At 44.3% G+C, this 70,313-nt stretch overlaps 3 protein-coding genes across 7 annotated transcripts in view; 2 read left to right on the forward strand and 1 right to left on the reverse strand.

Moving 5' to 3' along the window:
• Positions 1 to 4,167: 4,167 nt before the first annotated feature.
• apba1a (amyloid beta (A4) precursor protein-binding, family A, member 1a) lies at positions 4,168 to 47,475 on the forward strand. Of its 5 annotated transcripts, none has more exons than XM_079516624.1 (18): positions 4,168 to 4,299; positions 23,595 to 23,888; positions 24,280 to 24,542; positions 25,715 to 25,882; positions 25,965 to 26,694; positions 28,191 to 28,447; positions 30,153 to 30,278; positions 33,181 to 33,282; positions 33,492 to 33,534; positions 34,250 to 34,395; positions 34,930 to 34,962; positions 36,020 to 36,106; positions 36,298 to 36,483; positions 37,665 to 37,844; positions 38,875 to 39,087; positions 40,473 to 40,592; positions 41,277 to 41,417; positions 43,137 to 47,475. In XM_079516624.1, exons 2-18 carry the CDS (start codon positions 23,705 to 23,707, stop codon positions 43,206 to 43,208), a joined length of 3,051 nt encoding a protein of 1,016 aa, XP_079372750.1. In that variant the 5' UTR covers positions 4,168 to 4,299; positions 23,595 to 23,704; the 3' UTR covers positions 43,209 to 47,475. The 5 variants fall into 5 exon arrangements, with proteins under 5 accessions (XP_079372750.1, XP_079372751.1, XP_079372748.1 ...); XM_079516625.1 differs by having other exon boundaries at positions 4,185 to 4,299; positions 23,592 to 23,888; XM_079516622.1 differs by lacking the exon at positions 4,168 to 4,299 and adding an exon at positions 4,897 to 5,032 and having other exon boundaries at positions 23,592 to 23,888.
• Positions 47,476 to 59,670: 12,195 nt separating this feature from the next.
• On the reverse strand, positions 59,671 to 60,738 carry LOC306934253 (zinc finger C2HC domain-containing protein 1A-like; the record flags this gene model as incomplete). The annotated part of the gene is made up of 1 exon (XM_079516825.1): positions 59,671 to 60,738. The coding sequence occupies one exon, from the start codon at positions 60,736 to 60,738 to the stop codon at positions 59,671 to 59,673; it is 1,068 nt and encodes a 355-aa protein (XP_079372951.1).
• A 7,479-nt stretch (positions 60,739 to 68,217) lies between these two features.
• The window catches only part of mamdc2a (MAM domain containing 2a), a 52,227-nt gene continuing 50,131 nt past the window's right edge, over positions 68,218 to 70,313 (forward strand). The window contains exons 1-2 of the mRNA XM_079516427.1: positions 68,218 to 68,477; positions 70,224 to 70,313. The exon at positions 70,224 to 70,313 is cut by the window's right edge and continues 48 nt beyond it. Of these exons, the coding sequence (XP_079372553.1) occupies positions 68,426 to 68,477; positions 70,224 to 70,313 (142 nt within the window). The 5' untranslated portion in view covers positions 68,218 to 68,425. The remainder of the gene's footprint in view (positions 68,478 to 70,223) is intronic.

Below are 70,313 nucleotides of genomic sequence, written 5' to 3' on the forward strand. Positions count from 1 at the left end.
CTAGACTTCTGTGTGACGGGTTCAGCATACTTGTTTGTTCGGGGGGGAAAATAGTTATGTGAGGTCATTAAGAACATAAGGATGTAAAAGGAACAAACGCATCGCCCTAAGCAAAGATTAGGCAGTTCTTGCACCTCCAAGAGGCATCAGAGAGTGGTCGGTCAGACAGACACTCATTGCGCTGGTGATTTATATTTGTGCAACGCAGCACGGAAAGCTTTGAGGAAACGCTGGCTAGGACGGTGATTCTCAACCTGTGAGGATATTATTGCAAGTGGGCCCCCAAAATATCTGGCATAAAAGATTTTAATAAATAACTTTAATACTAAAACATATCGTTGCTGTCGGGAGGAAACCACCTAACTCCATTTTTGAGTCTTTAGATCTTTTTTTTTCTTTTTCTTTGCATTAATCGGTGCTATTGAACACCCTTTACGTCTGTGTGTTTCGAAAATATTGAACCAATGAAAAGTAGTAAAATGTGCTTTGGACAATACCTCTTAACTCCATTGGACCCTCAAACTGTCTGCTAAAGCAACTAACTCCACCACTTCTCCCTGTTTCATGGAAATAATTAATTGACAATATGTAAAGTCACAGCACCAACTTTGATGAGGCAGTATTGCTTTTATTTCCAAAATATAAGGTTTTCTACATTTCCTGAAAAAAACGTTAAAGTAGCCTACGTCGGTGACATTGATCCGAGCCGTAACACAGTCGATTGATTGATCAATAATGTAAACGTGCTCTGAAAATGCACACGGCCCCGTGGGCCCACCCATCTGCCCAGATGGGTGGGCCCTGATCGACAGAAGGTTGAGAACCGCCGGTCTAGGAGAAAAGGGTTCAACTTCATGCTATGCTGCCAGCTTTAGAACCAAAACTGCAACGTCTGTCAACTCTCACATTCATTTCGCATCAAATCAGTGTGTTACAATTCACTTTCACCTGCACTTAGAATAGCGAATATTCAAGCACAATGTGGGTTCTGCTTTTCTTTTCTTTGAGTTATTATTTATTTTTTGAGGATTAGTAGCATTTCCATTCTGAAGGGGGCCAGCACTTATTTATGTTTAAATTCTCTCTTACACATCTTTCCCATCTCTGATTTTCTAGCAATTAGGGGTTTGTTCTGTTGTCCGTTTCACTGTATTCTTTTAATTTTTGTTTAGTTTCACCTTTGGGTTTAGACCGTTAACATGTCATTCAGTGTTGTACCTGACAAGTTAGTGTGTAGCAAAGAAATTAAAGTATCAAAGCTTACGTAACAAAAAAGCTTGCAAATGTCACAAGACAGCAGTGTTTCCCAAACAATGGATCAGAATACATTTTTGGGGTGCGGACCCGTTTTTATGGGTCGTAAATATACTATTTCAATAGATTGAAAAACTAATTTGTTTCCTGAAAAGTATTTTTTAAAGGAATTTCTGAAAACGTCAAAATGGACCATAAATAATCATTTAAGAAAAAAAGCTCAAGAAATAAGAGCTTAAAGTGTTTAATTCACAATGTATTTTTGTAAAGTTTCGGTCCTGGGGGAGATGCCACATTTATCTTATCTTTAGCTGAAAGAAGTCTGGGAAACACTGTTAGACGGCTTGTGATGATCACTAACTGAAAGGTTATTAGGCCATGGCTGTGTTCACGTCGAAACGTCCTGCCAACACAAAGCTAAACAAAAACAGCAAAACGCCTAACCACATGAACTGTCTTTTATCAACGTGTGCGGTACTTCTAATGCTTGAACGATAGAGCACTAGGGAAATACGTTCCTGCTACAACCATTGGTGCTACATGCTACTGTAAACGCCAGACATGGTGTGCAGTTAGCAACAGGTCAAAAACAATAACCATATTTTATTTTTTGCAGGGGACTATTTTTAACCTGACTCCGCCAGATGGGGCAGCAGAGAGTACACTGGGTTCCCCCCTCCTGCTCCCATCTGGGAACTCTCAGGCAGACTTGATGCCCGGCCACAAAACGGCCTGGCCAATCAGCAGCAGCTTCTAGCAGCAGCTTTTTTTTTGCTGCTGATTGGCCAGGCCGTTTTGTGGCCGGGCATCAAGTCTGCCTGAGAGTTCCCAGATGGGAGCAGGAGGGGAGAACCCAGTGTACTCTCTGCTGCCCCATCTGGCGGAGTCAGGTTAGACTATTTTAGGATAATAGTCAAAGTTATTACTTTGGTTGTAGGTTGGTCAACCCTAATATTCCAACTATTGTCCTCTGTTCTGTTCTTCTGTCACCGACATATAGCTGGCAACGACGACAGGCAGCCCTGGCTGCCTTCTCTGTCAACATTGCTTTGTTTAAAAAAAAGAATATAGACTTTTGCAATTAAAAACTACTCTTTGAGTGGATGTTTCTTCAATGTTCAGGAGGAGTAACTCGTATAGCTTTTCCTACTTTGGAACATGTTGACCAGTGGTCATTGGTCAGCGGCTGCACAGTTGATCCTGTACAAACACAATGAATGCTGTTTGCTTCCGACCACATTCTACTCCGCTAGGGCTGCAACGCTCCAAATAATCAATTTAAGAAAAAAATAAGTAGATACTCATTTATTTAACCCATTCTGGACGGGAAACCCTTTGGGTGTTTTTAAGTACCCTTCTGGACGGGAACCCCTTTTGGGGTTCTGTACAGTATGTACAGTATTCAAAAATTAAAAAAATGTGATGCTATATAAATATTTGAAGTTTTTCAGAAAACAAAAATGGTTTAATTTAATAATCGATCCCTATTTTGGCCATTTCATTATTGGTGAAGGGTTTTTTTGTTCTATTGTTAGAAAATGCCAAATTGTGAAAATAGCAGATCTACAAGCTTATAGGTGGATATTTTCACAATTTTGAGCACTTGACACTGTTGAGCCACAAAGTATGCAAAAATACAGCTTAAAGTGGCTAATCGTTTCGTTGACTAAAAAACAACCTGCTTCTTTATTAATCGAAAAAGTTACTGATAGAATAATCACTAAGAAAAGAATGGTTGGTTGCAGCCCTACTGTATGTACTCTCAGCTCAACACACAAGCACTAAGAGAATGTCTCACATTTTACTAGGGCTGGGCAATATCCATATTCTCAACATTGTGATATGAGACTAGAATATCATCTTGGATTATCAATATCGTGATTTGGCATAAGTGTGGTGTTTTCCTGGTTTTAATCACCTTATTTTATACTTTAAAACAAAGTGTTTGTCTACAAGTGTTGCAACAAGTCTACAAGTGTTGCAACGCGACACGTGAAAGTGTAGAATCTACATGATCACATGTCGTGTTACACTGTAGATCTACACTAGATCGTGTATTCACATGTTTGGGGGAAAATACGATATTGAGGTATTTGGTCAAAATGGTTGTGATGTTTGATTTTGTCCACATGGCCCAGCCCTAAGTTTTACTAGAGGTAACTAGTACACACTCACCCCCACCCCCCGTGTCACCTAATGTCTTTATGGTATTAAGGTAAAGGAATGGCAATAAAGCCCAAACCATTGTGGTTTATCTCTTTTCACCTGAGCCTGACATTTATTTATTCTTTTAAATTCAAAACTGATGTTAACGGGAGTAACTGTAAGTGACATGCAATTCCTTCGAGACCAACCATCAGCCAGTGAACTGTGGACAGATCATGATGACATTAGTAGTTTCTGGTGTGTGCACCTGCACCTGACAAGTGTATAATGTGTTGTAATGAAAGGAAATCACAGTGATTGTGTGAAACCAGCCCTAGCACAACTACTGTGTGTATTTCAAAGCTTGTGCCTTGTGGGCAGCTCGAGTGCGATCACAACTTTTCAGAATAGTGTGTAGTCCCTCCTCTCTTCCACATCAACATCAAATGGCACAACAGATGATATGAGTTGAGTTTTTGAGTGCAGCACCCCAGATAACAAACGGTGTCTATGGCCCCATTTACACTGCCAGCCAAATCCAGCCTGAATCAGATCTGAGACACATCCAGATTGGAATCTGATTTGTTTAAATGAGTCATGTGACCATTTAAACCAATCAGATTTCTATCCTGATGTGGCACAGATCTGATTCAGGCTAGATTTGTCTGCCAGTGTAAATGAGGCCTTAGTAGCTTTTTACACACACTGCTGCCAGGCCTGCACTTTTTTTTGCCACACTGTGTGGGCTGAGGAGCCATGGTCCAGGAGGAGAGGGGAGGCATGAGATTTAAGACAAGTTTATCAATCTATAGTTTTATTGTTTTGCATATTTCATTAGAGAGACAGACTTCTGCATCATCACCTGAACAGTGACATCAACAAGCAGCTGCCTGAATCTGAGTGAGTTTATTAACCCATTAAAGCTAGAAAAGCATCCGTGTCATTTTAGATATTTTTTTTGCATTGGCTATTCAGCAGGGACACCCCAATTTCTTCTCTGCACACCCTCACTATGCAGTCTATGCTATATGAGACGAATCCCCTGGCCCATATCAGGACCTAGTAGTTCCACATGATCCACTCCTGCAAGTATAGGCCTATGGTGTTTTAGAAATGTTGTTGGATTGCCCTTTTGGTGACATTTGTGCACCTGCCCCTCCATCCATGCAGTGTTCTCTCCAGTGCACCGCCCTTCTGCCAGGGTTAAATTAACCCTGAATGTTGCAGTGCAGATTGGGGGTACGTCTGTGTCTTTGAGATTCATAGGGTTGACAATCAATGTCTTAAATGCAATAATACATGAGGAGGGTGGGGTTTAGGGGGGGGGGGGGGGACAAATCTATCTCAATAGAAAAAGCAGTAGACAAAGCCATTTTCAACTGACACATGACTAGATGCCGAGTCGGACCACCCCACCCGGTGTGTAAATGAGAGTTGAGTGTAAAAGGGGAGGGGCGCGGATTCATTGCGAGTCGCACACAGACCGACAGCTGCCGAGCTCAACCGGGCGGCTGAGAGAGAGAGAGGCAGAAAGGGGGAGAGTGAGAGGCAGAGAGAGGGAAGATGGTGGATTTGCAGGGAGTGGTGGTGGAACGAATCGCAGGCTTGCAAAACATCACTGGAATAAAAGCAGGTGAGTCCAATTAATGTTGTTCTGGACTGGTGCACGGAACCAACAATACGCCTGTCGTTGGACATTATTGATGACACACTGCCGAGAGACAACACGGGGCTTTTTTTTTGACGGTGCAAAGGGGGGAAAAGATTGGGGTGTTTTCTTTCTTTCATTCATTTTAACTGTTTGTGAATCGGGGCCGGTAAAGATGCTGATCGCTATCAAACCAAACCAAACCATGCATCCAGGCTGAAACTGAACCAAATCCGTTCAGCTTTAATAATCGCGACCGCATACTTTGTTGGCGTGAAGGGGAAAGTGTTCAGAATGATGTGAAATAGAGCCAGAATCCAGTCATAGTCTAGGTCTAGGCTACGATGAAGATATATTTAACACTCTGGCGTGTACACTTGTGACTTGTCTTGCGTACATCATGCTACCGGCGGCGTTGCATTCAAGTGATTTGTGATGGTTGATCACACATTAAAGGCCTCTCATATATATTTATCTATAGCCTACAAGACCGTTTTGTATAGATGGGCTACAATCTATTCTATTCTAGACAGCCTCACATTCCTGCAGGACTGATAGAATTCCAGAAATGAGTGCAGGGACGAGGGAGACAATCCGTATTAGGCTGTGTTTATTTATAACGGTGTTATTACGATGTAATGACGTATTGTTATGCATTTATTATGATTATAGACGTGGTCCGTACGGTATGTGGAACAAGTTCACCTTCATTTGGGATGGGGTGTCTTTTTTCCCCTTCGTTTTTTGGAGAGAGAGAGAGAGAGAAAGAGGGAGGATGGATAGCATCTCAATTGCCGGATAGCGTGTCAAAAGCTCGGGATGGCGCTTGTGTATAGGTCGGCTCTCTCTTGTTGTCGGCCAGCGACAGACAGACAGACAGACAGAAAGCAGCGCACCCAGCTGCGATGGAATTGCGTCAATCATTGATTTTTTTAGGCGTGTGTGCAGTGCGTGCAGCGAGCGTGTGTCGTCTGGTCTGACTCGTCTCCTCCGCATCCGGTTGATTGAGGATGTGATCTACAGCAGTGATTGATTCTCATCTTCTCGACCTCTCTCATTTCAACGCACTTACCCCGTGCCTAGTAGCCTACCCCATTTGATTACATTTTATTTCTGTATTTAGCATCTGGGATGCTAAATCTGCATCCCAGCAGCAGAGCCTATATTGGCCTACATCACTATAGTCCTCAACATAGGGTCCGGGGTCCGCTATAGGGGTCCAAATAGATCTTTAGGCAGTTTGAACTCCAGTTTGAAACGGGTTGACTACACGTATTTGGGTATTCGGTTGAATGGGTTCATATATCTTCTTCCCAAAAGGACTTTGAAACTATGAAGGGTATGGCCTGGTCAGCCCATGCAATGACATGCATAAGATCTGGTCATCCCAACTTAGCAAGAGGTTCAAACTATTTAAGACGACCGTTGAACCGATTCTACTCTATGGCTCCGAGACATGGACACTTTCAAAGAAATTAGACCAATGTGAGTCCAGATCTCGTCACATCTGCATCCAGGTCATGATGGTCATCACAGCGCCAGGTGTGTCGTGGTCTGCCCCTCTTCCTTCCTTCTCCCTGTGGGTTCCAGAACAGGGCATTAGGTTTGCGAAGGGTGTGTCCCCTCCCTCCAATCCATGGCCATGAAGGGTGTGTCCCCTCCCTCCAATCCATGGCCATGAAGGGTGTGTCCCCTCCCTCCAATCCATGGCCATGCAGCAAGGATTTCGTCCTCTACTTACTTTACAGACATTACAAGTACCTCCCTTTACTCTGACAGTGTACAAATGGAACAAAATTTACATGAGGTCGAAAAGTGGGCGGATAAAAATAATAAAGTAATAATAAAGTAATCTATGTAAAGCTCTATGGATAAAAAAAGCTCTATATAAATGCACCATTTACCATTTAGGACGCATAGGCAAGTGGTTCCCAAACTTTTTCATGTTACCTACATTGACACTAATTACCCCGTGGACCCCCATTTGAAACGATATGCCAGGGAACCCCATAAGAGAAGATCTTTACGGCTCTAGCAGAGATTCTCAACTGGTTTACATGTCATTTCAAGGACCCCCAGTCTGTCCTGATGAAGGTCTATTCGACCAAAACGTCAACCTAATAAAGAGTAACATTTTGTGTGACAGTGTGCGGGACCTTTTTTGTTTTTCAAAGATACCCTTTTTAAAGGACCCCCAGTTTGACATGCAATAGTCTACGGACCCCCATTTAATGGCATTTCTATCTCTGCGACCCCCAATTTATATTGTAAAATCATCGTTAATTTAACTCTGAGAGTGTACAAATGGAACAAATGGAAATTTGTACACTCTCTGAGTTACAGTCCCATAAGGGTCCATTTGGTTCCTAACTATTATTTAGCTGGCGACCCCCTGGAACTCCCCCAAGGACCCCTGGGGGTCACCGTACCCCACTTTGGGAACCACTGGCGTAGGCTACATGCGTACATGCTTGTGGAAGAGAGGAGAAATGTGCAGGGTTTGTAAAATTCTTAGTTTTAAAAATGTTTGATATTTTTTGGTCATAAAATTAAACATTTATTGTTAAAAACCTAAAGCTTTGTATTCTGATAGTAATCATCGCTATAGAGTGTTCAGAATATAGAGCTATTTAACACTCAAAATAGCTCTATATTTTTATACACAAGAAATATCACTTACAGTACCTGGTGTCCCTATTTTGGGAATCCCATTACCGGTGGACATTTTCAAACATTTACAAAAGGTTTTGGAGCATATTACCGGTTGACATTTTCAAACATCTACAAAAGGGTTTTGAGCATAGCAGATCTACAAAGTCACGGCGTGTGTGGGGAGTAAAACTCCCCACACACAGACCCAGAGGTCCTGGAGTCGGGATCCAAGGGGATTTCCCCTGGCTAAATAGTTGACAGTTAAGAGCCAAATTAATGGCCCATAACTCTTGAGAATTCTGGGGGTTATGTTGATCTGACTGTGGCCTAATGGCGCGTTCACACGGGCAGATGAACCGAGGCAAAAACACGCTGTGAGTTGATTTGGAGCAGCTACTGTACATGCAGCGCCATGACGCTGGCTTCCATTAACAATGAATGGTAGACTGCGTTGTTTCATCTGCCCCGTGTGAACGCAACATAGGCTAATGCATAGTAAACTGGGGGTCCTTGAAATGAAAGACTTTGAGAACCATTAGCATAAACAATCTAAGTATTAGTGGGGCGCAGCTAGGGACAGCTCTGTCTGGTCACAGGTGTTCTGAGTGGCTGACTGCTGCTCTGCCCCGCATGTAAGGGAACATACATTAAACATTCTGATAGTTCTCAGGGGAAAACGGGGAGAAAGCCTGTATATTCAAATACAAGAGAGGAACTTGCCTGTCTCATGGAACCAAGCTGTATCCAAAACAATAGATAGCAGAACTTGCCCCTTGTCATCTATATTATTCCCATTGGGGGGGGGGCAGACGTTAGTCTGATGTATACCAACAGTATGCCTGGTTAAGACTCACACGTCGCTCTGATTTGCGTGGTTACTGGTTAGGGTGCGGTTAGGGTTAGGTCAGGGTTTGGGGTAGGACGGCCACATGGTCAGGGCACCATATAGACAGAAGGAAAAAGAGCAAATAAGATACAGTTTGACATAATTGTCCCACACCGAGGTAGGGGGCTGTTTAGTAATATACTACCCTTCGCTCTGTGGCTATACGAAGCCATTTTCCACTTTGCAGCATCCAGTGGTGTTAAGCAGGGGTCTTCAACGTTTTGCAGGCCAAGGAGGACCCTTTAGCTGAGAGATGAAGCAGGGACCCCCCACTATATACATACTGTATAAAATTGTGTTGCAGTCAACCATAGACATGGACTTGTTTGACAGCACTGCCAACAGTGTGGGGACTTCCCTGTGGACCGACCTCCCGTTAGTTCGACCATGCGTTAAGGTTGGAGAACATGCATTAAGGTTGGCGAACATGCATCAAGGTTGGCGAACATGCATTAAGGTCGGCGAACATGCAATGCGGTTGGCGAACATGCATTAAGGTCGGCGAACATGCATTAAGGTTGGCGAACATGCATTAAGGTTGTCGAACATGCGCTGCTCCCATGTTAGTGTGTATTTTCAGACATTTACTACTACGCCAAATCTCTTCGCCGAAAATAGCCGGTCTACAACCTCACACCAAGTCGCAGTGTGACCTGTTGTTTAAGCTTGTAGATGTGCTTTCAGTGAATATTCCCACCGATAACCAATAGGGATGCTAGGGTCCTATCACACAGCTTTGGTGGACCCCTGTTAGTCAGTCTGAAGATTCATGGTGCAAAGAAACCAAGTACATTTACTCATGTGTTGCACCATAAGTACAGTTTCAAAGTGCTTTTCTTGAGTATTTACATTTACTATTCCACTGCATATATTTGCCAGATTTAGTTACTTTGCAGATTTAGATTACTCAATGGTTGTTAATCGAAATGTCTTTGCAGATCTACAATCTTGCGTCGTAATTTTGTAGGTAATTTTTGTATGAATTTGTGCAGAAGAACTGAAAGGATTTTGATCATTATTGTCTCTTGTCGGGTGGAAAGCTCATATGTCCAAAACTGTTACTTTTCAGAATTCAAAATCAAAACTAGCAAAAGTAGCAGATCTACAAGCTCAGAACGCGTTGCGGCGTTAATGTACAAAAACAAAACGAGAAAAACAAATATATATTGAGATAAGAGGTTTCTGCCCAACAGAGACGTTATGCAAAAAGAATTGCATGAATCCATCGGGCGACTGCGTAATGATCGCGACAGGCCCCAGTGCTCGGCTTGTCCACAATAACTATGTATGATCAACAATCACAACACCGTCCAGAAATCGAGGACTGCGAACAAACACAACAGTGACATTGTGCACTGCTGTGGGCTGTGTACTCTGTAAGTAATCGATACATGGGAGGAGGGAGGGAGGGAGGGGGGGCTCTGTGACTCGCCTTTTCGATGTGATGGATTAGCTGGTATCCATGGTAATGATCGCCATCGGGTCACCCAGCAAAGTGACTGTACACAGTACACGCGCATGCAGGGCTGCTGGAAGAAGTACTCACACTGTTTACTCAACGAAAACTGCGGATTCGTTGCACTTAAAGGTGCACTTCACCCATTTTCAACCTTTACTGTGTTTGTTGTCATTGACTGCAGTGGAAATAGGCCTTATAGGGCTTTATTGTGTTTTTATTGTAAAATGGGGCTTAAGTGGTTGAAGGTTATAACTTATAACCTTCAACCACTTAAGCCCCATTTTACAATAAAAACACAAAACACAAAACATAATCCAACGTATAACTTCTACGTTGGATTTCTCAGAGCCCATTCCAAGTGGCTATTACATGCCTTACAAAGTTTGCGGTCCCTGGGTAGGCCTGGAGACAGTCACCCATCATTTCCCTCTATGCTAGCAGTTTGCGGTCCCTGGGTAGGCCTGGAGACAGTTACCCATCATTTCCCTGCGTAGGCCTGGAGACAGTTACCCATCATTTCCCTGCGTAGGCCTGGAGACAGTTACCCATCATTTCCCTGCGTAGGCCTGGAGTCAGTTACCCATAATTTCCCTGCGTAGGCCTGGAGTCAGTTACCCATCATTTCCCTGCGTAGGCCTGGAGACAGTTACCCATCATTTCCCTGCGTAGGCCTGGAGACAGTTACCCATCATTTCCCTGCGTAGGCCTGGAGTCAGTTACCCATCATTTCCCTGCGTAGGCCTGGAGTCAGTTACCCATCATTTCCCTGCGTAGGCCTGGAGTCAGTTACCCATCATTTCCCTGCGTAGGCCTGGAGACAGTCAGTTACCCATCATTTCCCTCTATGCTAGCAGTCGTCATCAGCCACTGCACTAGCGTGATGGTGTTAACCTGCAGACACTTCGGTTCCAAACTTCCAACAGCCAAGAACCTTGGCGTTAACCTTGGTGTTGAACCTTGGTGTTGAACCTTGGTGTTGTCCTGGACTTTCAGCTCTCATTCAAGGCACAGCGGTCACTCGATCCCGTGGGTTTACACTCTATAACATTGGAAGGATTAGAGCCTTCCTCAGCCAGGAGTCAGCCCAGCTCCTTATCCAGACATCAGTCGTATCAAACCTTGACTATTGTAACTCTCTCCTTACTGGCCTTCCGGCATGTGCACTTAAGGTTGCATTCTCCCCTCTACTTTGGTAGACTCGATGTGATTGGGAGGTGATTGGGAGGTGAAGTTGCATCATTCTTACCATTTTTAATTTCCTGCGTTTGCATTCACACTGTGTGTTGTCAACCGCAGCAGGGAACGTTATCAATTTGTTCAATTCATAAACTGCACAGTTAAAACGATGGTGTTATTATGCAAATGTCATGTTAGCTACAGTTACATAGATCAGGCTCAGCTAAACACGTTTGTTTAATTTTGAAGTATTTATATTTAAAGAGATTACTAAAGTCCCCACTCCACACACACAGTGACAGCACTCTATGTTTACGCAGACAGACAAACATCCGCCATATTGTTTGCTTAATTTCCTTCATTTGATGCGAATTGCATTCACGCATGCAGTGAATGCAATTCAGGTGTGCTTGGAAGCGAAGCGAAACCCTGTTTTTTGGCGAAGTAGAATGCGTTTGTTTGATGCGCACCAGAACTTGAATGAACCGTAACCATAACCGGGTAACCTATAGAACACAGAGAACATAGAACCTGGGGAACACAGAGAACATAGAACCTGGGGAACACAGAGAACATAGAACCTGGGGAACACAGAGAACATAGAACCTGGGGAACACAGAGAACATAGAACCTGGGGAACATAGGGGTGACCCCAAAAAACATCCCTGTCTACCAAAACAAAGGGGCAGTGTTTTTATGCAGGTTATCACCACCACACTACTGATATAGAGGGAAATGATTGGTAAAAAATGTTTTAAGTATATAGTACTAAATCAGAGGTTCCCAACCACTGGTACTAGTACCCCTGGTGGTACTTGAGCCCCCTCTGGTGGTACTTGAGCCCCACTCTGGTGGTACGCAGAGGAGTCGCCCTCTGGTGGTACGCAGAGGAGTCGCCCTCTGGTGGTACACAGAGGAGCCCCCCTCTGGTGGTACACAGAGGAGTCGCCCTCTGGTGGTACGCAGAGGAGCCCCCCTCTGGTGGTACACAGAGGAGCCCCCCTCTGGTGGTACACAGAGGAGTCACCCTCTGGTGGTACACAGAGGAGTCACCCTCTGGTGGTACACAGAGGAGCCCCCCTCTGGTGGTACACAGAGGAGTCACCCTCTGGTGGTACACAGAGGAGCCCCCCTCTGGTGGTACGCAGAGGAGTCACCCTCTGGTGGTACACAGAGGAGTCACCCTCTGGTGGTACACAGAGGAGCCCCCCTCTGGTGGTACACAGAGGAGTCACCCTCTGGTGGTACACAGAGGAGTCACCCTCTGGTGGTACACAGAGGAGCCCCCCTCTGGTGGTACACAGAGGAGTCACCCTCTGGTGGTACACAGAGGAGTCACCCTCTGGTGGTACGCAGAGGAGTCACCCTCTGGTGGTACACAGAGGAGTCACCCTCTGGTGGTACACAGAGGAGTCACCCTCTGGTGGTACGCAGAGGAGTCACCCTCTGGTGGTACGCAGAGGAGTCGCCCTCTGGTGGTACGCAGAGGAGTCGCCCTCTGGTGGTACGCAGAGGAGTCGCCCTCTGGTGGTACGCAGAGGAGTCACCCTCTGGTGGTACGCAGAGGAGTCACCCTCTGGTGGTACGCAGAGGAGTCACCCTCTGGTGGTACGCAGAGGAGTCGCCCTCTGGTGGTACGCAGAGGAGTCACCCTCTGGTGGTACGCAGAGGAGTCGCCCTCTGGTGGTACGCAGAGGAGTCGCCCAAAAAAGGAGAAAAAAAGACAAAAGTGGAATGAAATATTTATATTACTACAGGTAGTTCTTCTGACCAAGCAATTGGTTGAAATAGTCTATACCGGTCGTGTTGAAATTAGCATAACGGCACACCTATAGCCGTTAATAGAAGATTTGAGAACAAATTAATCACATTAGAAATATCATCAGTTGTGCCGATTAGTGATTTAGAGTTTTGTCAGAGCAGCAGCATTATTGGCTTAGGAATGGAACAAAAAGGGCAGGTATACGCTCCTGTATTTTATCAGTTATTATGGTGGCCACATGTCATTCTCTGACGTGGCAATCAGCTGACCAATTTGGCGGGTATTTAAGCTAACATAAGACTGGATTCTTCCTGCGTTCCTTCCTCTGCATATACGTTCCTGGTGTTGTTATGCATGGTTTGCTCCCACCGCCACCCAGCACCACCGGTGAGCTCTGCTATTCCTGTTCCCCATGGGGGGGGTTGTTATTGTATATCTATCTCCCTGCTTTTAATGGTTAATGATGGTTGTATAATTATGCCGAGCAGGGAGAAAAATGTAGCAGAGCCGAACGATAACGAAGATAAAATATTATATGCACACTTGTATTCTGATTCTATACTAAATATTTGTTCAATCTATTCGTGAGTTATCTGACTGAAATGTACTGTTACTCTCCACCATTGGACGCATGTTGTGCTTACAATATTTATGGGCCTGTGCCTCTCTCTGGGGTTCTGCTGGGGGAACAAGGACATGCGGTGCAGGCTGCAGTCACATGATTTGTCACCCACGTTTACCGATGGAGACGGCGCCAGAGCACATAGGTCATGCTGGCTTGGTTACCGTGGTAACAGGATGAAAGATTGTAACTGTGGACCGCAAGAAATGAGTGTCTGCTCTATATAACACTGGGTGTGGTGGAGCACCGGTGTTCAATGTAGGTTCCCGGGACCCCCAGGGGGTCCTCGAGGGTAGAGATGTACCCATACCTTTGTTTCCTTCCTGATACCGATACCCATAACTTGCGTACTGGTCAATAGCGCGTACCAATCTGATGTGTTGAATTAAAAACAAATCACACCCATGTGAAGTCAGGGGTGCTCTTATCATCATACATCTTCTCATTCCGGTCTACAAAGCTGGGCATAGGAGTGCCCTAAAAAAGGACAGTGTTTCCAAATGGACCCTTACACGTAACTCTGATTTCTCCATTTTTGCGGCTAAATTGTGTCTGTGGCTTTTATAAATATTGAACTGGAACACAGGTTCATGTTTTCAATTTCCTGAAAAGTAACGGCTTTGGACGTACAAGGTTGAACTCGGCAGTCGGCACAGTGACAATATCCAAACTGGGCGTCCTTGAAATGAAAAAGGCTGAGAATGGAGGTGTTATGATATGGGGATGGGGGGTCTCATGGAGGTCAGCTCTACTCTGGACGGGGAGGGTCTTCTTTCCCACCGCGGTGTGAGAGTCCTGGTGTTTGTTGTCATTTCGACAAGCCACCGACAAGTTGGAATCTTTTCCTGACTGTCATGGATGGACCGTCCTTGATTGGACCTTGATGCTACTTTAATCCTGGTCTCTAAACTGCCTCCCCCTGGCCAGCCGGGGCGCCTGATGGAGGGGAAAGGCACTGGTTGGATTAACGTGTTCCTTCCACGCGCTACGTCCAACCGGGGAAACTCCCCCCTTCGGGTGAAAAGAAGCGTCTTGGACGCTCATGCATTGTAGGAAGCATGTGGTCAGTTCGTTGCCCTCCCCAGGTTGGCGGAGGGAGCGTAGAGCCCAGGATTACACATTAGATAATTGACACTGGGTGAAAAAATGGGTTGCAAAATCGTGGGATAAAAATAATATAAAAATAGGTGCTATATTAGTGATATCTCCTTGTTAAAATAAGCTCTAAATTAATATCATAATCATTGCTTTATGTTGTGTTTGAGGCATCTCCTTATCTCTCTAGATTTTTAGTCAACGGTACATTTTTTAAGTTTTTGTAGGCCACCTGGAGGTTAGTTACTCTTGTCATGGGTTTATTTTGCCATGGCCTTACGGTGGAATGTCTGCACTGGGTTTTTAGATAAATTATGAAAACAAGCTTTGTTGCAAATAGAGCTTATTTAACATGTTTAATTTAGTTCAACAAGAGAGTTCTACCACATGTGTCTCTGTATGAAGCGAGCTGTCTAGACATGGTTCTGTCTCAGTGGTGGGAAAAGTACTGCATTTCTGAAGTATCAATACTGCAAATTGCAATGTAGAAATCAAAATGTACTTGTGTAAAAGTACAGATTTAAGTATTAGCATCAAAATAGCCTACAAACGGTAAACATACACATTATGCAGAATGTCCCGAATGTCACAAGGTATCATTATGTATTAAAATGTATTACAATCTTTTGAAAATGGATCTAATATAGCTAATATTTAAATGGAAGTGGTTTTCTGTTTGTAATAAAAATTCTAGCCAGTGCTCTAAAATTCCCAGAAGTAACTAGTAACAGAAGTGTAGTGGCGTAAAAGTATACATTTTTGCCTCTGAGTTGTAGTGGAGTAAGAAGTAAAAGTATTGAAAAGTGTAAATACTTCAGAATTGGGTCAACCTCTGGCCAACCCATGGCAGCTGATCACAGCTGATCTTTTTTTTCCTTCTTTTTTTTTACCTCTAGTTACCCAGTGGCAGTTGTTGAGCATGACTGCTCTTATTCAGCAACGCCCTGACACACACACACACACACACACACACACACACACACACACACGCGCGCACACCCTGTCAAAACATACTGTATTATATAACTCACAGCGATATCATTTCATAAACCTATCAACAGTATATATGCCAAGCTCGGTGGTGGAAAAAGTACTCAAATGTTTTACTTAAGTAAAAGTATAAATACTGCAATGTAGATGTACTCCGTTACGTTGTTAAGTAGAACTCCCGTATTAAAAATGTACTCAATGTATTCAAGTACTTATATTGCAGAATGTCCCATTTCAATTCAAAACGTGTACAAAATCTTTTGGAAAATAGCTGATCTACAAGCTCACAATGCGTCGCATCACAACGCATGTGAGCTTGTAGATACGCATGCACGCACACACGCAGGCACACGCACACTAAAACCTTTGTTAAAAAAAACAGTACAGTCTCATACTGTTGGCCACTGAGCAGCTCCACTGGAGCAGTTTGGGGGTTCATTGCCTTGCTCGAGGGCACTTCAGCAGTGTCAGAGGAGGGGTCAGTGTGGTTATTCATTTCCCCACCCTGATTTCGGTCACAAATGCACCCTCTTAACATTTAGGCCACCGCTAAATGTAGGCCACAGCTAATCGCATCGCAGCCACTCTATACCGGTAGTTCTCAAACTTGTTCATGTTTCAAGTGGCCATGTTTTGAGCTTGTTGATCTGCCATTTTTTGCTATGTTTGTCTTGGATTTTGTTTCTACCCGACACAAACAAAATCTAAGCTAAAACAACAGAATCATCCAGATGTTATAAGCAGTTGTGGACGAAAAGTAGGCCTATACTCAACCCCAGCGCTTAAGTCAAAGCACTCCAAAAGCATAAATTGCAAAATACGTTTTCTTTTCAATGTGCACTGTATAGAATTGTCCAAAGGAATTCCAAAACATTTCAGAATTTTCCAAAAATATCTCACAATTTCACATAAATATTAAACAAAAACATAATTTCAATTGGTCCTTGACTTGACAATGTCTGAGAACCTCCAGACTAAACAGTCCTTCAGGCTCTGCTGGAGGGGATTTGTTGACGTCTGCGGTAGATAACACGGAGGACAGAAGGCCCATGTTCACAGGGGAGACAGAGACAGACATACTGTAATTAAACATTCTTTATCCTTTATCCTGTTCTATGATGGTGTCACGTGGCAAAGAAATAGCCCAAGTTGTCAAATGTAGTGTTTCAACCCATGATCTTCATAAAATAATAATATAATGCTCGTTATATAAGGCGGTGTAGCTGAGAGCCTCCACCCGAAGACCAAAGACCTAATATCTTCCGCCATCAAGGCGGAATTCCCCTTTTAGGCTAGTGGGGTTTTGGTTTGATTTTTAAAGCGTCCATTCCCTCGTGGGAGACCCGGGTTCTAATCGCTGGCATCACAACTTGTAGACCTATTTTCAGCAAATGTTCGCTTGTCTTTGTCGAATGTTCGCCTATTATCCAATTTTGACCTGAGGCAGATTATAAAAAGTTCCTCTAAATCTTCAGTTTTCTGAAAAACATGTTGCTATACTGTACATAGAAACCCCAAAAGGGGTTCCTGGATTGAAAGGTGTAGTTACGTATAGGGGTTCCCGGTCTAAATGGGTTATATATAGGGCTGCTGGGGTTCATGTGGTTATCACATTCAGCACTACATGCATGTATGGCTCTGAGGCAGTGCTCAGTTGTACTGGCGTGCACATGTGACGTTAGCAAGCATAATGTGGATGATAGTATGGCTCTGAGGCAGCGCTCAGTTGTACTGGCGTGCACATGTGATGTTAGCAAGCATAATGTGGATGATATGCTGAAGATATAGGACAAACCAGGGTAATAGCGTTTCTGATGTTTGGACAAAATGTGTAGGAGTAATGTAGTAATCTGTAGTCTGCTGGTTGTATAACAGGGCAATAAAAATTACACGTAACTGTGTATTCGTAATGTTTAGTAGTGCGCATACAACGTTGTACACAGATCGGTGCAGTTATAGGTGAAAACATGAATTGGCCTGTTATGGCGCCACCATGAGGCTGATTAGAATTTATTTAAGTGGCATTTCTTCCTCTGCCTAGTGGGAATGTGCGTTCATAATTTCACGGAAATCGCACGCTGTGTTCATGATTTGAGGCATTTTGTTCAAAATGGACCAATCCTGCAAACTTTGGAAGGCAATCTTAGCCAATCGGGATGGAATATGGGGAAGCGGACAGGTCTGTGTTGATCACATGACAGTCGAGATAGTGTATACCGATTTGCGTGATGTATGGATAAAATGTGTACAAGTAATATAAAGTCTTGTGTTTTGTAAAACTCGGCCTCATGATGGCGCTATAACAGGGCGTTGTGGAGATTTTGGGGCAGAGGTTCATCCAGGGAGTGTGTGTGCAGAGTTTGGCATTGACCGGGCCAACGGTGCCGGAGATTAGCTGTACGCAGACAGACAGACGGACGCACACACACACACACACACACACGGAAAGACAGACGGATGCACACACGGACGGAGTGCAAAACATACTCTCCCCATGCCTTCGGCCTGGTGGAGACAATAATACGTCAGAAGAAGTGAGGGTCATGGAAGCTGCGATTGTACCTTCATATCGTTGAAACCTTGTATGTCCAAAACCGTAACATTTTAGGAAATGGAAAAGAGAACCATGTGTTCCATTGTATCCAATGTAGCTCTTGTACTTTAATACTTAATACTACAATACAAGTATAGATTAGCCATGAAATCCTTTGGGTTCAAATGTTTTTCTTTATTGAAGAATACCATGTTGAAGTTGGCTTCTTTATTCCTATTATTATTATTATTATTGGGCGGCTGTGGCTCAGGAGGTAGAGCAGGTCGTCCAATGATCCATGGGTCGGCGGTTCGAATCCCGGCCCCTCCTGTCCACATGCCGAAGTATCTTTGGGCAAGACACTGAACCCTACATTGCCTCCAATGAGTTGGTCGGGTGTGAGCTTGCCACCATTGGTGTGTGAATGAGGGAAGTGAGGACGCTGGCGTCGACTGTGCGCCGCTTCACCTCCCATTATGTAATTAATGAACCATTGTAAAGTGCTTTGAGCACTTGGAAAAGCGCTATAGAAATGCAATTCATTATAATTCATTATATTATGTGGTCTGAGTGACGTTTTCATCTGCTGACACTGAATGAATGTTTGAAAGAAGTGTTTGTTTCTCTGTCTGTCTGCAAGCGACCAAGACTCAGGTGGAGTGTGAGGAGTATTAGGACTGAGCTGTTAATTCCCTACAGGTATATACAATAAATTAACCCACTAAAATCCGGGAAAGCATCTGTATCATGGTAAATGGTGCATTTATATAGCGCCTTTATCCAAGGTGCTTTACATAGATTGTGCATTACATTCACCCATTCACACACACATTCATACACCGTTTGCGGCGGAAGCCATGCAAGGTACCAACCAGCACATCGGGAACAATTTGGGGTTTAGTGTCTTGCCCAAGGACACTTCGACCTGTAGATATCCGGGATCCAGGAGGATCCGGGATTCGAACCGCCGACCCATGGATCATTGGACGACCTGCTCTACCTCTTGAGCCACAGTCATTTTAGAGTTCTGCGTTCTCTGTTAAAATACAGCAGATATACAAGTTCAGAACGTGAACTGCGCTGCGAGCTTGCACATCTATTTATTTATTTTTTTACATTTTAGAAAAGTTTTTTTTCTTGAAAGTGCATGTGAGACTGATATACAAGGCATTTGTAGAATCGGCCTCAGGTCTTCATGGGTTAATAAAACACATGATTCACAATTATATTATATAATGGTATACTGTAGGTTACAATACTTGGGAATCTGGCACTGAGTGGTTGGCAGTGGCTCAGGGGGTAGAGCAGCAGCTTATAGGAATCAGAAGGTTCCTGGCTCAATCTCCGGCTCCCCCCTGTGTTAGTGTCCAAGTGTCCTTGAGCAAGACACCGAACCCCGAACTGCTCCCGATGAGCAGGTTGGTGCTATTTCCACTGCCGTCGGCATGTGAATGTGATGCACATTTCAATTTTTGACAAAAATGAAAGCCTGGGTACCGAGGCTACACGAATAGCTAATCAACAAACTCACAACACGCCGTGAGCGTGTAATCTGCTATTTAAATTAAAAACAAAATAATAACTTTCACTTTCATAATAGCCTAAAATAAACATTAAAAAAATATATATGAAAAGGTTAAAGAAAGAACACGGCCACCTCACGAAGCATTAGAACTAGGGCAAGTGGGAGGGGGCATGGTGGCACAGTTGGTAGTGCTGTCGCCTCACAGCTAGAAGGTCCTGGGTTCGATTCCCGCTGGCGGCGTGTTTCCTCCTCTGTGTCATCAGTGCCCATACCCGAGGCGGGGTTGGCGAAAGGGCCCTTCTGTGTGGAGTACCCCCACAAAAAACATGCAGTAATAATCCTGCATCTCTAAAATGCCTGCCCCTAGTCAGACGGGGCGCCTGATGGAGGGGAAAGGAACTGGTTGGAATAACGTGTTCCTTCCACGTGCTACGTCCAACCAGGGAAACTCCCCCCTGTCAGGTGTAAAGGAGCAACTTGGACACTCAGGCATGAAGGAAGCATGAGTTCAAGTCCGTTGCTCTCCCCATGTCCCCCATATATGGGGACTAGGTTGGCGGAGGGTGTGTAGAGCCCAGGATCACATTAGATAATTGACACATGGTGAAAAATGGGTTACAAAATCGTGGGATAAAAATTATATATAAAAAAAAAAGAAGGGCAAATGGTTAAGTGTGTCTGCAGGTTTTATGATGTATTGAACCAAACAAGCTGTGCCTACTTTTACAAATGTAAAAGCTTGTCGGTTAACTTTGACTCCTCTGTCAACTTTGAGAAAAGTGTGACCGCGGGTTGTGACATTAAAGAGCCACTTGTCACGCTGAGGAAGGCTCTGGCTCAGAAATGCCTTGGCGTGTTGCCTGTGCCTAACAAATTGGAAGTACCTGAAGAACACTTCAGTGAAAAGCGTTTAATTAAATCTCCACCCGCACGGTAAATCGTCGCTGTCTGGTGGAAACCTGTGTCCAAAAGTGTTACTTTTCAGAAAAGGAATTAATTCCCTGAAAAAGGCTTAACGGCCGAAACATTGGTTTCCCTGTACTCTGCAAGTATTGGCACTTTGGCTGTCAGTGTGTGCGACCACCTTCTTGTTCCTGCAAGATCCTATTCAGTTTGCTCTCCCGTGGACCGGCACCACTACAAGGGCTTTTGCGTGCGTAAGCATCCTCGTGCATGCTTTTCAGAAAAGGGACACATGTCTTTTTTGAACCTAGTGGATTCCAATGGATCCCAATGTAGTTATTATAGAGCTCGCTGTATTTATTTATTTGTATTCGATGCTATTGTGAAGTAAGATAAAATACATCAGTCAGTCAATGTGAGGGGTGGTCAGGAGATGTCTATATGAACTCTGCGTTTAAAGGCTTGAAGGCCATTGTCTGTCAGTCAACTTAACTGCATGCTCTGGTAGGCTGTTCCACACCCGGACAGCAGTGTGGAGAAAGGTTCTGTCCAATGTGCGTGTATTGGAGCCTGGGGGGTTGAGAGCATGTACTGTGTGGCTGTGCATAGGCGAGTGTTTCGCCGTCTGGTGTAAGTAAGGTGGAGGGAACATAACCTGGAGGTATGAATGGCTCTGGGTTCCCAGGAGACCGATAAAACCAGAAATGAATAACCGGAAAGTGAAAAGTCCGCCTCCATCCGCCTCAATGTTTTTGGTCAAAACAAGCTTTATTCACGGCCCATAACGAACCGATGATCAACCGATGGACAAAATGTATTTTTTCGGGTGAAATTACGATCGCGCTGCTGTTTGCACAGCCACGGTTTACTTCCGGTTCACGGCCCGGGACCCCGTTGGCCTTCAAAATAAGGCTCTGCACTGAAAAGACCGTGGCAGTGTCGAATGAATACCTTGCGGTCAATGTGTTAACCCATGTAGACCTGAGGACACATCTGTGTCGCCTCATAGCTTTTAACCACTGTCACCATTATTTTAAACTATAGCTGTTGAAAAAACGTGAAATTATGGCGCAATTCTTGGAATATATATTCTTTCATATCTTGCAAACGTTTTTAACTCATAACTTTGCTTCTGGGGGGGTCCCTGGAACAACATATTTTCAGATGGGGGTCGGCGTCCAATTACATATTGGGTCCTTAACCTGAGACGGTTTGATCGCCACTGATATAGAAACAGGGTTTTCAGGAAAAACTGTCAGGATTTATAAGACATTCGTAGAATCTGGTCTCAGTCCTAAAGGGGGGTAAGGAAAACATTTGAGCACTTCTTCCATCACTACATAATAAGTGTACTTTGTCTCTGTCCAGCGCTGTTCATGATGACTCATGGGGTGGTGGGGGGTATGTGGGGGTGTGTGTGTGGGGGGGGGGTGTGTATTGGGGATGGGAGAGGCGTCCATTTTGAGGTGTGGTGGTGTGTGTGTAAGAACACTGATGCTCGTCCTCCCTGTTGGAAAAGGTCAGGCCCATCCTCACCTCCACTCCCGTGGGGAGTCCTTTACACTCACCATCGCCATGACAACCCTGCAGCCTCCTGCCGGCGTGTGTCTGTGTGTTTGAGCCGAGGGGAGAGTAGAAAGCAGCGTCTAACTGTGTGGTAAATGGTAAATGGTGCATTTATATAGCGCCTTTATCCAAGGCGCTTTACATAGATTGTGCATTACATTCACACACACATTCATACACCGATTGCGGCGGAAGCCATGCAAGGTGCCAACCAGCACATCGGGAGCAATTTGGGGTTCAGTGTCTTGCCCAAGGACACTTCGACATGTAGACAGGAGGAGCCGGGATTCGAACCGCCGACCCATGGATCATTGGACGACCTGCTCTACCTCTTGAGCCAAAGTCGCCCCAGTTGTTCTCAAAGACGCCCCAGTTTGATGCAATAGGCCAGTGGTTTTGGCCGTGGACACCCAACCACATCCCATCTTAAGATGCCAGGGAAGAGAAGATTTATGCTGGGGGAAAATAAATCGAAATTATTCAATTTCTGATGTTGTGATAGAATAATATAGAAGCGGGTAGCCTACTTGAGTCATTGATTGCAGTCAACTGTCTTCCGTGTTTTGGTTCAATAATGCGCGACGCAACATTCACCTGGACTGAGTAGGGCGATTATTATTTGCTTTATTACCTGTTAATAGGGATGATTTTGTTCCCGATCCGATCCCGATTCCACAATTTCTGTGTTAGCCGATGCCAAATACCGATACCAGAGAATAATATTTATAATAAAAAAAATTAAAAAAAGTTACTTATTTTATCTCGTGTTGAACACATTTTGTGCCCAAAATGTCTGTGGACGTCCTGGGTATTACCGCACGTGCATAGCCCAAGACGTCTGTGGACGTCTGTATTTTTTTGTATTAAAAAAAATCAGAAAATCAAAACACTTTTTTTTTTTTTTTTTTTTAACACGTGGTGCCAAAGTTTGTGTTTTCGCCATTGAGAATGCATTTGGCGTTTAAATTAAATAACTCAAACTATAAAACAGTTCAAAGTAAAAAGTTCCAGCATGTGTCTCCACAGTCAGCTGAATTATAAAAAATGTGAATGGATTTTCTAGGTGAAAGTGATTTTGGGCAGTTTTGCGTGGGCTCTCAAATAGCAGACTCAAATGTGCACTTGCAGTTTGGGCAACTCGGAAGCAAACTCCTCATGCCCCAACATTTTATTTACCTGCCATAGTGTACCCCTTAGCCCTGTGTCGGATCGGTGGTTAGACTGGCATATTCTTCTTTTGCTTTGACCCATTCTCTCTCTGTACTAGATATAGACACTCTAATCTCTAAAAAGTGACTGAAATCAGTCGCTGTGACTGACGACGTTAATCCATGTCCCCCTTCCCTCTTCCCTCTTCCTGTTGACTGTGTCTCAGCAGCCCTCGCCTTGAATTCGGAGTGTGTCGGGAGATCGTCGTCGATGCGTCCCTGAGCTCCTCCCACGTCACCGTCGGAACCAGTCTATGGTCGGAAGCAATCCCAGGCAGCCATGAACCCGCAGGAGGTGGAGCTCGGCCAGGAGATTGGCGAGGAGGGGGCCAACGCATGCCACGACGGCCACGGCGAGCCGACGCCTCACAACCACGGCGGCAAGGAGAAGAACTACCACGCCCGGCAGCCGGGGGGCGCTGCAGCGCGCTACAGGCGTTGTGAGGCACCTGGCGGAGGAGGTGGTAAGCAATTATCTGAGCTAATCGCAGTTATTTTTGCATGAACGTCATCGCTTCCATCATCTGTATGAATTAATAATGAGTAAATAATTGTTCCCACATTTTAATTAAAACGAGTTTCAAAAGGAGCGGAAATAGCAGATCTACAAGCTCACAATGTGTCGTGATGCAATGTGTTGTGAGCTGAAATGTATCAAAAGTATTGGTAGTGGTCACTGTGAGCCATTTCTTTAATATATTTAGTTAATGTCCTGTGTGCAAAGCCTACAAGACAAACAGCAATGCATTGTTTTAATTTATGTTCCAATGTTCAATGCCAAAAAAACACAACAACAACCCACAATTAAATCATTACTTTATATGACAATTAATCCTAAACTCAAATCAACCCTAGGAGGTGCCAGCGGGGCCAGAGGGGGCCCCCAGCAGCGGAGGTCAGCAGAGGGGTCCGACCCGGAGGGGCCACACGGGGCCCAGTCTCCTCCTGCATCTCAGCAGCAGCAGCAGCAGCCTATCCCCCGGCCTGCAGTGGCGCGGTACCGCCGCCAGGGGGACAGCGAGGCCCGGCTCAGGGCCCAGCAACAGAGACACAGACAGAGACAGCAGAGAGAGGCGGAGAGAGCGGAACAGCAGTTGCTGCTGCAGCAGGAGAGCAAGGTGCTTAATGTATACACTGAAGCAATACTGCAAAACGCTTTTGGTTAAAGGACAATTCCCGACCAACGGTTTTCTTACCTTAATGTATTTAGTTACAGTGGTACCTGAGTGGTACAGGTGAAACATTTACATAACTCCCTCTCGAGCCGCCTGACCGTGTGCGGTGCGTTTAATGCTAAATCACTTATTTCGATCGCTCGGAAATTCTTTCGTTTTTGTAATTTTTTTGTGCCTTTCTTAACCCAGTCTAGTGGTTTCAAGCATTATGTTATACTTTAGCGATTGAAAAATAGCAGATCTACAAGCTCATAGCGTGGCACTCTTGCAGATCTGCAAGCAGAGCTTGTAGATCTGCTATTTTTTTTTTAAACCATGCAAATTACTATCCACAGTGTGTTTATATCCCAACCGTCTGCCGTAGTGGGCGATCCCCCATTAAACCTTAGAGTACATATGAATAGAGACGGCACCCGGATGAAACCCTGAGGCGAAATGGACATAGTGGCCGAATTTGATATTGCAGCGTGGGCCCAAACACATGAACGCGCTGGTCCGTTGACTATCATTGTGCACGTTCACGATGACACGTGAACGCTGAATGCCTGCAATGATAGTCAGCGGCAGCGCGTTCATGTGTTTGGGCCCAATCCATCCCAGAATGCACTCTGTTCCTACCCAGAATGCACAGTGAAATCGCCTCATGCGCTTTTGAGCAACTTAATGCAAGTGGATGGGAGGAGAACTCGGGTGCCGTCTCTATTCATATATACTCTAAGCATTAAACCCATTGCACACAGTCAGAGCTGCGGTGGGCTGGGGATGGAGTTGAGATGTAATTCTGATACAATGGTATATTCACAACAATTCTACATACTTCTTTAAACAATATTTTTATTTGTGAGTGTCTGCACCAGAAATGTACCAGGCATGTTTGGTAATTTTTGTAATGAATTTTAGCATTAATAAATAGTTTCTGATAACTTCCAAAGTGACTATAAGTAAAATTTGAACAAAATAACGAAAACTAGAAAAGTAGTTTACAGAAATAAAAATAGAAAATGAGGCTTTACATAAAAAAAAAATATATAAACTAACTAAACTGTACACATATATATATATATATACAAGTGTGTATATATATATATATAATGACTAATGCATAATGCATGCAGGAGAGACAACAGCATGCTGAGCGAGAGGACGAGGATGCGCGAGAGCGCGACGACTCAGCGTTGGCGCGCTCCGCCAGCACGGAGAGTGGCTTCCACGCCCACAGCGACCGCGCTGAGGGCGACGACGGCCTGGCCATGACGTCACTGGAGCCCGAGGGCCAGCCTGAGGTAGAGCATTGCTCCTCAACCTGTGGGTCGGGACCTCCGGGGTGGGCTAAATGTCTAAATTGTGACTTGTAATTGTCCGTAGGTGGAGGACGAGGCGAGCAGCTACGGCGTCCAGCTGCGGCCAGAGGCGGAGGGATACACGGAGAGCGCCGAGGCCGAGCAGCAGTACGCGGCGCCGCACCCCGCCTGCCCCCCCGCGCGGCCCCCGCCGCTCCCACGTGCCGGGGAACCCCCGGCACCCGACTCCCGGCGCACGGACGGCCGCGCCGAAACGGACAGAAGCCCGAATACCGGCTACTCCAACTACGTCTACGCCCAGCCCATCTGCCACTCCCGAGGAGGAGGAGGAGGGGCCAATGCCTCCCCTGACGGGCGGAGCTCGGAGAGCTCGGAGGTCAGGCCACCCGAGGAGGAGGCGTACTCGGAGCCGTACGGCGAATACTCGCACTCTGAACACGTTTACGAGGAGATCGGCGATGCTGCGCCGATCCCGCCACCCAGCGCCGCGACACCGCCGCCGCCCGACGCGCCCGTCTGTCCGGCCGAGGGGGGCTCGGCCGAGGAGGAGCCGCCGCCGGGAGAAAGTGCCAAGTCGCTGAGGGAGAAGAGGGCGGGGTTCCGTCTGGTGGAGCCGCGGTCCACCGACGACGGCGTCTACCACCAGCAGGAGGCGGTAGGGTCGCGCCTGCACCACTACGACGAGCGCTCGGATGGCGAGTCGGACACGCCCGAGAAGGAGGCGGAGTTCGCCCCGTACCCGCACGGCGACGGCTGCGACCCGGACGAGGACGCCGCCGCCGCAGAGGCTAAAGGTAGGACAACAGCAGAGCCATCTAATAGAAGAGTTACGATATAGAGGGGGCGGAAACCTGAACTGAGCCGAGTTGGAAATACATTGTTTTCAACGAGGGCGGCGCAAACAAGAGCTATTTTAAACATGTGTGCAACATGACAACTGTTTTAAAGTATTGTACAGTAACTAGTAACTAAAGTCTCTTTAATGTTTATGTTGTACTATTACTACAAAACAATCTAAAATAAAGGGATTTAAGATAATTAAAGCTGGGCTGTTGCCTGAGTCCAATGCATTTCTGCCTACTTCCGGTGGAGGACTTGGCTCAGTTGGTTGTCCCCACGCTCAATGCGTAGTCTATGTAGGAGAGCCGCCATTGGACTGGCCCCATGAAGTGAACGCAGTTTGCGTAACTCTGTCTATATCTAAGGCTCTGGGCAACAGATAAAAGACATTTTATACTAGTCCACTGGTGGACTACTACTAGTACAAACAGGGGTGTACTGGAGGGTGGGTCTAGTTGTAGAGCGCTTGCACATGCATGGACGACGTGCACAAGCGTTCTGGATGCATGAATCCAGAAAGTTTGCCTCTGGTTCATTATCCTGAGCCGATCACCTTGTGAAAGGTTTGATATGTGCTATCCTTCTATATAATACCCTAACTGAAAAGGGGGGACCCGTTTATCCGTTTGTCTTCTATTACCTAAACCACTCTTGTTTGCACAAATCTCTCCATGCAGAAATTGCTTGCCATATAAAGCACTATATTGCATCCATGCAACTGTCATATTTATGAAAAAATATTCTTGCGCAATACCTACTGCCCTGCTTGCAGTGATGTCAAATGTGATGAGGACAATGCATGGCACTTACTCATTGACTGCCAGAGTTAAGTACATAGTTTATAGCGGAATTAATTGAATGTAGTTTATCAAAAAACGTAAGGAAAAGTCTCGCTCGACTCAAGGACAGCGAGGGTTCAGGGGTTTGCTGGGTGCAGATTTAGAAAATACGTAGAAGGAGAATAAAATCTGCACTCAGTATAAAAAAATCACACCCGTGTGAACTGAGTGGTGCAACTGTTCACACACTACGTCACACACTAACCATAGCAACCATGATCACCTGTACGTGGCCCCACGTACAGGTACACACATACATAGACACATAGATACAGACAAAGCTGGTTATTGGAGTGGTTTGCACCACTCAAAAAACTCCAGAAAGCAGAGAAAAAAACATATTTTTATTAATCTTTTAGCAATATCCTAAACCGGCTGAAAAATGTTGTGATCACGTGATGTCTGTGTGTACACTTCTTCGTTGATCCTGGGATCATTCACAGGCTGCGGTAGAGCGCCCTCTATGGTAAACCACTGAAAATACCAGTCGTCACGTGGATCTACGTCCATGGCAGTCGAGCGTTGGATTTGAGACAACGCAGACCCACGTCGTTGGCAGTCAATGTGTGAAACGACCAATTTAAAATGATCTGTTGTTGTTGCCTTTAAAGGAAACCTCCAGAACCACACGCCCGGCGCCGTCGACACGGTCGGTGAGCGAGCCGCGGGGGACGGGGAACCGCGAGACGATCCGCGAGCGGACGACTCGCCGACCGCCGAGAAAACACTCGAGGCCGCCAGCCAAGGGGAGCCGTCAGAAGGCCCGCCTGGCGGCCAATCAGAGCAGCCCGTCGTGGTGAAGAACAATCAGCAGAAACGGGACGCCATCTCGCTGGCCATCAAGGACATCAAGGAGGCCATTGAGGAGGTGAGAATCACAGTGGTGGAAAAAGTACTCAAATGTTTTGCTTAAAGGGGAAAACCACCCATTTTCAACATTTGTGTGGAAATAATAAAGTCACCCCATTCTTTGTTTCCTAGAATTGTAAGTATGAAAAAAATCATTAACATGGTGAAACACATCTTGATGACATCATCAAGATGTGTTTCACCATGTTAATGATTTTTTTCAGACCACTAGTTCTAGGAAACACAGAATGGGGTGACTTTTGTATTATTTCCACACAACAGCTCTAAGGTATATTAATGACATAGTAAAATGTTGAAAATGAGTGGAATGCCCCTTTAAGAAAAAGTCTGGAATTCAAAATTTACTTGAGTGAAAGTGCAAAAGTAATTGTATCAAAATGTACTTAAAGTACCAAAAGTAAAAGTACTCCTTGTGCAGAATGTCCCATTTCAAGTTTTCAACTGCATAAAATATAAAAATCTTTTGAAAATGGCAGATCTACAAGCTCACAATGCGTCGCTACGCTATGCAATGGGGTCCGCAGATATCCATTATTTTTGTAGTGATCACTCTATCGCAGTGTTTCGCAAACCTTTTCATGTCAAGGACCCCCATCCGAAAAGGTTTAGCCAGGGACCCCCAGCCCCGCCCAGCAGAGTGATTTATGTGAATAGATTATCAAAATTATGATTTTTCAAAAATATTTGAACATTTCTAAAATAGCAGATGTCCAAGCTTTGAGAATTACTGCATTTTCCGATTAATCAAAACATTTTCAATACAAAAATGTGTATAACTGGATTAACTATTTTTTATATCAATGAGTCAAACGCAAAAAAATTCATATAGATTTTTTAAATAATCGGCTAAATTGATTATTGATCTGATGAGTCACTTAAACCCTGATTAATCCTCGTACACAAAGAGTGAAAATAATGGATCTACAAGCTCACAGCGTGTGGCGTCGCAACGTGTTATTATTTGCTATTAAAAAGCAACATTTAGAATGTTCACCACTACATTGATAGTTTGTTTTTTTATAAAAAGGTATTATGAATTCTTATTGTAGGCGATTAAATGGATTAGTTGGATTAAAGGAGAATTCCATACTAAAAGGCTTTCTTACCTTTCTTTGTAGTCGTTACGTCCCCACCAAAGAGGTCCAGGTGTTATTTTGTGCAAAAGCTCCTTGGCTATTTGGCTATTTCCCCTACCGTAAGCGCTAAATGAATTGCATTGAAGTGAATGGGAATTGAATGGGGCTATGGGGTGTTGTGCTAATTCGCTTATTTCCATCGCTCAAAATTATTATTATTTTGTATATATCCTCTCTTCATAATGTAAATAATATCCCAAGCGGCACACTTTACTACTTATTTCGATGGAAATAAGCGAATTAGCACAACACCCCATAGCCCCATTCAATTCCCATTCAATTCAATGCAATTCATTGAGGGCTTATGGTAGGGGAAATAGCCAATAAGGAGTTTTTGCACAAAAAAACACCTGGACCTCTTTGGTGGGGATGTAACGACTATAAAGAAAGGTAAGAAAGGTAAAAAAGCCTTCTAGCATGGAATTCTCCTTTAACTGTAGGCTACATCGAGGGGTTCCAGGGGGTCGGGTCCCCAGCAAAATGTGTTACCTCGGCCATTTAAAAATAGCACGTCTACAAGCTTGCAGCATAAAAAAAAAACATAATGATAATAATCTCCATCGCCAGGTGAAAACTCGCACGGTGAGGTCGCCCTACACCCCCGACGAGCCTAAGGAACCTGTGTGGGTGATGAGGCAGGACCTGAGTCCCACCGCAGAATGCACTGACCTGCAGCCGTCACTAGGGGGCGAGGTGAGCACAACTAAAGATGTGTGTTGAGAATGTTGTCAGTGGCAGGGGGCTAAATGGTGTTGACATTGTGTCACATTGTCGTGTGTGTGTGTGTGTGTGTGTGTGTGTGTGTGTGTGTGTGTGTGTGTGTGTGTGTGTGTGTGTGTGTGTGTGTGTGTGTGTGTGTGTGTGTGTGTGTGTGTGTGTGTGTGTGTGTGTGTGTGTGTGTGTGTGTGTGTGTGTGAGAGCTCTAACACAGGTTAATGGCTCTGTGAGTCAACACAACACTGTGGGCGGAGCCTATTTCTCACAAACAAACGCCTTAAGTCATGAAGGCAACATCCAATCATCATCAAATTGGAGTCGCACAGACAGACAGACAGACAGACAGACAGACAGACATCGTCTGAGTACAAACTACACTCCACATCTGACACGACGCTGGGTAGGCAACACAGCCTGGTGGAGAGTGAGAGTTTTTTGTTCTTAAGTTTTTCTATGTCACTCCCCGTCTCTCTCTCCTCGTTTCCTGTCTGTCTCAAGTCCAGACTTAATCTATCAATGAAATGCAAAAAGTCCCAAAAATATCTTTCAAAAAAAGTTTGTGTGTGTGTGCCCCGTGTAGTGTGCGCGCAGATTTTTCACACTTTTTGTAGGTAGTGTGTAACGACGAGACAGGAAACCAAGGGCAGAGCGAGGGGAGACCAAAGACGGGAGTCTGTTTCGAACGCACGTCCTCGCGCCTCCAAGGCACACACACACGTTGTGCTGAGGGAGGCCACACCTCCAAGGCACATACACACATTGTGCTGAGGGAGGCCACACCTCCATGCTTTATTTATTCAGTGTGGAGGAGCGAGAACGCCAGGAGTCTGTGAGAGGCGTCAATAATTTAGTGTTGGAGCTCAGATAACTGAGGCAGAGAAAGCTCCTTTTATTCTTCCATGGCTTTACCTCTGTATGTCTACAGAGGTAAGCCATGGAAGAATAGAAGAGCCATGGAAGAATATACATGTTTCACAGTATACTGTGAAACATGGGGGTCCGGGGCCCCTAGGCTAGGGGGTCCTCAGAGTTACCCAGAGTTTGTGTAACATAACATTAACTTCATTCAATTCACAGTCTTGACTTTTCACATCGCTCCAGTCTATGTTTACCTTTGCAAAAATTGAAAGAACAACCACGCACGCACACATACACGCACGCACGCACATATACACACAGGAAAATGGTCCTTACAACGTCCATTTCTCATAATTCTACTATTCTTGTGGGGACATTTGGTCCACACAAACACACACGCACACCGACTCGTGATACACAGTGAATTGTGATACCTAGCTTGTGTCACCTGAGTATCCCGCACGCAGCTAGAGACGTGCGCTGACATCACTTCTCGTCTGGTACACTAGCTGGCCAGTGGACATTTGTTTATCAAAACAGTGCTTTTTTTGGGGGGAGGACGGATCCGTACGCAGGTTCTGTTTATAGTTCAGCTGCACTGTGTGAGAACATGGAGAACTATTGGATGTACCAAGTGGACCAGCATGAGAAAGAACAGACCGCCACCAAACAGGCAGAACCAGAACCAGAACCACCGCACGGAGATGAGGTTTGACTCCCTCTGAAATGGTTCATCGTTTATTATATTCCGTGGTGGATGAGAGGAGAGAGACTGAAAAATAAGAGGAGGGACAGGACAGCATTGTACTAGAAAATATAAAATAGCATAGGACTTAATGGTGGTGTAAGCCTTACAGAAACATATCCCTTGCTTACGCAGTAAGGGATATGTTTTTGTAAAACTATAGCAGTGGTCTCTCCAGCACTTTCGTAAACACAAAATACGTTTTCGGTTTGGGATACGATTTTATTTTATTTTTCCAATCAGGAAAGACCCCACAAATATAATTCATCAGTTAAAATGTTATCGTGTTCCATTTCCAATTGTGTCTATTCATTGATCGTTTCGTCACTTCCAATTCCACTTGTTTATCCTGTGTGACATCTCCATTCTGATTGGACAAAATCGGTATCCCAACCTACTACCGAACAAACACTTTATAGCAATGATTATGGAATATAGAGCAATTTAACACTCATTCTAATGAAAAAGACTTACAGTGGTCAACATTTACCATCAAGTCATATATTATTAAAGATAATGTTCCTTGATTAAAGATGCTTTTGTCTAACCTGGTAGGATATCATGTGACCTGTGTGGCTCAGAACCTAGAGACCAGTATCCAAATATATCCTCCTTTAACAACAACAACAGGATCTGTCGAGGTGACTCTGTAACTGACAGTGTAGCCTTAGGGACGATTCATACTCCTATTTTAGAGCCGAATAAAAGTCGGTTCAGCTCTGTAGAGCCTACAATGTGACTTCATTTTGAGGGGGGGGGGGGGGACCCTTTTATAACAATAAACTCTGATAGAAATACAAATGGACTGTTTGTATTTGTATTTGGTTGTATTTGTACACTCTCAGGTACCATATTCTCCAAGCCATTATATTACATCTCCTATGTATTCAATACCAATACAAATTTTTGTTTGTTCTTGTAAAGCGACCGAGTACCAAGAAATGCTATATAAATGGGAAAGCAATTATTATTACATTCTGGTGTGCACACACAAAAAAAGAAAGTACAGTACTTAACCCATTTTGGGGCGGGAACCCCTTTTGGTGTTTCAAGCATTCTGTTATACTTTAACTATTGAAAAATAGCAGATCTACAAGCTCATAGCGCACCACCGAGTGGCGCGCTATGAACTTGTAGGTCTGCTATTTTTGAAAAATCGTAAAAATGCGGCACAAATCTTTGAAAAGGTATATATTCTTTTTTTTATTTCGACGTCAGGCCTAAATGGGTTAAGTAAAGATACCTAATGCCTCTCTGTGTGTGTTTGTCCTGCAGTCCCCAGGTTCAGAGTCCTCGTTCCCACTGGGAGCAGAGTCTTCAAGCAGACACCTGCTTCAAGAGGACACTCTGGATTCACCACCTGCTGCTAACAAAGAGGTGCTGGAAGAACTACCACATTTGTTATTGTAGTATTATTTACTTTACTTGTGAAAAATAACAAAAATACTTTCATCAAAATATCCAATACTTGGAAATTGGTATTCTAATCTATGTGAAATTCCTTTCTTTTGTGACTACAGATCATTTAGGTGAGGTTCTATTTGCATAAATGTACCATATTAATTATTTGTACTCTACTTCCATAGGCTACTAGAAGAAGTCTGGCATCCTTCCCTACCTATGTTGAAGGTGAGTGTCTTACATCCTTCCCTACCTATGTTGAAGGTGAGTGTCTTAGGCATCCTTCCCTACCTATGTTGAAGGTGAGTGTCTTACATCCTTCCCTACCTATGTTGAAGGTGAGTGTCTTACTTCCTTCCCTACCTATGTTGAAGGTGAGTGTCTTACTTCCATTCAACTTCCAGTCATTGCTGTCGGGCAGATCTTATCTCGACATTCTAACTTTTCATGTTTTTTTTGTAAATGAATACCCTAATCGAATCATACTACGGCGTCACACAAAAGCATCCAAAGTAGCAGATCCACAAGCAGATATATGCGTGGCGAGAACCACAGTGCTTTGAGCTTGTAGATCTGCTACTTTTGCTGCTTTCGAATTTGAATCCTGAAAAGTAACAGTTTAGTTTTTTGGACATAACAAGGTTTCCACCCGACATTGAAATACAGACTTTCCGCTTATTGAAATACAGACTTTCCGTTCCTATAAAGTTGGCATGCTGAAATGCTAACTTTGCTGATGATATCACTGGTAGACAGTGATATCACTGGTAGGTGGAAAATGGGCGTTAATGTTCTACCTCCCCGCTCTCCTCTCCTCTCCTCTCCTCTCCTCTCCTCTCCTCTCCTCTCCTCTCCTCTCCTCTCCTCTCCTCTCCTCTCCTCTCCTCTCCTCTCCTCTCCTCTCCTCTCCTCTCCTCTCCTCTCCTCTCCTCTCCTCTCCCAGTCCCAGGCCCATGTGACCCAGAGGACCTGATCGACGGCATCATCTTTGCCGCCAACTACCTAGGCTCCACCCAGCTGCTGTCGGACAAGACTCCCTCCAAGAATGTACGCATGATGCAGGCCCAGGAGGCCGTGAGCCGCATCAAGGTACACGCACGCACGCACGCACGCACACACACACGCACACACTTCATGTAAGAAGTACATTAAACTTTCAGGGTGGTGGTACAGACATTCGGGAGTAATATGGGTAATTATAATATCTTTATAAGTGGAATCCTGAAATGGAATCCTGAAATGTAACAGTTTAGGACATATGAGGTTTCTGACCGAGGTTAAAGGTCCCCACACACCGAGCACGTTTTTCGGTTTTCCGCGCCCAGTGTGCAACCACCTTAAGTCATTGAATTTTTTTCAATGTATTTTTTCAGTTTAGTCAGAAGCACTTATATTTTTCATTCATTACATTTTTGTAAAACCCAGCCACAAAAAGGTTGAACATTGTGGTTGAGGTTTGAGTTATAGAGGATATATATATATTAACAATATAAGGTGTTAATTGTACCATAATTCTTTCACAACGCACATGTTGAGCCAACATGATCAGTCATGATTGTGCCTCTGCTGCCCTCTTACTGTAACTTATAATGTTTCTACTCTTTTCTCCTCCTCACCCTGCAGACGGCCCAGAAAGCAGCCCAGAACAGGAAGAAGGTGCAGTAACGTATTCACTAAATCCGTGTGTGTGTGTGTGTGTGTGTGTATGCGTGCGTGCGTGCGTGTGTGCGTGCATGCGTGCGTAGTTCTAAGTTGTGTTCTTTCCCTCACTGCTCCTCATCTCTCAATCTGTCTATAGATCAGACAGATTTCATTGGATGTATTGATTGGTAGACAAGCACGTCACGGTAGATAGATACTCTAGTCTAGATAGATACCACAATCAATAAATATGATCTCTCTTCCATCGATAAATCCGATGGAAGAGCAATGTCAACAAGATGTGACTGTGCCAAATGTGACAGTAATCTGACGCTCTCCTCCTTAAAAAATGACTTACAGAAAAGATATCAGCTTAGTATGGAAATGCTAAGAATATTGCCATTGTTTGGATAGTGTTGTCACACCATATAGAGCGTCGCAGTCCCGCCCCCTTTCATGACGACCACAGGCCCAGGAAATAATTCCCCATTCATTTTCCCCATAGACATTTCAAAAAAGTATTTATTTAAAGATCTGTAGGCCTCGAACAAAGCCAACTCTGATCGTGACAAATGACAGAATTTCCCCTCTGAAATGGACATGGTTTGGACACATTGCTGGCCAGGTTCTGGAATCAAATCCCGAATACAATGGTGCCGGTTTGCGGGCCACAGTTCCATGAAAGCACCGCTGTTCCAAGAATCTAGAAGGGAACCAGTTCTTAGAACCAAGGTTCTTTTGGTGGAAAGGGGGGCCACTGTGGACTAGTGCTATCAAAGGCCTGTTTGTTGACGTCTCGTCCAGATCACATGGGCCACGGTGTAGTCCAGTCAGATTGGAGGCACGCTGACGTTACTTACCGCACACATTTCTCTCTATTACGTACACAGTCAAACCTTTAACTCTGAGCATTCAATTAACTATAACTAGACCCACTTTCAACCCGGTGGTCCTGTTTTGAGCATGTCAATATTGTGAGATGAACATATTCAAAGCTATTACGATTAAAAAAGGTTCACTGTTTTAATTGTGTGTGTGTGTTTGTGCGTGTGCGCTTGCGTGCGTGCGACAGGCCCCTGATGGAGAGCCACAGCCCATGACAGAGGTGGATCTGTTCATCTCAACAATGAGGATCAAAGTCCTCAACGCTGACTCTCAGGTATAATACCAACTAATGGAAGAACTATCAATGGGCCTTGATAAGAATAGAGTGGAAAACCACTGAGCTATATCGATGCTATCGTTGAATATATTTGAGTGTGTTATATATTTAAATATTTGAATAATGGATTTCGTTTTTTTTTTTTTTTTTTACACAAATCTTCTCTCGTAACTCTGTGCCCGCTACAGGAGACCATGATGGACCACCCTCTGAGGACCATCTCCTACATCGCCGACATCGGCAACATCGTGGTGCTGATGGCGCGGCGCCGCATGCCGCGCTCCGACTCCCAGGAGAGCACGGAGGCGTCGGAGCCCGACCAGGACGACAAGCGGCAGTACAAGATGGTCTGCCACGTGTTCGAGTCCGAGGACGTGAGTGCATCCGTGTCACCATCCGTATTTACATTTACTTAAGCCATTCAGGGCGGGAACCCCTTTTGGTGTTTTAAGCATTATGTTATACTTTAGCTATTGAAAAAAATCAGTGGCCTTGTGGTTAGAGTGTCCGCCCTGAGTCTGGGAGGTCGGGGTTCGATCCCCGGCCGGGTCATACCAAAGACTATAAAAATGGGAGTCCCTGTGACATACTAGCGTCAAGCTGCGTCATGTCCATGGGGTGTACTTGTACATCAAGCTGCCTCACGCTACAGAAACAGGAGATAGGCTCCTGCCCTATGGGCCTCATGGCTCGGCAAGGCTTACATTACTCTACTTATTGAAAAACCCAGATCTACAAGCTTGTAGATCTCCCATTTTTGAAAAAGCGTGAAAATGTGGCGCAAATCTTTGAATATATATTCTTTCAGAGCCTGGAACCACATATTTTCAGATGGGGGTCCGCGGCCAAATACAGATAATTCCGGGGGTCCTAGACATGAAAAAGGTTGAGAACCACTGACAAACTGTTAGGCTGTTTTATTTTTAGAAAAGGTCTTGGGTCTAAATGGGTTAAGTATACTGTACCCATTCTGACCTGAGATCAGATTCTAAAAATGTCTTCTACATCCTGACAGTTTTCTGAAAAAGCTACAGTATGTTTCTATGTCAGTCGTTCTTCGATTTTTCAAAAATAGCAGACCTACAAGCTCGTAGCGCGCCACTCGGTGGCGCGCTATGAGCTTGTAGATCTGCTATTTTTCAATAGCTAAAGCATAACATAATGCTAACACCAAAAGGGGTTCCCGCCCAAAATGGGTTAAGTACAATTTGGAGGTACTTCTACGTTGCTGGAGTATTTCCAATTGTCAGTAGACCTACTTTTACCTCTACTCCACTACATTTCAGAGGCAAATATTGTACTTTTACTCCACTACAATTATTTGAAAAGTATAGTTACTTTGTAGATTTTTATAAATTTACAAGTTTATACATTGTATACATTTGAAAACTTGTGAAACTCTGTTTTCATGAGTACTTTCTACTAAAAGTATCAAGAGTATATTTTGACACCAATACTTTTGTACGTAAACTACATTTTTTATTCCGGACTCGTAACAGGGTAGTAGTAGTAGTAGTTTTTCCACCACCACTGACCACCGGTCACCTCCTCACAGGCCCAGCTGATTGCCCAGTCCATCGGGCAGGCCTTTAGCGTGGCCTACCAGGAGTTCCTGAGAGCCAACGGCATCAACCCTGAGGACCTGAGCCAGAAGGAGTACAGCGACCTGCTCAACACCCAGGACATGTACAACGACGACCTCGTCCACTTCTCCAAGTCGGAGAACTGCAAAGACGTGAGTGACGCACGCACGCACGCACGCACGCACGCACACAGTCACAGTCACAGTCACACACACACCACCCACAAACGGTTGCTTCTGCCATTTGATGATGTTTTTTTAAGCTCTCAAAGGAGCACGTTACAGACTTTCAACCTTATGGTCATATCGTCGCTGTCAGGCAGAAACTTCTCATCTCCATATTTTCACTTCTTTTCATCCTCTTTTCAATACCGTAGCAAATTACTGAAAACTATATATTATTTTCTATTAATTCAAAGATCCTGTATTTTCTTCTTTTTTTGGGCCATTTTGTTTTTCTACATCGCAATATATTTTTAATTAAATCGATATAAATTGTCACCAGTTTGAATCAATTTTAATCTATTCACGATAAATCGTTAAATGCCTAACCACTAATAATAATTGAATAGTTGTGTAAAGTAACAAAGTACATTTTTTTCCTACAAATTTGAGGTATTTGTACTTTACTTGAGCATTTCCAATTTTCCATACTTTTACTTCTACTTCACTACATGTCAGAGATAAATATTGTACTTTTGCTCCACTACATTTATTTGAAAACTTTAGTTACTAGATTACTAGAACACATACATTAACCACTTCAGTCCTATATATATTTCGGCCATTTGAAAATTGGTTATTTTCAAAAGATCTTTATACATGTGGGACATTCTGCATAAAGAATACTTTCTACTTTTGGTACTTTTAAGTACATTTTGATGCCAATTTATATACTTTTGTGCTTTACTCAATTTCACTTTGAATTCCGGACATAGTATTTCCATATTGCAGTGTTGACTTGATACTAATGTAACGCCCGGGATTCAAACTCGGGTCTCCCGTGTGAAAGTCCAATATCTCAACCACTAGACCAAAGGGATATATGGACCGGGGGAGATATTAGACTTTTTGAGGCCATCAGGCTGAGGCTCTGAGCCACTCTGCTACACCAATACCAAAACATTTGGGTACTTTTTTCCCCACCACTGATAATAAGCATGTGTGATGTTGTCGTGTCCAGGTGCATGTGGAGAAGGCCAAGGGGGAGATCCTGGGCCTGGTCATCGTGGAGAGCGGCTGGGGCTCCATCCTGCCCACGGTCATCATCGCCAACATGATGCATTCTGGGCCGGCGGAGCGCTCCGGCAACCTGAACATCGGCGACCAGATCATGTCCATCAACGGCACCAGTCTGGTGGGACTGCCTCTGTCCACCTGCCAGAGCATCATTAAGGTGCCACACATTGTTATTGGCGTAGCCATTGTTGAAGAAGCGTGTGTGTGTGTATATATATATATATATATATATATACTTCATTACACAACTGTGCCGTGCAAAAATTGTGAAAATACCAGGTCTACAAGCTCAAGAAGTTGTTAAATTGCTATTTTCACTATTGTACTTTTTTTATACCTAAAAATCTATGTCATATCAAATTCCTTGAAATTGCTTTTTAGAATCACTGCTCTGGTATATATTGTTAAAAATAATAAACATTCTGACAGTGAGAGAAAGGTAAGCACCGCCCCCTAGTGGGAGTGTTTGGTAGTTGCATTGGTGGCAGTGGTTCCCAAACTTCTTTCACCTCCTTCCCCTGATTTCTGAATTACCATCTTTACCCGACTGCAACATTGTGCTCGTTGAACTGCTAGAGAAAACCATAGCTAGCATTAGGATGCTATGAATGAATGATAGCCCACCTTGTTATGAACAAAATAACATAACAAATGAAAATGAAAGATGGATTTATTTGAAACAATGGCCATACAATTTCAAGACGTTTCAATAATACGTTTCATATAATGTGCAAATACGTTTTTACTTTTTCTATTTCTTTTGATTTTACAGATCAGCAGGCATGGTCGATGTTTCTTTATTTTTTTCTCTCTCTCTCTCTCTCATTAAACATAACAGAAACATACTTGTTTCTATTTTTCACTGTCCCTCACATATCCCATTTGCCATTTGATGTAAAGTACACAGGGTTATAGTCACCATTTACGGTCCTTTAACACGTTTAGTGCGGAAGTTTTCGATCATGAAAATAACTTCACTGCCGCAGTTTTGCACTAACCTTTGAAGATCGGTCGTAAAGGTACCTCCATTTCGCGATCGTCCCCCTTAAAATAACGTGGTCGCTTTTCCTAGTGTCGGGTAATATTCCACAAGTGAAATGAAATGAAATGAAATGAAATGATTACTATATTTACCCAGGGTATCTGGGCTAAGCTCAAGAACTTGTTTCCAGCCAGGCCCTGCTCATAGAACACATTTCATCGTAGTGGTTCAATGCCTTGTTCAAGGGCACTTCAGCGGTGGTAATTTTAACGTGTCGGACAGCTGATTCGAACTGGCGACCTTCTGGTATCAAGACCGCTCCGCTATCCGTTCGGCCAACGCTGCCACAAGTGCCGTCGATAACAACACAGAAGCACAGCGACCCGTAGCGCGCCGCCATTGCCAAGAGGATTGCATTGAGACTCGATTTCCCAGTGCACAAGATTTAATACACTACTGTTTGTCACTGTGTACAGGGTCTAAAGAGCTTTAATACAATACTGTTTGTCCTTTATACATGGTCTAAAGCTTTAATACAATACTGTTTGTCCTGTGTACAGGGTCTAAAGAGCCAGCCTCGTATCAAGCTGAACATCGTCAGATGTCCCCCAGTCACCACTGTGCTGATTCGACGGCCTGACCTGCGCTACCAACTGGGTTTCAGCGTCCAGAATGGCATTGTGGGTAGTACCGTGGAAAACACTCAAACATGAACATTTAACCACTTAAAGCTGCACGTAATTTTCATAACCTGCCCTGGATTCGAACCCAGGTCTCTAAAGTGTTGAGATAGGCTATATGTTTTACCACTGAGCCAATAGAGCCTGCCTGCTTGCATAATATAAGGTTGCATAAGGTTGCATAATGCAGTAGGGAGTCACGAATAAGGCAGCAATAATATAATATGACAATAGTGAGTCAATAAGGGAACTTAACACTTAGACTGCGGCCTGGTGGCCACAAGTGATAAATAGCTTGTCGTGGGGCTGGGAGATTTCTACTCGAGTAAGTACTTCTGTTTTGCCCGCTCGGAGGAGGCTCGCAGACCTCCATTAAAATCAGATCCAAACCTCGGATGTCTGATCAGCACAACGGACAGCAACGTAGTTTTTGGGGAAAGAGCCATTAGAAGATCCTATTTTTTTAATGGGACCCTATGGGGTGCGCGAGCACGTATCCTGGTGCCGAGGGTGTGCAAGGCGTTGCCTAGCAACCGGGCTCAGGGCAAAAAGTTGTTTCCTAGGCATAAGGCAGTACGGAGTCAGTAATGGTACCAAACTAATCAAAGGCACTTGATTAGTTAGCACTTGATCACACCCATTTGCATAACGTACGAGGCATTGAAGTGTGGTCTCTCCTCACAGATCTGCAGCCTCATGCGCGGCGGCATCGCTGAGCGTGGCGGCGTGCGCGTGGGGCACCGGATCATCGAGATCAACGGCACGAGTGTGGTAGCCACGCCCCACGAGAAGATCGTCCAGATCCTGTCCAACGCTGTGGGAGAGGTGAGGATATTATCGGAAACGCTCTCGTTTAGAACCCCATTTATGTCTTTATACCAGTGGTTCCAGCACGGAGTCCCGAAGTGGCCATTGAGGAAGATTGTTTTTTTTTAAATGCTAACTTGAGCGCTCAAGTTCGTAGGCCTACTGTAACTCGAGTGCTCAAGTTAGTAACTCGAGCAAACTTAAATAACTTAGTAACTAGTAACTCAAGTTAGCATTATTATGTTTTCTCTCTCAATGGCCACTCCGGGGCTCCGTATTCCAGTGTTGATTTTGACAGCAATTTTTTTGTTTTGTTTTAGTCATAGTATTTTGACTATAGCTAATCATATTTTAGTCATCTGATATGTTTTAGTTTGCGTATTACAAAAATGTATTTTGGCAGGCCTTGATGGCGTCGTAATACCTGATTTTACACTTTTACACACTGAAAATAGCCGATCTACAAGCTCACAACGTGTTTCAGCACGACACATTGTGAGCTTGTAGATCTGCTATTTTCAGAGCAAACTCAAACTCAACCAAACATAAAATGACTTGTCTTTTAGTTCTACTGGATCTACTCTCCACTAGTCCCTCCCTAACATTTTAGTCTAGTTTTTATCTGTTGACACAATTGTCAATATATTTCGTCTTAGTTTTAGTCATCGTAGTTTAGTTTTTATTTCATTTTTATTTCGTTTCAGTGAAAAAAGTTAGTCTACAAACTTTTACGCCATATTTTGTCTCAAGTGGTTCTCAAAGGTTTTTGGCCCAGGGCACCCGTAATTAACTTTATCATCCACGGCACCCCTTAACACTTTAATTGCCCGGGGTTATTTAATCCATTACATTATAGCGCCCATTCGATTTATAAACACGGACCCCTTTTCCGGACGGACCGGTTGTTGTTGTGAATGTGTGTGTAGCAGCTAACAATAGCCACACCACTCTAGAGTCGATCGACAACAACGGGAGGTAAGAATAAATCTATCGCGACTAGCGACTGGACCGTGGAGCGCCGTCTAACACAGGATCTTTTTTCATAATTAGACGGGATGATTTAGATCGCGAGTTATGAACGTTTTAAGATTTTCGTTTTCATCAGCTAAACAGGGGAGGGAGTTTTTCGATGACGTCTCACTCTTGCGCAACACCGAGGATTGCCCAACAGGCGCTCCTGGGCTATGGAGCCATGCGATCCTCATATCAATAAACTTCGTCTTTTGGACAATACTTCGTCCTGGGCGTCGGGCGTTACTAATAGAAAGGACAAAGAACTTTGTCCTGGGCGATGGGAGTGTTAACAGTTTAACTGCTTAGACCCTCTATACTGCAGACCCACCTGGGTTGCACTGAACTGGCGTGAGTTATTTTTCAGTCTACAGTGCACCAAGTCAGATCTACAATATCACAGAGTCACGGCTATTATTGGTGAATGTTCCCCCCGGAATAGGGATGCTGGGGCTCAATGTGGTTAAACGGCATATTATTTTCAATCTGCCCTAATGGAAACCTTTTTCCTCGTGACGTACTGTCTGGATCTTAGGGGGGGAAGATATTTACATACCGTTAATGACCAATTCCAAATACTATGGAAGTATTCTGTGGCACCCCTGGATTCGCGTCACGGCACTCACCTTGAGAAACTCTGCTTTATATATATTGCGCAAACATAACTCTCTCTCTCTCTCTCTCTCTCTCTCTCTCTCTCTCTCTCTCTCTCTCTCTCGCTCTCAGATCCACATGAAGACAATGCCTGCGGCCATGTACCGCCTGCTAACCGCCCAGGAGCAGCCTGTTTACATCTAAAACGAAAGCAAAACAAAATACCTGACCTCGCACATCTTACTCACCTCTCGCACCACCTCCGACAACTCCCCTGATCCCCAAAGCTTCCCGTCTGAAGGAAGCAGACCCCCCCCCCCCCCACATTTCAAGTATGCCACACCCTCCTCCGGCTAGTGATTGGGGAAAATGTCCGAAATTCCATACTAACATACTATTTAGTTATTTAGTATCTATCTTTTGTATATCCGAATGCTTAGTAGCTACTCAGTAGTACCGTAGTACGTGAAATGCATACTCAATTCGGGAAATATCGCAGCTGAGCGACAGTGCTGCCACAATGCTGCTTTGAATGTCCAACAAATATACCCGACCAAACCTCTGTTGTAACGTCAATTCTGATATAAAGTATTAAGCCATGCAGAGTGTAGTTATTATTAGTTGAATCCCATGACATGTCAAATGCAAAACATTTAACCGCTATCGTACACAGTGACGAAACGGGAACCCATACGTGTAGTACCTCTGCTTTGTCACAAGATGGGGCACTGTCCTATAACATTCCGCGTCGTCTCGCAAGTATGTCCGAGATGAAACGTACTGTTGCGTAACTATGTGTGCACTCAAAGGTACGTCGTGAAAATAGCATACTGTTTAGTATGTAGTCTGTGATTTTGGACGCGACCAAAGCTTCTAAATGCAGCCTTACGATGGGACATGTCATGTCCTCTTCCTGACCTGGCCAGTCTGCCTATAGCTGTGGCGTGACTGGCGTCAGTGTCTCTCTTCTATCCCCGATGTCCCCTGCAAGATGTGTGGTTTCATAGTGCTAAGTCTTCCTCTACATCTCCTCCAATCCATAGCCTGAACTCTTATTTCCATCCATCCATCTTCAACCGCTTATCCGGAGTCGGGTCGCGGGGGGCAACAGCTCCAGCTGAGAGCTCCAGACTTTCCCTCTCCAAGGCAACATTAGAAACTTCATCCCGGGCGATCCCGAGGCGTTCCAAGGCCAGCTTGGAGATATAATCCACCCATGTGATCCTTGGTCTTCCTGGGGGTCTCCTTCCAGTGGGACATAACGAGGACCTCCCTAGGGAGGCATCCTTACAAGATGCCCGAACCACCTAAGCTGGCTCCATTTCAAGAGAAGAAGCAAACTCTTATTTCATCATCATCTTAACCTTTATTTCAACTCGGAGTACAAGTTGAGGGGCAGGCCCTCATTTTCAATGTAGCCGAGATACAGAACACAAAATCAATAGGAATATATTTATATACAGCAATATTAAATATATTAATCGGAATACTCAAAAACTAAAATAACTAAAAAACATGATGGACCGAAAATTAATTAAATCAGTTACAATCTTGAACCATTTCCCTGAATTGACCCAAGGAGGGCAGTGATCTGAAGGACTCCTGGAGCTCATTCCAATATGGAGCACAGACAGAGGATGCTGCCTTGCCTAGCTCTGCTGTGTGTGTGTGTGTGTGTGTGTGTGTGTGTGTGTGTGTGTGTGTGTGTGTGTGTGTGTGTGTGTGTGTGTGTGTGTGTGTGTGTGTGTGTGTGTGTGTGTGTGTGTGTGTGTGTGTGTGTGTGTGTGTGTGTGTGTGTGTGTGTGTGTGTGTGTGTGTGTGTGTGTGTGTGCACGCGTGCCCGCAAATGTAACTTTGAGGGTCAGGAAGTCACTGGAGCGGGTTTGATAGGGATTTGGATTCTGATCCAACATAGAGCAAATATAATATAATTCCTTTCGATTTCACTTCTTAGTTTTTCAATTCTGACAGTGCTGCTCCCATTGCAGCCATGTTCCCAGATGAGCATCGCCGAAGAGCGAGTGGTGTCTTTGTCAAGCGTCACCGGTCATCTTGCTGCCGTAACGAACTAGCCAGCTAAGGTTATAAAGTATGTCGGGCTGATATAGCGATAACCTGCCGTTTGTGTAAAGAACATTTACAAATCTAGGGGCAATTAGTAGCCTAAATACACCATATGTTTGTCATTCCTGGGATTCTATCCACACCACACCTCGACTAGCCCCATTGACGCTGTGGTCAGATAACGCCACCAACCATTGCTGTTTTGAAATGTCTGGCGCAGTGATATTACATCATCACTTTCAACCCGGTCCCGGGTCGAGTTGCTGTGACCGGGATCGGTCACAGGAACTTCATGAACGATAATCCCTTTACCTTTTTGTTCTCAGTCAGTCAGTCTCCCCCTTCTCCTCCTCTGAAACAGGCAGAGGACCACGTTGAGAACCACTGGCCTAGGCAAATAAACTATCCTACAGTTGGGTGCCACCGATATTGTCCCTTATCATTTGACCCATTTAGGCCTGACCTCAAAATAAAAAAAAAATCCTTCTAAATCCTCCAGTTTTCTGAAATAAATATTTTCACGATTTTTCAAAAATAGCAGACCTACAAGCTCGTAGCGCGCCACTCGGTGGCGCGCTATGAGCTTGTAGATCTGCTATTTTTCAATAGCTAAATTATAACATAATGTTTAAAACACCAAAAGGGGTTCCCACCCAAAATGGGTTAACTGTCCTTTTGCGCAGATCACGCAAACCTCAGCAAAAAGAAAAGGACATTATCGATGGCCTCCAACTGTATGTGAATAGCTGTGAAATACATGGCAGTGATCTCCGTATGGCTTATTTGTCACGCCCCCCGATCTGTAAAGTCCTTCAGCATTCCTTGCTTCAAGAATTCCAACAGATAAGCATTCCAATGTTTTAGTCCCCTGTGTTTTCACTGCTCAGGTCTTAACGTCATACTGTGATCCAGTGGTGGAACTAGTTGTCAGGTTTTATTTTTATTTTTAACGTGAGCAGTACCACAATGTCCAAATCATACACGTAAAAGTCCTGTATTGAACATTTCACTTGAGTAAAAATACAAGTGACATCAACATTTACTTAAAATGTAAAAGTAGACTACTCATTATGCCGAATGCCGAAGCGTTCTTATGAGAGATATATCATGGGGTACCCTGAATCTGAATTCATAAAAATCCCCCGAAAATTAAAGTTATTTTCAGAAACCGAACTGAATCAAAACAAATGTAATTGCCCAGCAATACTTAACAGTGAAACTAATGTTAAGTACAATGGGTAGCTGGATAAATGATGAAGAGGGCTGGATAAGAGATCTAATCTAACCTCCCACAATTCTGTTATTGAGTTTCTTGAGCCGTGGCCTTTTTTTTCTTTTACGAGTCCTTCGTAAACCGTGTTCAACTGACTACAGTATATTCACAGTACACAGAAAGGGGCCGTCGCCAGTTGTGTGTAATTGCGGGGAGGAAAAGCGCCTTTGCGTACATCCCACCCCCCTCAGGCTATAGAGGTACATCCCACCCCCAGGTTATATACACCCCACCCCCACCTCCAGGCTATATACATGTAGGTATAGCCTATATGTAGGTTTAGTGCAACATTGTCACCCACGTCCTCCAATATTACAATGTCACACAAATCATAGAGTCAAAGTCTGTTTTTTTGTCACCTCTGAAGCTCATTCTGCCTTACTGTTACTGTACTTTATGATATGGAACTGACGTTACCGAAAGAACGGGCTTTTTCTCTGGAGTCGCCAGATTATGGATTATTGCTATACCAATTTTTGTTTTGCTTCTACTAGTGTGTGTTGTGTGAAGATGAACCAATGTACTCCACATTCAAAGCTAAACCAACTACATTAAAACTATATACAATAGTATCAGATTGACCACGTCGTAGGCAAAGCTTCAGTGAATGGAAAGCAAAATGTGAGCAGTCCTGCAAGGTGGGTGGAATGTAAAATAATTGTGTGTAAAATGACATTATGTGCACATTCACCTTTTAGCACAAGACTGCAAATGTAGCGATAATAGTGGCTTCCCTGGGACAGTAGGGTATTCCCACGTCGGTGTGGAGTTTGGCTAAAGACTGGCTTATACCTATAGTGGTGAAAACGGCTGATCTGCAGGCCTCCGCAGCGCATTGCAGTGCAACCCGCCGCAGAACGTGCAGATCAGCTATGTTGATGCGTAACTATAAAGTATAAAGCAGGCTTAATGAGTTTCTCTAAAATTGACTCATTTTGAATGTAATGAAATCTTATACTGTTTATCAGCGTGTGTAAAGATGAAAAAAAATCATACAAGGAAAAAAAAAATGTGTAAAGTAATTGCATTGTTAATTTATTTGCTAGCTTTTACTGTGATGTTATGGCTAGTTAAGCTACATTCCTGTACCAGAGCCAGAATGTTTCTAACAGTATTTACAACAATAAAGGAATTTCAGCAGGATAACAGTTTTGGTGTCATTTCTAAACGAGCACTATAATTTGGAAGGAAATCAAAAGAAAAAAGTATATATTCCTTTCTTCTTTCCATTTAGAAAAATCACACCCGTGTGAAGTGAGGGGCACTCTTATCGTACATCATCATGATGTAACATGTCAATTTGCTCGTCCACATATGACATATACATTACATTCTCCATTTATTGTCAATGGGAATTTAATGTTTGTGTAGGACAAAAATAGCCAATTTGCTCATCTGTGGTGTCATCCCAGACACAAAGATGATAGAGCTCACTATTGTATTCTATTGGTACCCGTCAGCTTCACGGATTGGTCAAGCTTATGTCACATTTGTGCCACTCGAATGCGAAGTGTTCAGTACAGGGAGGAGTAGAATGAATATTGCATAAACGGGTGCATTCCAACTTCCAGATTTGCGTAGGCTGGTGCGCCGCAGTTACCAGTTAAAGGTATATTCATTGATTTAACTTAATTCAAATATCACTTATTTTTTTGTTTTGTTGTGATAATCGTCCCTACTATAGAGTGTGCTGACCATATAAAGAGTTCCTCCCTGTCCCCAGTTAACCCCTGGGGGTCAAAAAACTTCACCCAGCCTTCATCCAATCAGGATAGAGAGGGGCCTTCCACCAATCATGATCGAGCGGGGGCGGGCCTTGGTGTGTGTGCTGTTGGCCTGTCGCGTGTCCCATAGATATTATAAGAAATTGATGCCTCACTGGCCGTTGCAGTTCATTGGAGCGACGTGTATCCCAATGAAGGCGGAAGTGCAGTGCTGAAGGCTTTTTTTTTTTTTTAACAAATCTTTATAACAGTCATGACAATATACATTACAATACAAAACAAGACAAACAAACAAACACAAACAACAAAGTTATTAATTAATACAGTAATTAATACAACATCAGAGCCAGTGGGGATTAGATTACTAACAGAAAACATTAAAGAGTGAACACAAAGCAACAGTTCTCCGCAGCTTTCTTATTTAGAAGTGCTGAAGGCATTTGCTGAAGGCGACTGCGTCGCTGCCCAAGTGACGTCACTCATGCGACTCCTCCATGTCTCTCGCTGTCACTCAACTACTGGCCAATCACAGCGCGTCTTTTCCGGGACTTATGTTACGCTAATGCTTTGCAAGGAATGTCGGGAAAATTGTGCCTTCAATGGTGACACACGCCTCAGAGCCGGAAAGGGCGTCTACGTATATATGTCTATGGCGTGTCCCCCCACTGTAGAGCATGTGCATGTGCACATCTTGTTACGGGGGGACCGGGGGTTCCCAAATCACTGAATGCTCCTTTAAGTTGATAATTTGAATACCGGTAAAACACTTTATCAGGATATAAGGGCTGTGTCTCTCCCTGGAGCATGACTGGATTGCTATTATATTATACCATATACTATCTAACTATTGTTATACTATATTATATTATGTATATTACATACAGTATACATACATTGTTACTGCTATACTACTTGTATGCTTGTATCTCTCTTTATGTCCCTCTCTCCTCTTTGCCTCTCCTTCTGTCTATAAAATGTAAATTTGTTGTAGTATACTCCACATGCTATCGTCCGTGGATAACGATGTCCCCCAGAGAACACGAGGCAGAGCTCAGATGCACATCGATCCTTTACTCCTACACTGGGATCACGTGACGAAGGTAAAATGAGCCTCCGTGATTTAAAATGGAATAATATATATTTTGCACATCATTTTACAGAATTACAGGCCTCTTCATAACAGTAGAGAGCTGTCTTTTACTGGGTTGTTGTCTACTCTATACCATATAGACTCTTCAATTGGGACCCCATAGCTGAGAGATTCAAAGCAGGGACCGCCACTGTAGTGTTGCAGATTAAATAGTGTCATAGACTTGTTTTTACAGCACTATCAGTGTTGTGTAAATCGTTTTTGTTAACTTGTATTTGCAGACATTTAATCACTTAAACCCTCAATACGTTGTAAACTTGACTTTTGGCTCTGTACTCCAGTATAGGGATGCTAGTGTCTAAGTGGTTAATGTAAAAACAAACAAACAAACAACCAAAAAAATCCTATCAGACAAACATTGAATCACTGTAGTAAGTCAGAGGACCCGCCCAGGGGGCCCTGAGCGCTGGCCACTTGGCAGCCTTTTCCGCAGCCAGGCCCACCAGGCCCAGCCCAGCCAGGCCCACCAGGTGCTATACGTTCTTCGGAATCCATACTTCTACATTTTCATCCACTTGATAGTCTGCACACCTCCCACAGCAGCCGAGGCAGCAACAGAAGCAGCAGCAGCAGCAGCCGGTGAAGATTGTGCATAGAAAAACGAGCGCCTTGAACCAGCACTTGGACGCGATGTCCACCATCCCGAATTGCTCTGCCACGTAGACACCCATGGAACCGTGCTCGTCATAGATCCTCCGTTTGTTGTGATCACTGAGGATGCTGTTGGCGTTGCTGATCTCCTTGAACTTCTCGGCGGCCTCCGGAATGCACGGGTTCTTATCGGGGTGATGCCTCAATGCCAGTTTCCTGTAGGCCTTCCTGACGTCTTCATGAGACGCTCCCTTCTCCAGGTCCAAGATCCCGTATAAATTGACGTCATTGTATGAACTGACGTCGTTTAATTTGACATTCATGCTGTACTACAGGTCGATGTCCAAAAAGGTTCATTACAAGACGACGACTCTTTTAAACCGAGCTGCTTCAAATCTGATGTCATCAAATGTGACATCAGATTTACTCAGTCAGTGCTCCGAGATCCAAAGAATTGTAATGAAGGTGTTCTTTGGTTTGGGTCTCAAAAGGTAAAACAATGGCACTCTTCTTGGGAAAATGTAGTAAGAATTCAAAAGTACATGCTTTAAAAAACAAAAAAGACTTAAAGGAACACTTTTTCAACCTTTTCTTCATATAGTATAATTGATCCTCACTAATTCAATGTTTTGTCTACTCACTCTAGGACTGTGGAGCCTACCAGTAACACCATCTGTCATTTCAAATGTTTCATTTTATGTTTTATTAATGCAAAGACAATGTGCGCGACACAGTTTTCTGCCCTGCAATGGGAGGGACGACTTTCGCCCTATATAAGACATTCTTTCTCTATTTGTGCATAGTTTTGCTCAGTCTGAGTAAGTGCTCGCGACGCGAAGCCCAGTGGCTGACTCTCCTGCAGCAAACAGCAGCCCAGTCCCTTCTGACTTGCGTCACTCTGGATGGTGACCGGCTTGGTCACCTCGTAGTATCGCAGGATCGGGACTGTTGTAACGAGTCGCTTGATCTCCTGGACTGCAGCGTTGTGTTTGGGCAGCCAGTGCCATGGGACATCCTTATCCAACAGCCTCCGTAGTGGCCAATAGACTGCAGCGTTGTGTTTGGGCAGCCAGTGCCATGGGACATCCTTATCCAACAGCCTCCAGTCCGTAGTGGCCAATAGACTGCAGCGTTGTGTTTGGGCAGCCAGTGCCATGGGACATCCTTATCCAACAGCCTCCGTAGTGGCCAATAGACAAATAATGCACTTCCGGAAAATTCGTTTGGCTGTCGCCCGCTGTTAAAACGTACTGAGAGTCCCTCTTCCGATGTGTCCATGTTCATGTGTCCATGAAACTTGACCTCTCTGACCCTCTGAATTGCAGTTTATTTAAGCTCAGCCTCAGCTTAACCTCCCTGCACCTCTGCATAAGTGCTAAAAGTTTGGTGTCATGGTCCTGTATGGCCTGCTCGTCTCCCCACACACCACTATCAATATAGGTTCTATACCTCACTCAAACCCTGCCAGTATCTCATGCTTTCTTTGGTATATTTCTGGGGCCACAGACAGCCCAAAAGGCAGGTTTTAACCAGTGCTTCCTGCCCCATGGTGTCCAGAATGTGGTGGTTAACTGCTCTCTTCATCTACTGTAGTCTACTACACTGCAAAAAAGCATCTTGTGCATCTAGTCTACAAGGGTGAAAATACGTGTCCTGGGCAGCTTGTATAACACATCTTCAAGTGTCTGCATTATGTAGTGAGACCTCTTTAGAGCCTGATTTAGTGACTTGGGGTCTATGCAGATTCTCAGCTTCTCTGGCTGTCTGACGATCACCATATTGCCAATCCACTCAGTAGGCTCTGTCACTGAGGTTAAATGGCCATCTCTCTCATATTTGTCTAATGAGCCTTGACTGCATCCGAGAGCCACTGAGACATTGCGCAGGGAAGCCTGCACTGGAGCTACATCTGTATGTAGATCAAAATGAACATCCTCTGGTAGCGACTCAACTGGTTCATTGAATATGTCATTGTAAGTCTGCACAAGGTGCTGTCTGGTTAGTGCCTCTGTGCTGCTAATTAATGGTGAAGCGCATCAAACCTGGTTTCACCTGACAACAGGGATCTCTGCCCGCTTCTTACAATCTCAGACACAAACTTATGTGCTTTACCCCTCACTACACACTCAGTTTGGAATATGCCTATGGATTGTATTTAGAGATGTCCCGATACTGTATCGGTATCGGGAAAAGTATCGTATCGGCCCATATGCCATATCTGGTCATATCGGTATCGGCAAATATGCCAGTCTAACCACCGATCTGACACAAGGGGTAAGGGGTTGACACTATGGCAGGTAAATAAAATGTTGGGGCATGTGGAGATTGCTTTGGAGTTGCCCAAACTGCAAGTGCACATTTGAGTGAAGAGTCTATAAACACAACACAAGATATATACTGTAGCTAGATAACTATAAACACAACACAAGATCACAACACTATCGGTATTCGGTATCGGTATCGGCTAACACAGAAATTGTGGTATCGGGATCGGATCAGCAACGGGAAAAAAAGTGTATCAGGACATCCCTAATTGCATTGATTGCCCTGAATACAGTACTAACCTGGTCTGGCTTGGTAGTAGCTTAATTCATCTTTATGTTGGCAAACCATTTCTTCCCACAACCCTGAACTGACAGTATATGGGCCTCTGTGTTAGACATGCTCATACCCTCCTCAGGTACTTCAACGTCTGCTGCATGTAGCTGTCGTGTGGCTTGGCCTTTCTTCATACACACCTTGGCAAAATGATTTTCTGTGCCACAGTGGCGGCAGTTCTTTCCAAATGCTGGGCAAGATTCACGTCCTGTGCATTCTTTAGCTGCTGGGGTCTGATACTGAACCCTGGCCGAGCGTTCCTGCATGGGTGGGACTCGTGGATGGAGGCCATCCGTTGCATGCACTGTCTCTAGTGACCTCTGACCTGTCCTGTGTGATGATGGCTTGAATTCTCATGTCTGTCATCTCTGCAGCTCGACATATTTATATGGCTGATGCTAGTGTGAGATCCTTTCTGTCTGAATAGGTGGCGGCGCAAACTATCATCACTCACACCCAGCACCAGTCTGTCTCCTATCAAATCCTCTCTTAAGTTGTCCATACTCACAGGAAGCATTCTCCCTCAGCTTGGTTACAAATGCATCAATGGGCTCTCCATCTTGCTTCCAGTTGCCAAAAACGTATCTCTCAAATATGACATTTCTAGCTGGCTTGAAATATGCCTCGAAGGCATCAAGAATTACTTTCACATCCTTCCCTGCTCCGTCGTAAGTCCCAAGTTATTAATGTATATTATGACGAAATTGACTGTCCATCTCTTCGCAGGGTTGCTGCCTGTACTGTACTTCCTTTGCCTTTTCTGTTAAGCTGATTGGCTGAGCACATAATCTGATGTATGATGATGTATGCTAAGAGCACTGCTCACTTCAAACGATGAGCATGGAATGCGCTCAGCTGATTGACTGAGATCTGTCCGTATGAGCACGGAATGCGCTCAACTGATTGGCTGAGCACGGAATGTGATGTATGATGATGTATGATGATAAGAGCGCCGCTGACTTCACACAATTGTGATTTTTGAGGGGCGCTAGCCCCTCCTATATACAGCTTTTGTCCTTTCATTTGCCATTGACAATGAAAGGAGAAATTCCGGCAAATGCGGAAGTGCAAACGAGCGCTCTAGTAGGCCATTTATGGCCTACTTGTGTGCAACAAGCAAGTAGGCACTCGACAGAGTGCAGTTCTAGTTTATTTAGAGTTTCAGTGTCCAAGTGTTTTGTTGTATTGTAGTGTTGAGGGTTTGCTGCTAGAGAGAGGGAGAGAGGGTTTGATTGATTGATTGATTGAAATATTTATTAACAGTGTCAGTGTGCAGAATTACAGTACATTTCAAGCACAACTCAATACAAAAACTGTTAACTGTGAGTGGACGACACCATAAAAGCATTACACTTGTTATCAATAGGGCCCACCGTTTTCAATTCATCAAAACATTTACAGACATACAAATATACACTTAAACAGGAAAACAGGAAATCATGTAGAGGCAAAAAGGGAAAAAAATCATAGTGTGAGGGATTCAGATTTTACGGGGGCCAGTTTCGATTTGCAGCTGTCCGTAGGTGCCCTTTGAGAGCGGTTTTGAAGGAGTCAAGGGATTCGCATGTCTTAATGACTGTTGATAGGTCATTCCACATTTTGTTTGTGCCGAATCTGGGTTGCACATTAAGGACGTATTTAGACAGGTACATGGGTATCTTGTAGTGTATCAAATCTTGTGGACCAGACCCATTGCAAGATGCTGTACTCGATGTAGTCGAAGAAAGTAGTCGAAGAAACCTTTGTACGAGGGCTCCTGTTAGGGTCTTCAAGGTGTTTTTGTTGACCAGTGAGGAGATCCTGTAAAGGAATCTTGTTCTTTGGTTGACTTTTTTGATTACGTTGGTGGCCATTTTATCACCGGAAAGATTATAGCCTCCAGGATGGACCCTAGTTAGGTAATTTCCTCCTTTCGTGTGATAATACTGTAACCCACTCTAATCAAGAAGCCATCTGCCTTGCTGAGATTACTATTAGAGCCAAAAAGAATGGATTCAGTTTTACCCAGGTGTAAGGATAGTTTATTATCCATGAGCCAGGTTCAGAGTTCAGAGCTGAGGGCCTTTTCAACCTGCAGTTTGTTCCTGTCTGAGACCAGCAGTGCTGAGTCATCTGCGAACAGGAACAAGTTGCAGTCACAAGTTGCAGTCGGAGAGAGAGAGAGAGAGAGAGAGAGGATGGGGTTTAATTATACCTTAACACGGTTGGGGGGGTCTGAGCTCACAGATTACATGGGATCGTGGATCCAGATGAAAGTCAAGTGTTGAGAACTCAAAACTGAGTTAATTGTACAGAGAGCATCCCCGATATTATTGTCATTGTTGGATAATGATGATGAATTAATTTGTATAGCGCTTTTCAAAGCTACAAAGTGCAGTACAGAGGCAAGTTAAAAACGGCAAACAGAGAAAAATCAGATAACTAGAAAAAGTGCCCTTCTGGGCACAGGTCTCCACCAGGAGGATAGGAGTGTGTGTGTGTGATGTTTGGCAAAATGTTTAGGAGCGATTTGCGTGAAATTTGGATAAAATCTGAAGGAGTAATATTAGAAAATGTGTTTTACACTAGTCGGCCTCCTGGTGGCGCTATAAAGAGCAGATGTGAAAAATTCCAGGCAGAGGTTTTTCCTTGGCCTCTAGAGAGTTGGCATACAACGTTATCCACAGATCCGTGCAGTTAGAGGTAAAAACACTTTTCGGCCAGTTATAGCGCCACCATGAGGCTGAGTTGAAAATGTTCATGTGGCATTTCTTCCCCGGCCTAGTGGGAATGTGCGTGCACAATTTCATGGAAATCACACGATGTGTTCATGATTTGCAGCATTTTGTTTGAAACTGAGCACTCCTGCGAACTTTGGAAGCCAATCTTAGCCAATCAGGATGGAGTCTGAGAAATCTGGAAGACGCGTTTCGTTGAATGGCTGTAGAGAGACTGTGTACCAATTTGCGTGATGTTTGGACAAAATCTGTAGGTGTACTGTCCAAAAACTTGTTTTGCACAAAGCGGCCTCCTGGTGGCGCTATAACAGGCCGTTCTGGACATTTTGGGGCAGAGGTTCATCGTTGGCATCCAGGGAGTGTGTGTGCAAAATTTGGCATCGACCGGGTTAACGGTGCCGGAGATTAGCTGTTCACAGACGGAAGGACGGACGGACACACACACGGACACACACACACACACACACGGACACACGGACGGACGGACGGAGTGCAAAACATACTCTCTCCCCATGCCTTCGGCCTGGTGGAGACAACAATAACTTTAAAATTAGAACATTCACAGCCAGTGGAGAGTAGTTGATATGGGTGTGATACGGTCATGTTTACTTGTACTCTGCTAGCTGTCTAGCAGCAGAGTAGGCTCTATGCACACAAAATAAGTCTTCCTACTTCCGGGCCCCTTTCCCTGTTGGGGTTACCAATGATACTAATTAAGGCTCCGTTCCATTTATTTCACAGTGGTTCTCAAACCTTTTTAATTTCAATGACCCCCATAACTCTGAGAGTGTACAAATGGACCCGGGTTATTTTGGTTCCATTTGTACATTCTCAGAGTTACACACGTACGGGGGCCATTCGGCACCCACTGTAATGCTTTATTGGGTCGTCCACTCACAGTTGACAGTTTTTGTATTGAGTTGTGCTTGAAATGTACTGTAATTCTGCAAACTGTTAATAAATACTTCAATCAATCAATCAATCAATCAAAAGATCTGAGCCCCCAGTCATTCATTCAGTCTTGTTTTCTACCTCGACTGAATGTAACGGGATCGACTTCTGTTACTTGGTGGATGGAAACCACGTGCGGTGGTATGTCCAAACCTGCTACTTTATCAGGAAATGGAAAAAAAGAAAACAATATTCCCAAAACACAGACACACTATATTTGTGAGGGGTGCTAGCCCCGCCTATGCACAGCTTTGTGTGTGTGTGTCTCTCTGTCCGCATGAGCACGGAATGCGCTCAGCTGATTGGCTGAGATCTGTCTGTATGAGCACGGAATGCGCTGAGCTGATTGGTTGAGATCTGTCTGTATGAGCACAGAATCCAATCAGCTGATTGGCTGAGCACGGAATGTGATGAATGATGATAAGAGCGCCGCTCACTTCACATGACATGATTTTTAATTAGTAGCAGATTTTTACTTCTGCGATTTCCACAACACGCACAAGTTGTGGAATAATTAGCACAAAAAAAACGAATCTGGGTACCCATCAGCAAAAGAAAAGCAGCGCCTCTTTTCCTTTGAATTTGACTCTGGGCGGAACGTTAAATAGAATTTCCATCACAGGAAAGGCCCGTTTGACCCACCTCGTTCTCTTCTTCCAGTGCACGCACCACTGATTTCATTCCCACTGTCAACAATATGGCGCGGAACATGTACACATTGGTGGATGTTACAGAGAGAAGCTTCTCGTTCCTATATTCTAGCGCTGGACATGTAGGATTTCTTCTGAATAACATCATATTTTATATTCAATAAAACCGGATCAGCACATTTGTTTGAAATATCTAACAGATCGGCCCTATATGGCGAGATGTTTTGGTGTGTGTGTGTCTGTCTGAGCACGGAATGCGCAAAGCTGATTGGCTGAGCACGGAATGTGATGTATGATGATAAGAGCGCCGCCCACTTCACACAAGTGTGATTTTTAATTTGTAGAGGATGTTTACAACTTCTGCTATTTTGCATGTACACTGTTGTGTACGGCATTAATTGGCACAAAAAAAACTGCAACACTCTATTCTAAAATGAATGATAGCCTAAAGAAGGGTATATGCTTCTAAGGTTTCTACTGGATCTACCGAGTGAAGACCCACCCTCGCTGCGGTTGAAGCCGATAACAGTCATTTCCGGTAGCATTCCGGGACCGGAAGTTCAAAGATTTAAATTTGCCGAAAAGGTGGCTTCAAAAGGTTCTGTAGAAACCAATGGCTTCGCTTTGTCCATTCTTCTTACAGTCTATGAGTGGGACTTAGTGTTTTGATTAGCTGAGTTATGACTTGAGTTATTGTCATTGACATCGACTAGTTGGACAATTAAAGTGTCATCAGAGTGTTTGAAGTATGTGGAGTTTGACGACTGTGCCGGCACAGTCATTTGTGTAGAGCAGTTTCTCAAACATTTTTGGGGGCCACATTTCCAATATCCAGGTCCCTTCACCGTCCCCGACACCCAATTAGCATACTTAGCATAAATTGTATGTTTATTAGCAAACTTCATGTCACTTTTGTAGGTTAATTGTCAATGCCAAATCTATACAACTGAACTGTTAGAATGTGAGTTTTAGCCTATGTCCCAGTAATCAAAAAAAGAAGAGGAAAAGCCTATTGATTATATCTAGAATTGTATATACTTTAAATAGTATACATATTAGTAGTAGTATTATTATATAATGGTAACAGCTACAATTGCTAAATGGAACTTCAAACACTATGGTTTCCTTATTGATCACAACCAGCAAGCAAAAGGCAATCACTGGTGCAGGTACAGTACAGTACCTAACAAGAATTTTAACAAGTTATGTTATAGTGCAAAATAGCATTATGGACTATGCTTAAGTGATCTGCGGTTCATGAATCCATGTCTACCCAGTCACAATGGATCCCTCTCCTGTCTGTCTGTCTGCCTCTCTCTCACCTCACACAAGGTCAACGTGCGATCACAGACGGCTACAGAAGATGTTGCCTATATCATTGGTGGGAGGGTTGACGTAAAATAGCCTATACATTACAAAATGTACTGTATATAAAAGCCTGCTATAGGATAGTAGATGTGACCTAATCCATGGTACACAAGAAGCTATGCTGCCTCTCCCTCGCTGTTTGGCATGGATAAAACTCCCTTATCTGTATGCAGTTTCAACTTCAACAAAAACATAAACCATAACATAATCCATAAGATTATTATGACCCACTGGTCATCTTTTATTGTACACCAAACGAGGAGGAGCGAAACGCTGGACGCTATCAGTACACAACACGACTTGTCCACTTATGCTCCAAATGTCTAATACAACTAGTAGGTTGAGAGTAGCTTCGTGTCTGTATCAGGAGGGTATAAAGGAAGACACTGAGGACACAACCCTGGGGGACTCACATGTTGATGACAATTACATGATGATGGTACTGTGCCTATTCCGATGGTTCTCAAAGTGGGGTCCATAGACCCTCACGGTTCCTTGAGGGAGTTCCAAATGGATCGCTTACAAATAGACCCTTTCGGATCCATTGGGTCCCAGAGTGAGAATCATTAAACAATTTTAACTGGACTCTGGGCCGTTGTGACTCTATTGGATGAGGATTGCAGGGATGTCAATTAAGGTGGTGGCGTCATTTATCATCTGGTGGCGCTAAATGGTGCTGAAGGCGACAACAAGATTGATTGAATGATGTCACCTTGGGCCAATCCTTGAAGGACTGCTCTAGAGGAAGGGTGGACAGAGGTAATGCACGCACAAAAAATTATCAAATAACGTAGTTGTCATTCACAGGTTGAAAATATGTTTGGGAAGTGTCTTCCCTTGGTCTACTGGCAGCACAGACTAAATGTTTGGCGTTGACAGGTCCAGCGGTTTGCAGGATTAGCTCTGGACCCACATATACAGACTCGCATACTGCACACACACATGCATACATGCACACAAACGGGGGAGAAAACATTAGAAATTAAGGTTAATAGCTGAGGGTTGTCAGTTAGTTCTGATAAGATAATATGTTCTTTGCAGGACGGAATGTAAAGAAGTTGAAGGCACTTTGGGAAGCGGGCATCCTCCGTTTCATCCAACCTCCAGCAGCGCATCCTCGTCAAATTCTTCTCCAGTGCCTCTCTCCAGAACTCAATGGTGGACACCGGCCTGGGCCAGGCGCTAGGCCTGCAGAGCCAGAGTGCGTTTCTGTGCGATAAGCAATTTCTGGTTCCCGCCACGCCAAACATCTGACGGATGGTCAAATCCGTGTCAACTCATCGCCTGTTTGGCACCACAGTTGTGGTCAAGGTACGTTTCTCAAGCCTCTCCTGCAGTGCTCTGACTTTCCACTCAAAAGTGTTCTTTTGATTTGGTTGTTAGCTTTGTACAGACGACGTCGAGTCAATATGAGTAAAGATTATCTTTGCTATTCCATGTCCTTGTTAGATTCGTTCAGACTGTGAGTCGCACCTCCCCCTATATGTGAGTATTTACTGCTTGGAAAATAGCAGGTAAAATAATCCGGTACTAGATGGTAACGAGTGTTCATCACAAGCCGTTTCATCCATTTATCACTTTCAATGTCTTCCGCACATTCTCTTGGTCCCACAGTCGCAGCAGAACCTGGCAGACTCCGTAGGGTACTTATTCCCACACGAATAGCAGAACTTGGCGCCTTTCGTTCCACCATTGTCCACTTCACTCACGCTGTTGGCATCTTCCCTAGAGACATCCCTAGAGTCCATGTTGTAGCCGTTCCTCTTCTTTTGTCCAAATGTAGGCGGAGTACTCTTCACTGGGCCAAGGCCAGAACTCATTACCTGACGGAGGACTTTTGGGCTTGAGAAGACAGGAGTCTTTACTATCGCTGCAGAAGAGGTCTTAATAGATGGGCTGCCAGTGGACTGTCCAGATCCAGTCTTCTGAGGTAAACGAGAAGGGGATGAGGGAGTAATGGATATGGTGGGCGACTTCTTTACTGGAGTAGGAAGCTTGCTTGCCAAGAGTGCAGGTAGTTTATCGAGGCCTCCCTGCTTGCGATTCTCCTTCTCCCCGCAGGACCTGATGTGAATGTTGGATGCACTTCTACTAGCAAACTTTCTCAATGGACAAGATGGACACTTCATATAATATGCATATTGAGGAGGAGGAGGCTCAGCATGAGCCTGAATTGCCTTGTTTCTCTCTTGACGGATGCTGGCGATGAACTCCTCATGTGTTTCTTTCCACTTGGACTGCTTCTTGAGAGGTTCCTCTGGCGTCTTTGATTTGCTGGGTTTGATGGGTGATGCGGTGAGATCTGTGCCCTCAAGGGCTCTCCATTTACTGGTATCAAATACTTTCCTGGACTTCATGTTCTGACAGATGCGAAGGTGATTTTTCAGCACTTTGGGATAGAAGGTCCTTCCGCAATTTTGGCATGGAGATAGTTCATAGTCGGAAGGAGCAACTTCTTCGCCTTCAGGTCTGTGTGTCTCATTAGCAGAGTCTTCATACTCGTCCTGTTCATCATGTTCGTCCTGAGGTGTTTTGTTCTGAAGTGTTTTGTCCTGCAGTCTTTCATCCTCCATATAGATGGACACTCGGTTAGACTTTTCATCAGTTTTTATTTTCTTCTTTCCATCTGCCTTGCCTGATACTTCCATCTTATACCTATCACAAATGGGAAAATGATCTGACATTGTGTCCAGCGGTCCTTTAAGCCTTGGTATCTTGCGCCATCAAATGGCGTCATCCTTGCTCATGGAGGTCCACACAGCGCCAGGCTGGCAGAAGTATTGGGTAACCAAGGCAACCTGACGTCAACAGACATATACGGCGCATTGCCTAAAGGCCTATCACTTCTTATCATGGGAGTTGTCACCAATGCGCAAACGTTAACCATATCGTAGAAACTGTATTTCCCCTCCGCCACACTTGCTTACGTACTTACGCCCTGTAGCTTCCTCGGGTCCTGCTCCCTGCAACTTACACAGCCCTGTGTAGGCCACGTGGCCACGTGGCCTGGTGCAGATATGTGCTCTGTGGACAACGTCTTCGTAGTTTATGGCTCTGCACTGCCACGACATTTGAAACACGACTGCTGTCTCCATTGACCGGTCCTGTCTCTGTAGCAACCTGACCTGCCACAGCCTTAAAGGAATGTTTACCTACCCGGTGTCGTCTTTGACTCGCGATGAGTCATAGGCAACACCGGCTCATACACGAGCAAAGAACGCGTACAGTATATGGGCTTATTCACATGCACACGAACGCCCGGGCGAGTGCGTCTTTTGTGCATTGAGCGGGTTTAGCCTCAGCACCCTTCAGTAGAACAGAATCTAATGATAACATGAGCTGTTTTTTTTGTTGTTGTTTTTTAACTTCATGGACAGATTTAGTTTTGCTGTAGTTACGTGGACTCTCAGATTAATTTCATTCATCAAGTTTTTGGATTCTGGAATGTTTTACAAACTAATACTCCGGGTAGGCAAATGATAGAAATAAAGTAATTTCTTGAGTCGACTACTCCTTTTAACTTCATTGGGGACCACTCGGCTGCTACAGCGCCATGCAGTCACAGCTGCAATACCAAGCATTGAATGCAACATGATGCCAGAGCAGTGGTTCTCAAAGTGGGGTCCGGAGACCCCCAGGGGTCCTCGAGGGAGTTCCAGGGGGTCTCCAGCTAAATCATATATAGTTAGTAAGCAAATGGACCCTTATGGGTGTAACTCTGAGTGACCCTAAAGGGTCCATTTGGTTCCATTTGTACACTCTCAGAGTTAAATTAGCTTGGTTTTACAATATAAATTGGGGTCCCAGAGATAGAAATGCCATTACATGGGGGTCAGAGGCCTAATGAATGTCAAACTGGGGTCCTTGAAATCAGAATGGTCGAGAATCACTGCTAGAAGTGAAAATCTTTTCTTATTACGGGGGTCCCTGGCATATCTTTTCAAATGGGGGTCTGCGGGCAAATAATTGTTCAGTTGGGGGTCACTGCCATAGAGCATCGGTGGAAGAATTACTCATGATCAAAATGTTTTACTTAAGTAAAAGTATCAATTACTGCAATATAGAAATACTATTACAAGACAAGTACAAGTCCAGTATTGGCATCAAAATGTACCAAAAGTAAAAGTACTCATTATGCAGAATGTCCCATTTCAAGATATCAAATCTATTCTAAATCTTTTGAAAATAGCAGATCTACAAGGTCACAATGCGCTCATAGATCATAGGTGACGTTTTCTTTTACAAATGGCCAAAATGTGAAGTGGTTAATGTATATTTTGTTGTAATAATCAAAATCTACAAGTAACTACAGTATAGTAACTATGTCACATAAATGTCGTGGAGTAAAAGTACAATATTTGGATCCGAGATGTAGTGAAGTAGAAGTAAAAGTGTCTGCCCTGAAACTGGGAGGTCGGGGTTTGATCCCCGGCCAGGTCTTACCAAACTGTCAAAATGGGACTCAATGTCTCCCTGCTTTAGCCTGGCTAATAAGCCAGACCGAATCAGCCATTGGCAAAAAAAATTGCCTGCCGGCGGATTACGGTCTGGAGAGGCTCAATTTTACGCCCATTTCCTACACCAGAGAACTGGTGTGGCCAATCGGGACACGGTATGCAATATGGGCGGGCTTTGGTACAGTGACGTTCAATGCTTGAGACCTTTGACTGACAGTAGCTCTGACCAATTGCGTCAAAGAGAAAATGTTTGAACCCGCCCCCCGGGAAACAAGATCCATACACAGCATCTCCAGACTGTGTGATTTGAGTCTGGCTTATTAGCCAGGCTATCCCTGCTTGGCACTCCGCATCAAGAGGGGGGGGATTGGGGGTTAGATCAACTACAAATGATTCTCGAACGCGGCACGGCTGTGGCTCTCGGCTCCAAGAGATGGTTCGCATACAGCAATGTGACAAACCGTAGGACTTTTATTACTCAAGTATAAATACCTCAAAATGTTACTGAAGTACAGTACTTAAGTACATGTACTTTACTTATTTATTTTCCACCACTGCCATAGAGACAGCTTATCTTCATATTCCTCCATTGGTCACTAGGGGGTACCCTTCTACCACTGTAGTGCTCGGTATTTCATGGCTGGCAAAAGCAGTCTTGGGCTGTAAGTTGGTCACCGATGTATTATCAGGAAAATATTGTCTCACCTTGTAGATCTACAAGCTACAATTAAAGCTTCCATCACTATGCTTGTAGCTTGTAGATCAGGTGATATACACTCCCATCAGTACACGTTTAGAAGCTTGTTACACACAAAAGCCTGTGTTGCATGCCGTTTACGGTAATTAACAACACACCGCTGAAGTGCAAGCCTAGAAATGATGCCTAGCACGGGCCGTCCATTTTTATGCGATCTGTCTACACTATGACATCATCAATATGATTGACAACATCACCATGACTACAGACCTGGAAGCCACGCGGTTGCATCACTGAGCAATAGTCGTCTATTAGACGTCCGTCTAAAAATGGGTTATAATTGGTCTAAAAATGAAAGTTTTTTAGCGGTCTAAGCTTAGCCTAGACGTTGATTAGCAGTTTTTGAGTGGTGCAAACCACTCCAATAATTGCTATGGTTAGTGTGTGACGTCACTGCACCACTCAGTTCACACGGGTGTGATTTTTGAGTGGTGCAAACCACTCCAATAACCAGCTTTGTCTGTATGTATGTGTCTATGTATGTGTGTACCTGTACCTGGGGCCGCGTACGCCGTACAGGTGAGCATGGGTGCTATGGTTAGTGTGTGACGTCACTGACGTACTGCACCACTCAGTTCACACGGGTGTGATTTTTTAAACGTATATAGACCGTCTATATATAGACGTTGAAACGACGCTGTTTCAACGTCTAATCTAAGCCTAGACCGCAAAAAAACCCTTTCATTTTAGACCATTAACCCGTTTTAACCCGCTCTTATCATTGTACATCAGCTGTATTTATTATTCTCATTTAGTTTCTTCAAATCTAGCTGCCTCATGGTGACGAACTATTAAACAATAGTAGAGACGAACCAAACGACTTTAACAGCTATCTGGGCATGAAATTGAACGACCCATAGAACAGAAAAGCTTTACTTTACTCTAGATATAAAATAGTATAAGTAGGTGATTAGTGCCCATGTTCACTCTGTGCTTGGCCACGCACGCACGCACGCACGCACGCACGCACGCACGCACGCACGCACGCACGCACGCACGCACGCACGCACGCACGCACGCACACACACAGGTTGACTGGTGATTGAACTCCTAACAAGTACCGTATGGTGTGTGTCTTATTATCTCAGGTTTGAAAACATCCTGCTCTGACTTGGGACAGTGTGTTGAGGAGCTGTCAGAGAACCAGGCCCGGCCACAGACCCCGCTTAACCCCCTGTGACCTATATAGCCTACAGTACAACATAACACACCTCGCCTCTGTCTGTTTGTCTCTCTCTGTGTGTGTCTCTCTGTCTCTCTCTCTCTCACACACACAAACACACACATGCACGCACGCATGCACAGCGCTACGGTCTGTTTATGGGCTAAAGTGTTTCGGAGTGATCTCGGGCCTTCTGCTACATTTCAAACTGACGCCTAACTTGCGGTGCATCGCACGGCGGTGCCACGTACGTGCCGAAAAACAGCAGATGTTCTTAAGCTCACACCTCGCAATCTGTAGATTTTCTTCTTTTTTTTTCAACACACCATAATGTCCTTATTTTGATCATAAGACCCAATTACTGAATGCCAAGCCGAGTTCTTTGTTCGGAATATGTATGACACTGATTTACTACGACAGGTTTTGTTCGCAACATGTATGACACTGATTTACTACGACACTATGGAATAGGAGTCCAACTAGTAGGCCTGGTTCTCAAATGTTTTATTTGCAAGGACCCCAAGCTGCTATAAGCAATAATATGTCAAAATTGTAATGACCTTTTTATTTTTTTATTTTTTGGTATTCAGACAGCCAGCAATTGGTAGAACGCTCCCAAAAAAAATCTAGGGGCCGCAATCTGCATTCAAAGATTTTCCTAGAAGCTTTGTCATTGGTCGATTTGCCTGTCTGCTTCCTGATTGGTTAGTCATTGCTACCGGGTTTTTTTCGACCAATGACAAAGCTTTGTACTCAATTCATAGAAACAATGACAGATAAATATGCAATACGCAAAAACATTGGCCAAATTGTCAAATAATATAAGAAAGAGGCTTTTTTTTAATGGAAGGTCTCTCCTAGGTTAGGTTTAGGCATAGTTTTACTAAGTATAAGGTTAGGTTTATAGTTTTGCTGAGGTTATACGTTTAGGAATAACGTTACAGATCTAGGCATAGTTTTTACTGAGGTTTAGATTAGGAATAAGGTCAGGTTTAGGCATAGTTTTTACTGAGGTTACGATGGAATAATATCAGGTTTAGGCATAGTCTTACTGAGGTTACGACCAGTAAGACACCTGAGGGCGAGAAGCGAGGTCATGTGCACGCATCCGCCTCGTTGGCGGCAGACAGCTGGGCGAGCGCTGGCGCTTTGGCATGGGGTGTCAGATCAACATGGAATGAATTCTGTACCCATATAAGGAGCATGTCTTGAGTGTACATGGTTTGATGAGGTCAGATCAACATTTGGAATGTCATAATAGGTCAGCTCTATACAGTATATGGAGATCTAAGAGTGGCAGTGGGGACATTCTCTTGAGTGTACAGGGTTTGATGAGGGCCCAGGTAGGGCCGGGCCATAATTTTCCGTCTGTTGAGAACTCTAGTTTTCACCATGCAGCTGCCGGGTGCGGCTAACTTTGGGGCAGGCCCGTCTAGAGTTTGAATGGACAGGTATCAGTCAAAAGGGAGACACCGAAGAGGAATGATGGATGGGGAAGGATTAACATATGGAATGTCAGACAGTGGCGTGCACAGATAGACACTAGGGGGTGCTAGAGCACCCCCTGCCCTTTTGGCAATGTGCCCTTTTGAAAAAAAGAAAAAAAAATCTTTTTCAAAAATAGCAGACCTACAAGCTCGTAGCGCGCCACTCGGTGGCGCGCTATGAGCTTGTAGATCTGCTATTTTTCAATAGCTAAAGCATAACATAATGCTAACACCAAAAGGGGTTCCCGCCCAAAATGGGTTAAGGCAACTGGCCGGTTCCACGCGCTGCACAAGGTGCCCTTTTTTAACTTGAGCACCTGCCCCTCTAAATGTCTGTGCACGCCACTGATGTCAGAACAGGTTCTGACATATATCCATATGGAGATCTAAGGGTTTGAGGTTTGAGGTAAGATGAGTTGCTTGCTGGCCAATATTGATGACATTATAGGGATCTCCGTATATGGGCTTCACTGCGACAGCAGGTCGCATTTACGGCGGTGGCTCAGGGGTAGAGTTTCCGGATGGTAACCGCAAGGTCGCCAGTTCGAACCCGGGCTCCCCCAGAGTTTGTGTCGAAGTGTCCTTGAGCAAGACACTGAACCCCAAATTGCTCCTGATGTGCTGGTTGGTACCTTGCATGGTTTCTGCCGCCATTGGTGTATGAATGTATGTGTGAATGGGTGAATTGATGCACAATCTATGTAAAGCGCCTTGGATAAAGGCGCTATATAAATGCACCATTTACCATTTACCATTTATTTACTCGTCATTGTCACGTGATGTCACGATGACCTGGGCAAAGTTAACTGCGGTCGCAATTAGGAATAAGATCAGGTTTAGGCATAGTTTTATTGAGGTTAAGTTTAGGAATACCGATAGCGACCGGTCCAAGGTCGCCGAATTTGACCTGGAGTGAGCGTGTTCCGGAATGAGTGTTCTTATATTAAACATTTTAATACAGTACATTTTAATACAGTAGGCTACTATTGCAAGTATAGGCACCCAATTTGGCAAAATAGTTTGGCAAACTAAGATTTCATGGTAATATAATATAATAAGAAAAATCCCACTTGTGTGAATTGAGGGGGGCCTGGTAATGTTGAAATGAAGCATGATTTTGACTTCAGGAAGCCTGTACATAATGTGGCAGAGTCACTTTCATTCATTGCAGATTCACTGCCACTATATACATTACGAGACATGAATGCAGTGTGTTATTGTATAAATTATAAATGGTGCATTTATATAGCGCTTTTATCCAAAGTGCTTGATGTGCATTACATTCACCCATTCACACATATACCGATGGCTGGGGAAAACCATGCAAGGCAGAAGGCACAAACCTGCACATCAGGAGCAATTAGGGGTTCAGTCTTGTTCAAGGACTAAAAAAGTCCATATACTTAGGTGCCATATATGACGTGTGTGTGTGTGTGTGTGGGGGGGGGGGGGGGGGGGGGGGGGGGTTGGTTATGATTGATTGATTGATTGATTGATTGATTGAGTCAGTTCATTCATTCATTCATTCCAAGAGGGTAATTTTGTCACCATGGCAGTATTACAGCGGCAGTCATACAAAGATGACAAATAACTAAGAACACACGTATAGTTGTTGCCACTTTTATCTACAGCAAGTAAAAACAAAGAAAGACATTTTAGCAAAGCCCTACCACACATTAGGAAGAGGAGGAGGAGGATCAGGTTAGTAGTGTGCAGCGCTCAGATTACATGGCTGCTGTGAATGTGATCCATCAGATTCTAACGGTTCTAACGGATAGAAGCTTCTGCCTGGACCGCCTCCTACACCAGAACCAAAGCCATCTATGATCTATCCATCCACGAGCCAATAAGTGCGTCTCGTCTGCTGCTTTCCAAGGGGACTGCAGGCTACGGATTTTCCAAACGGGGATCTCTTCTCTTGTCATGTGACAGGAACGTGTGAAATGAAATGAAATGAAATGAAATGAAATGAAATGAAATGAAATGAAATGAAATGAAATCTATATTTACCCAGGGTATCTGGGCTAAGCTCAAGAACTTGTTTCCAGCCAGGCCCTGCTCATAGAACACATTTCATCGTAGTGGTTGATGCCTTGTTCAAGGGCATTTCAGCGGTGGTAATTTTAACGTGTCGGACGGCTGGTTCGAACTGGGAACCTTCCGGTATCTAGACCGCGCCGCTATCCGTTCGGCCACCGCTGCCACATGTAACATGAAGACAGCTGATATTTATCATATGTGATGACATTGATGACCCAAACCTGTCGGTGTTCACTGTCTGTCTGTGTGTGTGTCAGTGTGCATGTGTGATGTGATGATGACGCGCGCGTTCTGGTGAAGAAAAAGACAGACTTTTTGGACGCGCAACGCACCGAGGACGCAGAAAGCAGACAGGACGCGCTCCGGCATTCGCGTCTCGATCCACGCTGGGGGATTTGAAGAACAGAACAGCCAAGGAGGAATAGGCTGGCTATGTCTTTCTTTACCGTGGCTACAATGACCGGCGTTTGCCTTTCCTTACAGGGTAAATTGAAAGAGTTTTTTCATCTTCTATGTAGCCTACTGAGGATCTGTTCAGCACAGCCACCGGGGTGTCGCTTGCCAAAAAATAGAACGGATCTACAAGCGCTTGATCAAGCGACACCACCACCGTATAAAAGCGGGCTTAACAAGTAGGCGTCGAGTCCTTTGTTTAGTAGGTATAGTGTAGCCTAGGCTAGTCTGCAGTCTGCAGTTCAATCTTGCATGTTTGCAACTTTTAGAGATCCTTCTACTATGGCTCTGAATATATTATGGCACGACTGGACGATATGGACAAAATCAAACTTTTGTTGTCCAAACAGGCTACCTCAATATCCACATTGTGATTAATTCATTGAAATTAATTAGCCTACTTGATATTATTAATTAATTAATATTTAATGTTATTCAATTAATATATCATATCTACAGAAATATTGATAGTGGTAGAATGTAGGCCTATATACAATGAGGCTTAAAGGGCCACTTTAAACAATATCTTCATATTTTGGTCCTCACTAATTGTCATTATAACTTGGATGGAACAATTTATGTCTACACAGCTGCATCTAATTGGCAGAGTTCAGAAACCTGCTCATACCAAATGAATGACATGATGGAGATGCCAAGCTAATACAACCTTACTCTTCCTGGTATGCTGAAATAGAAGCCATTGGTCTTATTATCAATACACAAAAGTTTGAGGACCAATTATATTATTATATGAAGACAAAGTTGAAAATGGGTTTATGGTCCAATTTAGCTCGAGACCCAAAAGAAAAATTAGGGATGTTTTTTGAAAATAACTAATACAATTTTGCAAACAAAAATAAAGGGACCCATAAACGAGTGTTCTATCGATTACATTTGGGAGAATTCCACGCCCACATATTTGTGCCCATGGCGTGCACAGCTTTGTGCACCAGTTCAGGTGCATATATAGCCAAGTCATGCACCGTGACCTATGTGGAGTATGCGGAAGTGCCGTTCACGCCTGTGCTTTGTCGCCGTGATACGTCACTGTCTTGACCTCTGCGTCTTCAACCCAGCGTCTGCGACTATACTGGCCAATCACAGCACAGCTTTCCTACACCCAGCTTTTGCAGTTCTCAAAAGAGCCCTTTTCTGTATCGCATCGAACAAGGTAAAGGTACCCAGCAGCACGGACAAAAGACGGTGAAGTGGCCACCGCGGGGGCTTTAGAGAGGACGTAGAATACGCACATGGCCACCGCGGGGGCTTTAGAGAGGACGTAGAATACGCACATGGCCACCGCGGGGGCTTTAGAGAGGACGTAGAATACGCACATGGACAGGTCGGTGCTGCATGGGCTAAAGAGACGGTAGATGGATGGAGCCCGCACACCATATACGTACAAAGACTTCTTTATTTATTTGTCTGACAACATTTGGTTATAGGTGATCTTCATCAGGTCATCGGTATATGGAGCGGGCTCTCTCACAACTGCGGTGAAACAACAACAACAACTCTCGCTTATTCACAGAGAAAAAAACAACACAGAACAACACGGTCACATCGCTGTCTGCCTTCGTCCAAAATGTACGGTTGTGTGTCTCAGTCGGACACACGATATTCACGGACAAACAACAACAATAACAACAACAACAACACAGACGGTAGACCGCATGCAGGCGTTAGGCGTGATGGTGCCGCAGTCGCGCGAGATTCCATCTAGTATAATATAACATCTCCCTGTGTCATGGTTCTATGTTATGTCTCTCCTCTGCAGTGTTTTTGCTGAGCTGGTTGCTGGTTGAGGCTCAACAGCCTGCTGAGGCTCAACTGCCTGGCTCCTGTGACTTTGTGCAAGGCACCTGCG

This window comes from Electrona antarctica (assembly GCF_951216825.1).
Source record: "Electrona antarctica genome assembly, chromosome: 12".
NCBI classification, from domain to species: Eukaryota; Metazoa; Chordata; class Actinopteri; order Myctophiformes; family Myctophidae; genus Electrona; species Electrona antarctica.

Excerpts from the sequence above, each read along its gene's own strand:
- apba1a (XM_079516624.1), top strand. The coding sequence starts at position 23,705 with ATGAACCCGCAGGAGGTGGAGCTCGGCCAGGAGATTGGCGAGGAGGGG. Across the intron at positions 34,963-36,019 it reads CAGCCCAGAACAGGAAGAAG|GCCCCTGATGGAGAGCCACA; the intron begins GTGCAGTAACGT and ends TGCGTGCGACAG. Across the intron at positions 41,418-43,136 it reads TGTCCAACGCTGTGGGAGAG|ATCCACATGAAGACAATGCC; the intron begins GTGAGGATATTA and ends TCTCGCTCTCAG.